Source organism: Pezoporus occidentalis, unplaced genomic scaffold (genome assembly GCF_034315485.1).
Source record: "Pezoporus occidentalis ecotype Australia unplaced genomic scaffold, CSIRO_AGI_Poc_V1 ctg115, whole genome shotgun sequence".
Taxonomy (NCBI): domain Eukaryota; kingdom Metazoa; phylum Chordata; class Aves; order Psittaciformes; family Psittacidae; genus Pezoporus; species Pezoporus occidentalis.
The window spans coordinates 494,000-554,675 of NW_026912940.1; the positions used below are offsets into that span (position 1 = coordinate 494,000).

The 60,676-nt window shown below is 41.8% G+C and overlaps 1 protein-coding gene across 4 annotated transcripts; it reads left to right on the forward strand.

Moving 5' to 3' along the window:
- Nucleotides 1-1,918: 1,918 nt before the first annotated feature.
- On the forward strand, nucleotides 1,919-60,458 carry BTBD7 (BTB domain containing 7). 4 transcript variants are annotated; one of them, XM_062637681.1, is made up of 12 exons: nucleotides 1,919-2,055; nucleotides 24,954-25,139; nucleotides 34,856-35,935; nucleotides 45,015-45,223; nucleotides 46,550-46,625; nucleotides 48,710-48,870; nucleotides 49,144-49,287; nucleotides 49,521-49,634; nucleotides 51,123-51,312; nucleotides 55,171-55,349; nucleotides 56,212-56,640; nucleotides 58,358-60,458. In XM_062637681.1, the coding sequence occupies exons 2-12, from the start codon at nucleotides 25,058-25,060 to the stop codon at nucleotides 59,171-59,173; spliced, it is 3,480 nt and encodes a 1,159-aa protein (XP_062493665.1). In that variant the 5' UTR covers nucleotides 1,919-2,055; nucleotides 24,954-25,057; the 3' UTR covers nucleotides 59,174-60,458. The 4 variants fall into 4 exon arrangements, with proteins under 4 accessions (XP_062493665.1, XP_062493676.1, XP_062493681.1 ...); XM_062637692.1 differs by having other exon boundaries at nucleotides 56,212-56,637; XM_062637689.1 differs by lacking the exon at nucleotides 1,919-2,055 and adding an exon at nucleotides 13,077-13,097.
- Nucleotides 60,459-60,676: the final 218 nt, after the last annotated feature.

Here is a 60,676-nt window from a genome sequence, read left to right on the forward strand (position 1 = left end):
AAGAATTAACATAGAAATCCTAGACCTAAACCCATATATGTATAAGCAGGCAATATGATCATATATATCACATTTATACAGAAAACCAGGGTAAAATAAAACTAAGCTGAACACTGTATATTCTGTCATATTCCACGATCTTGGTTCCTAATAGCAGGGAATGGAAACTGGGCACAAGAAAAGAGACAGAAACAGGAGATGGGGAGGCTCTAGTGGGCAGCAGCTCAAAGAGGCTAAGCTCTGCCTGCCAGTTTTATTAGCTGTCCTGACAGCAGCAACAACAGCTTGCAAAGACGTATTATTTACAGAGCATAGCCTCCCTTGAATAGATACAAGCATAACCCCGACAGTGCAAACTTCATCTATTAAATTGCAATTACAAAAATTCCCTCATCTCACTGTGGGTGTGGAAGTCAAAGGTTGTGGTTCTCTCAGATTCTATAATAATGGAGAGTATACAAATAACTAAACTGGTTAAAACCCCCAAGGTGTACAAAATACTGTCCATCAGCTCAACTCACAGTGTTTCTCTTCCATTCATAGGCTGAAACCAGTACGAAAACAGTCTACAGCACAGGCAAATATACTGAAAGCTGTTTTTTCCTAGCTTCTTGGTAAGCTGCTCAGCATTATGGGATGTTATGCCAAGTAGTACTTAGGGAAGTCTGCTGCATTCAGGCAAGTTAATTAGAAAGATGCTTGGAGCACAGCGCAGTGCCAAGTGGGAGGAAGGCTTCCCTCCAGAAATGGACTGTCAGCAAGTCAGGAGGGGATATAATCAGTTGTAGCTCACCTTTACCAACCAAGATCACAGATGTGGCTTTCAGCTTACTGAGTATTTTCTGCCATGTGAATTCATTAGACTTTTGGCCTGTGCATGAAACCCTTTTCTCAGACCTTCTCACACGTAGACACATGGTGCTTAGTTCTGTCACACAGCACAAGTAGGTTTATATAAGTAGTTTTATTTTTCTAATGAAATGTTGACATGCATTTTTAGCCACTTTCTCCGATTTAGAAAACAGCAAGCTTATAGACTGAATGGCTGTTATATTCTGATCCTAACTGTATCCACAGGCACCTTTCTTTGGAGAAAATATAGCAGGAATGGTACCAGCAATGGTGGGAAAAGCTACAAGCATTTTTACTGCTGGCACCTCTGTCCATCTAGATGTATGAAACAGTAATTTCTGATACTGAGAGAGGTTGTTGGACATGGGGAAGGCAGTGGAGTTTATTTCCAGGTGAACAGTATATATTCCCAGCATGAACACTTAATGCTGGACCCTGACTGTCTGTTAACAAGCTCACAGCAGTTTGGAAAAGCAAGCAGCTGAATAAATGCTTAACGTAAGCAGCTTAGGGAAGTCTCAGAGACAAAGAACCCGTGCTGACAAACAGCTTGCCTTGCAGACACCTCAGTGCCTGGGTGTAACAAGCTTGTGAGACACATCACACAAAGCAACCAGAATACACGCGCGTGGCACGGGGGCCGGCGGCAGGGTACACCTGGTCCGGCCTCAGCTCTCCCTGACGCCAGGCCTGCGGGTGGGCGCCTCGCCAAGCTCGCCTAGGCCATCGGCACTGGCCCACCATCCATCTTGCAGGTTGCAGGGCGAGCCCCCCCACGACACGGGATGACTGGAAACCGTGAATGCTCCCAGAGTAACACCTGCTGGTGGCTTGGCCGAGCCTCCTCAGCCCTCGGCGCGTGCTCCGTTGAGGCACGGGTGCCCTCGCACGCCTTAGCCGCGAGAAGCGAGGACACCTATCTCCTTCAGAGCCGCCTCCTTCCGCTAACCGAGGCCCTGCGCACCCCCACATGGGGGGTAGCGCCCCTCAGGCGCAGCCCGCCCCCGCCCCGCCCCGCCCCGCCCCCACACACCACGTGTCCCGGTAGCTGCAGCAGTCCTGCGCAAGCGCGGTGCTCGGTACTCCTGCCAGGCCGAGGTTGGGGCTCGCGATCAAAATGGCGGCGGCCGAAGAGGGACTAAGATTGGAAAGGAGCGGGTGGTGCTGAGCCGGCGGTATGGCGGCGGCGAGTGGCTGCCGGAGGTGAGGCGCTGCGGGGAGCTGCGCGGTCAGTGTGGGCTGGTAGGGCGGGCCGGGCTCCTTGTCATGATGGCAGAGAGGAGCGGGCGAGACCGTCAGTGGCGGGGTGCCCTGGGCAGGGGCTGGGTGCGCGCCCGCCGGGCTGGCAGTGCTCCGTGCCGGCTGCGGCTGACTCCTCCTGCCCCAGCCCCATACCTCGTACCCGGTAGCGGAGTCGCTGCAGCAGGACTAAGGTGCAGGCCCCCACCGCCCCGCAAGGCCTCCCGCCGAGGGGAGCGGCCCTTCCCCTCCTGCCGCTCCCGGGGGCTCGGGCCCGGCTCTCAAGGTTCTCGCGGGCCTTGAGCACTGACAGTGGTTTTCGCTTCGGCCGCTTCTAGCTGTCGGGTCCTGCCTGGACGCCCCTTCCACTGTGGCCTCGGCGCCGCTCCCCGCGGAGCCCTCGGGGTTTTGTTGGAGTCGCCTCACGCAGGAGCCGGTGCAGGATTTGTGTTGCCAGTGCTGCGGTGCTCCTCCCGTATTCGGCTGTGCGAGAGCGGCCGCGGTCGCTCACCGTGGGCTGTGGGGTCCCGCTTGTGTGCCCGGCCGTTCAGCCCGTCCCTCGGAGGTGCTGCGGCTTTGCGATTGCTGCCTCCCTGGAATGTGTGAGGTTGCGTCCTGCTCATCTTCGTACAGGTGTTCCTGGAGGAAAACTTGGAGAGCTTTGTAAGTGATGAGCATGTTTGTGCCTCTGGAATATTCCTGCTGCCGGTGGGATGGTGCTTTGCTCTTGGTTCGTGTTTCTACTTGCTCTGCCCTGCCATCCCATTTAAGGCCGTTGGATGAAAGATGATACACATTTCAAGTGCTAACATAAAATATGATAGTAAGGTAATAAAACACCTGTTGATACAATGGTACTTTATTTGTGTGAGAATTTAGCTTAGGGAATATAGCTTCGCTTGAGACTTTGCTCCAAAGCAGTGTAATGTAACACGCAAATTTAAAGTGTTTGGCAGATACACTGTTGGCATGTGGTCACCTCAGGTTTTACCACATACTGCATGCTCTGTTTTCATTTAGAAATGGAGAAAATAAAATCAGAAACTCGGATAAAAAATTTTTATTTTCATATCTTTTTTTGAGGCATTTGAAGCTTGATGAGTTAAAGCTTTACCCTTTTTGTCTTAAGGATATTGGGAAAAAAGGAGCAGTATTCTAATAGTCTCCTTTATCATTTCAAATATATATATCGTGGACAGCTTTCATTCTAGTTCCGTATTAACATGCTGCTTTAAATGGGGAGGTGAAGGGAGACTAATTCCTTTTCAGATCCAGTGAGGTTAGATTCTTCTTTATTTAAACCTTTTTCTGAAGAAATCAACAGAAATATTTCTTCTTCATTTCTCCCTTCCTCACTTTGTTGACTAACAGTCTGCTGCCACCAGAACAGAATTAATTCTATAGAGATTATTTTTTGAGCAAGTATCTTTTAGTAATGAACAGACGCTGTGGACCATGTTTGAAAGGCAAGGTCTGAGTACTTAATTTGCAGAACATCTGAATGAAGGTAATGTATTGGTAAGTCATGGCTTGTGATGTTTTCTTCCTTGGTGGAATAATTTAATTCTAGTCCTAGTTGATGGACCAAAGCATAATTTTGCCATTAAAGAACTTGCTACTTTGCTGTATCAAATAATGTGTAAACATTACTATCTGTTCATGCTTACATGTAAACCTGCAATGACTGTCTTGGGGACTAAAGCTTGTATCTTTAGTTACAACATGAAGCTGCAGTTCGCTTTCTTTTTTATTCAGATTTAGGTGGCTGACATAGTTAGACTGCATACAAGTAATCTTGCAAATAGAGTTCAGTATTTTGTGTAGAATGTACAGCCAGTGTTTGATTTTGTTCATTGGAGATGGGGAAAAAAAAGCTATTTAATCCTTTGTATTCTGGCTCAGCTGCACTAAGCATTGTTTTAGTTGCTTTCAAACTCTAGCCAATATATAAATGGGTTTGACATTCTAATCTAATTTTGTATGTTTAAACATACAAGGAACACAGACACAAGTCATCTTGGATCGCTTTCTGTGGCATTGTTGTAATTGCTGGCTTTTAAAAATCTTTGCCACTTACTTTAGTAACTGAATTTTCTTTGTGTGTCCAGATTCTCTTGCTGAGTCATAGAGTAGTGGTGTAATGCTTATAGCTGGCATTGAGTGATTTGCAAAGAGTCATACATGAAATAATAGAATTATATTTATAAGCTCCATTGGAAGACTTGCATGGGCTTGTCGTGGTGACTTAATTTTTTTTTTTTTCCCTTTGTTTGCAGGCTTTTCTGAGAAGCTCAGAACTTTGTGTTGTGAATGTCACATATTGTTAAATTATAGTAGAATATGTTGTCTTTGTAGCCAGCTCTTTGAATTTAATTCAGTGGGGCTGTCAGAGCTTGATGAATAGACTAACCAAATATCGGGTCTTCATTTTGAAAGTGGCCTTTCAAGTTGCTGCACATATGATGTCAGGTTTACAGCTCTCACTGATGACAGTTGACCTAGAGGCTTATAGGGTGTGAATGCTAGGCTTGGACAATGTGTCCTGCTTTGCAGGCTGCGTTAGTGTTATGGTGTCTTGTGGTCCTGCCTGTGTCCATAGGAGGCGGTGTAACACTAGGCCTGCCCCTCATGCTACCTGATGCTAGTTTGGTGTTGATATAGTAGACCACATGCAAGAAAAGGGGAGTGTATTTTGATGTCTGGCTGTGCAGTGACAACCAAGATAATCGTGGCTGGCTGCCTTCCAGAGAGGAAAAAGTAAGAGGAAACAAAACATCCTGTGGACATCTGTTATGGACTGCAAGTAGTTCCCATTAATCAAACAAAAGATCTATAAATAAAATGTGAGATTGCTTTTAAGAAGAAATAACTATATTCTTAATAATACTGATGAGAATCTGACCATTCTTGTAGCACATCTTGATATAAACACCTGAATTTCAGACTCTACATTTTCTTTTGTTGTTTTCTGAACATATTTACATGAATTTTGATTCCTGTTACTGGATCAATGGCTTGTACCATTTCTTTTTCACACACGTCTGGAAACCTGGTGCACAAACTATTGTGCACGCAGTGAAGACTGGGAATCCTAGTTCAGATGTGAGTGTTAGGTGATGAGTCATGTAGTTATTGATCTGTTTTGTTACCCAGGTTCTTTTAAAGATATATTGACAAGCCATATTCTTCAGTCTTTGGACAGAAGCTATTATGGATTTTTAGAATGGTCTTTGTTATGTTGGCTTACCAGTATGCCTGAGCTATAACAAGAAGGGAATGCAGATGAAAATTTGATGCTAGTCTTGCATTTTGTGCCTATCCAGTCTGTTTTGCATGTCTCCCAAAAGTATGCCTGTTACAATGATGCCTTCTATATAATGAGTGGATGCTAGGAGATCTCAAATCCTTGTGTGATTTATGTAGAAACAATGAAAATTGTGTGTTAGGGAGAGTAGAAATGAGCAAGAGGAAAAATGAATAGGAAGGAGTTGAATGTCAATGATGGCATATGCAACATGTACCATACCTCACTGTCTGAAGTTCTGTGAAGTTTTAGCATTTTGCTTTCATCTTAGTCTCTTGACTGTGGTGTTTTGATTTCCAGTGTTCAAGCAAAGAGATCAGATCATGTCAGAGGTTCATCTAAAACTGGAGGAGATCTGAAGTATCTAATTTCTTTGTCCTTGGCACTATGGCAAATCACTTCTTTCCTTTATAAGGGTGCCCATGAGGTTCTTCGTATATGCTTAGTGTCAAAATTGGCTTAAATAATTGTATTCTGTAGCTGCTTTTTCCTTCACAGTCCCCTCAGCTGTGTTGGTAGAGCCATTTACATGGCTTCAGTCTGAAGTATTGCAGAAAATTGTCTGAAAAGTAAACAACTACAACACAAAATAACTTCATATCAGGTCCCTGATCTAGGTTGTCACACTGCTGTGGAAAGTTTGTTTGCTGGCACAGTGTAGAAGCAGGGTCAGATAGGTAAAGGGGATCTGGGGGTTGGGACTGTGTTGCCTGAAGTGTATTAGATTGAAATACATCTGCAACTATATACTTAGTTAAATTTAAATCCAATTTAATTGCTCCATTGGGTATGTTCTGCAAGGTTACACCTAACATTACCGAATGTATACTTTAACAACTGGTGGGCTTGCAGATGTGTGTTCAGCCTTTTGGGAATTTTCAGTCATCAGTGGGTTTAAAACATTTCTCTAGGTGAAAAATATGAATTACCAGAGTAATACAGCATGCAAAATAAATTTAACAGCAGTCCATACTGGTTAAGAACGAGCAACATTCAGTAAGGTGTGGGGGTACAACACGTGAGGGTAGCACCTTCCTAGGTCAGTTTCTAAGTTTCAGAAGTGTCTTCCAGAGATCTTGCTTTATTTTTCAAAATTGAAATTCTGTTGCTAGCTGTTAGCTGTGTAAATGTCTGATCATTCTGTAAATACTATTGGATCTTCGTTCTCAAATCTTGTCTGAATTCAGTGGTTATCTATGTTCTGTATGACACTGAAACTCTGTTTTATGTTCAGTTCTTCCTGTATTAGAAAGCTTAGATTTTTTTTTTTTTTTTTCTGTCCCTCTGGTGTTCTTACTTGTCATATCCTGTTTCCTGTTCACCATAGTAAACTGTAAAGAGTAGAATGTAATTTTTTTAAATCTCTCTTAAAGAATATCTTTCTATTGCTATTGTTACTGCTATTCCCATCTTCTTAAAGAGCCTTTTTATTTCTAATCTGTCCTCTTTGATACAGGATTATGTCAGTATGCTAACTTGCAGCTTTTAAGAAGAATCTTTTCTGGCATTCTTAACAACTTCAAATCTTCAGTGTTATCTAGTGGGAAGTGCTTTAAAGGTAGACTAAGCTAGTTAATGGTATGCAAGATTCCTCTAATTTGGAAGCTGTGTCCAAGATCTGTTAACTCTGTTTCAGGATAACTATTAAGCTGTTGCTGTTTGACACTTCTGCTGATGGTAACAATGGCTAAACTCAAACCAGTTGGTTGAAACAGCAGTGTAATAAACTACTGTTGCTTGGTTTTTTAGTTATGCATGTTATTTTGTCAGCTAGTACTTGCAGAAGCTCTGTGTGATAATTAGAGGTGCAAAATGCATCTGGGTGTTTGCGTGTGTGTTTTAGACTGTAGTTCAGGTCAGAGAACACTGTTCTTTCTTACAGTCCAGAATTGAGATTTAAATCAAGGTGTGGAATACAAAGAGCAAGAATACCAAGGTCTTGTGAAGGCATCAAAATTCAGTAAAATTATGCCTATTTATATGCAAATTAAAGTGTTTTTTTTTTGTTTTTTTTTTAGTGACCAAGTAGGTAACATTGCATTAGTGAGAAATTGGACTGCTGCTTTGCTTATCATTGTCTGCTACCCCAAATCTCTGTACTTACAATGAAGTCTGTAAACCACTTCTGTGATTGGCAGCTTATTCTCATTGCTTTAAAAATAATCAGTGTGAGTGGCGAAAGTTCCTTTTCATGTTCTTTCTCCTCACCCCAATATTTGAAATGCTGCTTGAGAGCTGACTGAAAAACTCTGAAATAAAAAATCCAGTCAGAATGCAATGAGGCATTATTTTCTGGACCTGTGCTCCCTTACTCTTCAAGCTCTTTTGATCTGCTTTAGCTTTGTTCTCATGATGATGCTTGATGTAAAGGTGTGTGTGGGGGGGAATGGTTCCTTGACCATTAGAACTGAGGAATGAGGGTTGCTGTGGATTTGGTGATCTTTGACTTCATCTAGGAAGATGCAAGTCCTGTTTGAAGCTTTTCTGTTGCTGTGGTTGTGATGGTGCTCATACATGAAAGTTCTGTAGTGTTTAAGATGAGGTTGTGCTTAAGTACTTTGTGGAGGCATTTAGAGGTTTTCTTTCATATACTTGGATGTCTATTTCTTAAAATACATGAAGGTTAACAACCTCTGAAGCTGCTTGTGGTATTTAACCTAGTGACCAGAAGAGTTCGTCTTGGAGAAGGAAGGAATGTATGCATAAACACAGTGGAATTTTGTATTAGCTGTTAAAAAACAACCCACAGACTAATCAAACATGGGAGTATATTAAAGACTGATGTCCTCTGCTGTGGCTCATCCTGCAATGGGCATCTGGATTTTAAATGTCTTAAGAGGTGAAATGAAATACTAGAATGTGGTCAGAGAAGATAACATTAAAGGAATCCATGAACTTATGATCCTATTAAAGTCATTCTAGTAGTGACTATAGCTCACTGTAATGCAGTGGAATTGCTTATACTGACATTTTTAAATTGAGGATACCTTTGACAGTCTGTAGTGAGGTACTTCAAGGAAGTTTTTGAAGTAGGTTGTTTATTGTACTTCAGACACTAGCATGGTGGAAGAATGCTGAGTTAAAATACACATTCGAGGCAGGAAATTTTGTATTATGCAGTGTAGTGATGGCCTCAGTACTGAATGAGGAAGAATCTAAGCTGTGTCAATACTCTTCAGCTCCTGAGAGACAACAGTTGTTACTGGTGAGCTGGATGTAAGCACTGTAATTCTTACAAAGCAGTGTCTATAACAGCATGAGGAGTTGCCAGTGTCATTGTGAGTCCCCCCTTTCTCCCAATGTACTAAATTATCTCCATCTCCTCTGCAGTTTATCTTCATGGCTGATATGGGGATTTAGCTTATCTAAATTTTGGATAAGAATGTGTTTACTGCCTTAGATTCTCAAATCCTAACTCAGCTGATTTTTTTTTTTTTTTTTTTTTATAGCTAAAGATAGTATTTAAGAGAAACATTTTCTGTCTTTTTTAAAATTGTATTATTTGGGTCAGAATGTATCTCCCGCTTCTTAATTGGCCCTTAAAATCTCTGTAAGATTTAATCCTTTATTAAACACTTCTGGAAATGTGCATTTGGACTTGAAATACCAAAATATCCTTCTAGCATAGTAAGGTGTCATAGTGTTAAGATTATTCCCTCTCTGATAGTGCTTTGTAGTTCTAGACACAAGCCTGAAGACTTAATAACCCCTGGTAAACTGATTCTTATATATTTCTGCACTGAATCAAAGCTGCTTGTCTGTAGCTGCATTTAACCAAGATCTTTGGTGCTGTAATCTGGACACTTACTATCTGAAAATTCAGAAGTACAGTCCTAAAGCAAACTTTCCAGAAGATCTGCCCTTGCTACTTAGGGCTTTTCCATTTTAAGGAAAATCATCCGAGTTTCTCTGCAGAGAATATCTAAAGTAATTTTGTTACTGAATAGTTTCTTAGTTAATTATTGGCTTAAAATTTGCTAGTTTGGATTAACAGACTTGTACCAATCTGGGTATTTCCCCACCACCATTTTAGGGATATATACACATTTCTCTTTCCCTTCTCCACTTATTCTGCTTTTAGCTACCAACTTAACTATTCTGGAGCATTAAATTAGAAAACATCTCATTTCGTGACTGTGTTTTACCTGCATCAAGGCTGAATTGTGTTAAGGACTAGTGATTTTCAGTAATGAGAGTGCTTACTTAAACATTTAGTGAACCAGTTTTATCCTTGGTTTAAATTTGGAAGGAAATGGAACTTGCCATTTTTTATTTTTTTCCCGCATGTACAAGATCAATGTGTTTCCTTGAAGTTAAAATGAGCCTTTTGCATTTATTAATCTGAAAATTAATCCAGTTAAAGCTGTTCCTGTTATTTGAATATGAATGTGCAACACAGAATTGAATGGAAATTATCATCTTGGTGGAAAGGAAATTGAGATTGCCTTTTTGATGGCAGTGTCAATTTTTTTTTTCCCATTAGAATTGTGTGCACGTCTACGGGGGTATGATAGGCATCACAGAAACATGGTGGGATGGCTCCTATGACTGGAGTGTTGGAATGGAAGGTTATAGGCTCTTTAGAAAAGACAGGCCTGGCAGGCGGGGAGGGGGAGTTGTCCTTTATGTTAGGAATAGGCTGGAGAGTATGGAACTCTGTCTGGGGACAGGTGAGCAGTCCACAGAGAGTTTGTGGGTCAGGGTTAAAGGGAGAACAACTATAAGGGACATTATTGTGGGGATCTATTACAGACTGCCTGACCAAGAGGAATCTGTGGATGAAGCACTCTACAGAGAGATAGGAACAGCCTCCCACTCACAGGCCCTTGTTCTCATGGGAGACTTCAACCACCCTGATACATGTTCCAGGGTCAGTATGACCCGGCACAAGCAATCCAGGACGTTCCTCGATTGTGTGGAAGACAGCTTCCTTGTGCAAGTAATAGAGGAGCTGGCAAGGAGAGGTGCCATGCTTGACCTTGTGCTCACCAACAGGGGAGAGCTGTTTGGAAATGTGACGCTTCAGGGCAGCCTTGGATGCAGCAACCATGAGTTGGTCAAATTTGAGATCCTCAGGACAGTGAGAAGAGCATGCAGCAAGCTCACTGCCCTGGACTTCAAGAGAGCAGACTTTGGCCTCTTCAGGAACCTGCTTCGGAAGGTTCCATGGGATACAGCCCTAGAGGGCAGGGGGGCCCAAGACTGTTGGATGATACTCAAGGATCACCTACTACAAGCTCAGGAGTGTTGCATCCCAACTAGAAGGAAGTGCAGCAGGAGGGCCAGGAGACCTCCTTGGATGGATAAGGAGCTGCTGAGGAAAGTTCAAAGGAAAAAAGAGACTTATAAAAGGTGGAAGAAAGGCCAGGCAGCCTGGGAAGAATATGGGGATGTTGTTTGGGAAGCTAGGGACCCGGTTAGGAAAGCTAAGGCCCAGTTAGAATTAAACTGGGCTAGGGATGTTAATGATAACAGGAAGGGATTCTGTAGGTACATAGCAAATAAAAAACAGACTAGGGACAACATGGGCCCTCTCCGGAAGCTATCAGAAGAACTGGCTACCCTTAATTTGGAGAAGGCTGAGGTACTTAACGACTTCTTTGCCTTGGCCTTCACTGGCAAATGCTCTGACCAAACCACCCAAGTCTTGGAAGGCAGACACAGGGACTGTGAGAATGAAGACCTTGCGCCCACTGTAGGAGAGGAACTGGTTCGAGACCATCTTAAAAACCTGAATGCTCACAAGTCCATGGATCCTGATGAGATCCATCCGCGGGTCCTGAAGGAGCTGGCAAATGAAGTTGCTAAGCCGCTGGCCATCATATTTGAAAAATTGTAGCAGTCAGGTGAAGTTCCCGATGACTGGAAAAAGGGAAATATAACCCCCATTTTCAAGAAGGGGAAAATGGATGACCCAGGAAATTACAGACCAGTCAGTCTCCCCTCTGTGCCTGGCAAAATCTTGGAGCAGATTCTCCTGGAAGGCATGCTAAGGCACATGAAAAACAACAAGGTGGTTAGTGACAGCCAGCATGGCTTCACTTAGGGAAAATCCTGCCTGATCAATTTGGTGGCCTTCTATGATGGGGCTATGGAACTGATGGACAGGGGTAGAGCAGTTGATGTCATCTACCTGGACTTGTGCAGAGCATTTGACAATGTCCCACATGACATCCTTGTCTCTAAATTGGAGAGACATCAATTTGGTAGGTGGACCACTCAGTGGATAAAGAGCTGCCTGGATGGCCGCATGCAAAGAGTTGTGGTCAGTGGTTCAGTGTCTGTCTGGAGACCATTGATGAGTGGTGTCCCTCAGGGATCGGTGTTGCGACCGGTCTTGTTCAGCATCTTTGTCGGTGACATGCACAGTGGGATTGAGTGCACCCTCAGCAAGTTTGCCGATGACACCAAGCTGTGTGGTTCTGTTGATACTCTGGAGGGAAGGAATGTCATCCAGAGGGACCTTGACATGCTTGTGAGGTGGGCTGATGCCAACCTTACGAAGTTTAACCATGCCAAATGCAAGGTCCTACACCTGGGTCAGAGGAATCCCAGGCACAGCTACAGGTTGGGCAGAGAAGAGATTCAGAGCAGCCCTGTGGAGAAGGACTTGGGGGTGCTGCTTGATGAGAAAACAAACATGTGCGCTCGCAGCCCAGAAAGCCAACTGTATCCTGGGCTGCATCAAAAGGAGTGTGACCAGCAGGTTGAATGAGGTGATCCTGCCCCTCTACTCTGCTCTTGTGAGACCTCATTGGAGTATTGTGTGCAGTTCTGGTGTCCTCAACATAAAAAGGACATGAAACTGTTGGAACAAATCCAGAGGAGGGTCACGAGGATGATCATGGGACTGGAGCACCTCCTGTATGAAGACAGGCTGAGGAAGTTGGGGCTGTTCAGCCTGGAGAAGAGAAGGCTGCGTGGAGACCTCATAGTATCTGAAGGGGGCCTGCAAGGATGCCAGGGATGGACTCTTCGCTAGAGGCTGTAGTGATAGGGCAAGGGGTAATGGGTTAGAACTTCAACAGAGGAAGTTTAGATTGGATGTAAGGAAGAAGTTCTTTACTGTAAGGGTGGTGAGGCAGTGGAATGGGTTGCCCATGGAAGTTATGAATGCGTCATTTCTTGGCGGTGTTCAAAGTGAGGTTGGACAGAGCCTTCAGTGACATGGTTTAGTGTGAGGTGTCCCTGCCCATGGCAGGGGAGTTGGAACTGGATGATCTTGAGGTCCTTTCTAACCCTAACTATTCTATGATTCTATGATTTATTGGTGAACTTCTTAAATAATGGAAGAATAAAAGAAAGTTTAAGTATAGCACACACTGACAAAGGCTTCCCTTTTTTCGTTTCACCCTTGCTTTGAAGAGTGGTGATATCGAGGACAGTGGGAGACGAGAGAAAGACAACCAAAACTTGGTCTAAAATGAGATCAAGATCAGTGGGTTTGTTTTAATGGAGTATCTTATCTGATTAGTACAATCCAAGGGATGTTTGCTTTCCTTGTAATACTTCTTTGGAAAATTGTGTTTGGTTGGGTTAATTTATGTTCTGGGGCAGCTGAAAAGCTTCATTATCTTGTGGAAGGAGAGGAAGAGTTAAGGGATTTAATCAGTCTGCTCAAAGGGCAGATTGCTTTAGCAAATAGTTAAATAAAAAAACACCTCACAAGCTCTCATAACTGTCCAGTCTCTGTGTACATGAGGTATATGTAGGTATTCTGAATTAAATACGTAAATGATTGGTGCCTCTAGTTTTTAGGAACAACGTGTCATGTTGACATGTGTGATGCTGCTTTGACTGTTCTGTAAAACTTGCGTGTTCATGTAACAGGATGAAAAATAAATGCTTTAGAAATGTGGAGAGAGCTTGTTGCAGGAAATCTGGAAGACATAACTTCCTTTGCTTGCCAAGGGGAGAATGTAAACAAAGCTTCAACTTAATTGTACCCTAACTACTAGAGCGGTTTTCTGACTAAGCCTTTCCTTCCTTAACTGATTGCTGTTATCATTGAGAAACTATATTTTCTGTTTCATTTGAAATGGATTTCCATATCTTTATTGAGGACATGCCTCAAAGTTTGTGAGTATTTAGTTCTTGCTACACTTACATAGAATCTAAATGTAGATATTACTGAAAGTAATTACTGAAGCTAAAGCTACTTGTGTAGCTCGTTTTTGGGCTTCTGATGGTTTCTGAAAGTATCAGAAGTTTGCTTGTGAGAACGTTGTGATATTAGTATATTTTTCTGCTGTATGTGCTCTTGTGCAGCCACTAAAATACTCATCTTTAAAATGGCTAAAATATTTGAACTGTATAACATAAAAAGATTTCTTGGCATCAGGTGTTACATAAATGCTACCTGTGGAAGTCAGTGTGGCTCTTAAAATTTTCTGAAGTTAATAGATACAGAGGGTAGTATAGAAAAACTCATCCAAAGGAGAAATCTTTTAAATGTGCAAGCTTTTAAATAACTGTTAAAGTCTTGGTATATACAGAGATAGCTGATTTATGCAAAGAGGTGTAAGATCACTGTGTTTGTTAAAAGCCTCTGAATAAAAGGAAAACAGCCTGTAGATTTGACCAGGAATTTCAGACTTGCAGTTCATAACCATTTTACAAGCTCTTGAATGGGTCAGCTGTATAAATACCGTACAGCTTGATTTTTGTACTGCTGCCTGCTTCAGTGAGCAGAGTAGACCTGTGAGTGACCCTGAATGTTGGGAAACAAAGGGAAGAGGTGTAGAGTGTCAGTGCTGAAACTCGAGCTGCAGAAATGGAGACTGCAAAGGAGGACTCTACCTGAGTGTCGGAGGCCAGGTGAGAGTAACTTATTGAGGCTGGGCCTGAGCTCATAGGGAATGACAAAGGTGACTACAAGGGTGTAGTTTTTTTGGAGTTGTGAGGCAGTTTTAATAGTGATAGTCTGGTCTCTTCAGATTAACAGCTGTGGGTTCCTGTTCCAGGTGTAGATGGCTATCAAGTCCACCTGCAGAAATTCCCTTTTTCCTGTTTCCTGTCATCAGCCCTCTGAAATGACTTGTTCTGTGATCATGTAATCTATGTAGTGTGAGGGGAAACGGGAAAATCCCATGGCTGGAGCAGAGTGAGGGGAGTGTGCAGCTCCCTGTTAGTTTGACTTCAGTGGTAGTGCCAGATTACCCTGATGTACCTGTGAAGACCTGACAGTCAGGGAGTCCTGCATGGACAGCTAGCTTCTTGCCATTGGTGGAGGAATCTGCTAAATTGAGGGGAATATATTAAAATGTGCATAGGCTTGGCCTTGTATTTTTCCCCAGATGACTAATACCTAGATGCGTATATTCTGTCATTTCAATTTAAAATTATTCCAAGCCTTCAAAAATGCAACACCCCCCATGGAGCTCTTTACTAGTAGTTGCTGCTGTCTGAAGGGCTGTTAACCAAGGCCTGGTTGAAGAGAGAAATGAACTGGACAAGTGCAGAACAAAGATAAAACAGGCCAAAAAAAGGAACAGTAGTTTGGCTAGCTAGCAAGGGTGAGCATGACCATGGTCAATCCTAGTGATAGCTACTGCTGTATAGATTACCTGTTTCTGCTAGGACTGCCCCTGCTTTGTAGTCCCTGACAGGACTTAAATGTGGCTTCCCACATGTGTGCTAGAATGGAAGGGGACAGCTCTTCTGTAGAAATGAGTGCATGGGACTGGGAATGTTTATTTCTTGAGGGCTGTGCCAGTTGAATATTGGTCAAACTGCATGTTGTGTTTGTGGGGAGCAAGCAGCCTTTTCTTGCTGTTCTTTACTCTTCTGGCAACATTCCTTGGGAGTTGATTGCAGCCAGAAGATGGTGACAGAGGTGATCAAGTATATTGATCTGTGGACAGAAATCAACCATTTGGGATGTCTGATCATTACACGGGTCCAAGATTTTGTGTCTGCTTCAACACTGGGATCCTGGAGCAATTGTTGAGAAAACCCCAGGTATTGTCATCACCAGTGACTACTACTGCTCCTCTTAAGGTTATGGAAGTTAAGGGAACTAAAACTGTGTGATCAAAAGGATGCTTTTTGAAGGTGAATTGGAAAAAGCAAGTGGCGAGAGAGGACAGGTGCTGCTTACTTAGTGTGGATACAGAGCATAGTGCCTGGGATTGCTTTAGTAGCAACTTCAGTATACTCTCAGAGGAAACATGTTCTGAGAGGAAGTGTGGTGAATGTAACTGTGCAGTGAATTTAGAAGCACTCTTGTATGCAGGAAGCTCCCAGATCCTCATTCAGAGCAGACGGCTTTCTGTGAAATAATTGAGCCTGGAGGAAAGGGAAAATGCAGTACAAGGAGACTGTAGGATATATCCCACTGAGGTAGTACTTGATGTGAGAAGGCGGCAGCATTAAACTCCAGAGGTGCATCTTCCATATGGTTGAGGTTTCAGCCAAGACTTCCCTATCTTAGTAGACTTGCTAATTGAAAACAGCATCTTGTGTTGTGTTTGGGTCACAGCTTGAGAAAGAGGAGGAATTCCCTTTCTTAATGAAATGGGGATCTTTGGGGGGCGCTCTCAAAGAAAATGGAATAAAATTATGTGAATTGTGAAAACTGCGTGGGAAGGAGCAAGCCTGTTGACAGAGGAGTGCTTGAATAGGAAGTCCATGAAATACACTGTGTAAAGGTGGGACAGCTTAATGTGGAGAATTCTTACTTTTGCTGAGCTCCTGCTTTTTCTGTGGAGGAAGAAAGAAGCAGATGGCTGAGGAGACTGCTGTAATAAAGGACAGGCAGTGTCTGGAGACAGGTGAACTGGTTGTTGATCCCAGTATCTGGAGCTGAATTTAGCTGAAGTTTGGCTGAGTTAAATTGCTGCCTGACAACACAATTAAGTGTTGACCAAAACTTCAGTAGAGAGAAAAAAGCAGGCTACTTTTTCTTAAAATCTGATCCTTCATGGAGGTGCTATTCTTGCAATTTGTCTTAACCAAATATAGTGTCCCCGTATGTATTATACCATAGAGGATTTTCTTTGCCTTTCTTTAAAAACAAAAGCACATTTTGTTTGCTCAGAAGTAGCCTTTTGAAAAGCATTTAGACTCCTCTAAATGTATCACAATATGTCAGAATATTTTGCAGTTACTTTAGATTGGCTAAAATGAATTATCCTCATTTTCCCTGAAAATGGGTATGTTCATGCCTAATTTACTCTGTTCAATGATATTGATAAAGATTTGGTGATAGGATTTCTCTCACTTTTCTTACAAAGCATATTTAATAACATTTTATGTCTCTGTCTGATAATGTTCCTGTCAAGTAAACTTCTGAAAAATGGAAAGTCATTGAAGAATGCATACTGTCATTTCACTTCAGGAGAGTTGTAGAGGGCAGTAAATGGGCTCTTGCTGATTTTGCTGAAAGTGTTTTGAATTCCACTTCAGGAACATCGTGTGAGTATTGTCAATCAGAATAGACTTCTGGTATGTTAGTGGGTGCTTGCAACCAGCTGGAAAGATCAGTGATGTACAGAGATGGTGTTTCATTAGCCAGTATATGAAAACATGGAAGTTGCTTGGGGGGAACTTTTTATTCTTTGCAGGATTATACTCAGCGTGTGCTGTGTGCTTGGTTTTTTTAGGTGCTGGAACTTCTTCTATTTAAGGGAATATAACTGTGTTGATATCTTGTGATTTGAACTGTTGCTCTCTCCTGACAATGTTACTTAATTGCTTCTAGGATCAGTACGTTTACATCATACTCTAAATTACTTTGGTAATGATAAAAAAAATCAAAAAACCTATTCTGAACACTATTTGCAAAGAGAGCATTGAAAAGAGTTTTTTCGTTTATCTTTTTTCTGTACTTTTTCAACTGCCAGAATGCTTCTCAGCATTTTCAGTTTCTGAAGTGTACATATCTTCAAGACTGCATGCCTTTATACTTTTATTTTAATGTAGTTTTTTTAACTTCCACTCTGATTCCTCAGAGGACATGTTGAAAATTGATAGTTGTTTCACTGTTTGTTTGGGGCGGGGGGAGTTGTGTGTGTATGGATTTTTTTTTTTTTTTTTGTCTTCTTTCCACTTCCTCTCCCTAAAACTCAATCCTAAGATTCTTAACCAATCTATAAATAAAAAGCCAGGACTACCGTGGGGTTTTTGCTCCCTCTATTTTAAAAGAACTTCTGGATAGAGAAGTGTACTACTTCACGAAAAAGCAAGTGTTTTAAAATTCATGCTTAACTTGTAAGAAAGGTTCTTTGTGATAGCTGGAACACATGATTCTCAGCAAAACACTAAGTAATGCAGTCACTTTTGTTATCTAGTTATGCCTGCTTTTTCTTGCCCTCTTTGCTCATAACTGCTGATGCAGCTTAAGTTTTGATGTTCTGCCATTAGATTGATTTTTGTTTCCAATTCAGTAAGTCATGAAATAATACAGATTCATTAACCCAGTTCCTGAAGGACATTGTTTGTTACTCATTTCTGTACAGTACTAATCCAAATCAGAACCTTTCAGCTGTATCAGCTATATCTTGCTGTTGTATCATCCAGATAATTTTGAATAATGATAAAGGTTGATTGCTTGGCTGGATAATAAAAAAATGATGGGGCTACAGAACTGATGGATGGGGTAGAGCAGTTGACGTCATCTACCTGGACTTGTGCAAAGCGTTTGATGCTGTCCCAAATGACATCTTTGTCTCTGAATTGGAGAGACATCAGTTTGATAGGTGGACCGCTCGGTGGATAAAGAGCTGCCTGGATGGCCGCATGCAAAGAGTTGTGGTCAAAGACTCAATGTCCGGCTGGAGACCAGTGACAAGTGATGTCCCTCAGGGATCGGTGTTGGGACCAGTCTTATTCAGCATCTTCATCGCTGACATGCACAGTGGGATTGAGTGTGCCCTCAGCAAGTTTGCCGATGACACCAAGCTGTGTGGTTCGGTTGATACCCTGGAGGGAAGGAATGCCATCCAGAGGGACCTTGACATGCTTGTGAGGTGGGCTGATGCCAACCTTACGAAGTTTAACCATGCCAAATGCAAGGTCCTACGCCTGGGTCAGAGGAATCCCAGGCACAGCTACAGGTTGGGCAGAGAAGAGATTCAGAGCAGCCCTGTGGAGAAGGACCTGGGGGTGCTGCTTGATGAGAAAATGAACATGAGCTGGCAGTGTGCGCTCGCAGCCCAGAAGGCCAACTGTATCCTGGGCTGCATCAAAAGGAGCGTGACCAGCAGGTCGAAGGAGGTGATCCTGCCCCTCTACTCTGCTCTTGTGAGACCTCATTTGGAGTATTGTGTGCCGTTCTGGTGTCCTCAACATAAAAAGGACATGGAACTGTTGGAACAAGTCCAGAGGAGGGTCACGAGAATGATCATGGGACTGGAGCACCTCCTGTATGAAGACAGGCTGAGGAAGTTGGGGCTGTTCAGCCTGGAGAAGAGAAGGCTGTGTGGAGACCTCATAGCAGCCTTCCAGTATCTGAAGGGGGCCTATAGGGATGCTGGGGATGAATTCTTCATTAGAGACTGTAGTGATAGGACAAGGGGTAATGGGTTAGAACTTCAACAGAGGAAGTTTAGATTGGGTATAAGGAAGAAGTTCTTTACTATAAGGGTGGTGAGCCAGTAGAAGGGGTTGCACAAGGGAGTTGGGAATGCTTCATCCCTGGCAGTGTTCAAGGCGAGGTTGGACAGAGCCTTGGATGCCATGGTTTAGTGTGAGGTATCCCTGCCCATGGCAGTGATGGCTGGAACTGGATGATCTTAAGGTCCTTTCCAATCCTAACTATTCTATGATTCTATAAAGGTCAAAATAGGCTCTATGTGGATTTGTGTGTGTGTCAGGCTTTAGAATTAGCTGGTCCTTCAAAATTTCAATCATTTCCTTTGAACAGAGAATTACTTGCCAATTACACAATTTCTGCAAAGTGTGCTGGCATGTATGCATTCAGTCCTTTAGTATGTATGCTCTTGCGATTGGAAACTTCTAGCCTTGGCAAAATGTGTATGCTAGTACTTCTCTTTAATACCTAATCTTTGGAATTAGTTAAGGGTCAGGGCATGTAATGATCAGTTCTTGTCAGCTGTTCTTCCTTGGAGAACCCCCCCTCCACCCCCCCCCCCCCCCAGGTAGGACAGTAAGAAAATTAAGTAAATAGTAAGTGCAGATCGGACCAAACACTTGGAACTCCAAACACAAGCAGCCTTCTCTTCATATGTCAATGTTTGTTCCTTTCGACTGTTGCTGGCTGCTAATCCCTGTAGTGATACTACATGTAACAACCAGCATGCCTAGGGCTGGCTTTGGAGATGCCCCAGAGGACAGGATCTATAGAACTGTTTTGCATAATGTTCATTTGTGTCTGAATTTCTTTGTGATGGCCCTGGTATCTGTACTGGTCACCAGACTACTGCTCTGCTGGAGGGAGGTTCAGGTTGTGAAGGCAAGCTGGTGGCATGTACCTTGGGGCCAGTGGCAAGGGTCCATTCTCACAAGTTCTTTTTTAGTTCTCTTTTAGTTTCTGTTTCGTTTTAGTTTAGTTTATTTTCTAATTGAAATTTCTATGGAAGTAAGTTTGTCCTTCCTAAATTTAGTTGAAGTATTTCCTTACTGGGGTTATAACTTTAAAAGGTGATTGTTTCATTTTTTTAACAAACCTTCCCTCTCCCCCCCACCCCCCTGCCGGTGTATCAGTTTACTCTGGATGTTATCATCTCATCTTGCATTACAGTTCCACCTTCATGTTGCTTGAAAGGAACTGTTGGGGCAAAGTAGCATTTCTGGTCTAGATAAAAATCTAAGCAAATACAAGTAAGGTACACTTGTGATACTTGTGTTGTCATTTACTCAATGTAGATTTTAAATGTGTTAAATAAAATGAAAAACCTGCAAAGTCATGTTTGTGTGAGTCTGTGCATATACTTGCTATGATTTCCTACTTTCATCTTAGTAGTGTACTGTTTCATAACCCTATGGTAACAACTCCAGAAGAAATACAAAATGTCTTTAAATTTTAGAGGGGGCAAAGTCAAATGTTTTAGGTCATAAAATGTGCTGTAAGACCCCACCTTGCCCTTTATATTAGTTGGACCCAGTGGACTACAGAAAATTTTATGAAACCTTTGTATTGAGTGATGACTATAAATAAAGTGTTACTGTTGTCCAAAGTCCATCCTGTACACAGCCTTTTTATTAAATAAAAATTCCCAACCCAGGAATTCCTGGCTTTCAGCCCAGGCACCTCAGATGCAAGTTGTCTTAGGTTTAGTGTGACAAGTATTCAGAAGACTGAGAAACTTACTTCAGGTACTGAAACTTCTAACCAGATTTGTGTTTATTTAAAATTTCATTCTGCTCTGAGTATCAGTATTACCTGAAAGTAACTTCTGTGCTTTTTGTAGCATTTGGGATGGTAATTTTGGCTTCTAAAGCTTCCTGGTTTTGTATAACTTTTCATATACTATTTCTGCAGTGCAGGCTTTTTTTTTTAAACAAGCTTTGGCATAGTTTAACTTTTTTCCTATGTACATGTGTACATACATAGCACATACCTGTGTGTAGGTCACTGCTTTTAATGAGATCCTGTTTCAGTAGGTCAGCAGATCTTGCATTTAGTTTGCTTTTGACGATGCTTATGTGGGTGCATTATCAACTTAGAAAGGCAAGAAAAGGTTCACCTTGTGGTATGGTGAGAGTTTTAAAACTAACAAAAAAAAATTGTGACTATTATGAGGCTAAAATTAGATCAAGAAACTCCTTCAGATAGGCTGAGATAGGGAAATTTTTGGTATGCAGGATAACTTCTGAAAGGAAGATAAAATCTCCCCTTTTGCAGCTAAAGATTGGGTTGTTTGTGGCTCGAAATTATTTATTTTCTTCTACAGCTGCCTTTCACCCATGCAGAGAGCACCCTTTGGCATTTTATGCGGTAACTGAGCTGTATTTATATATGTACTAGGCTCAGTAGGTTATGTGCAAATACTGACTTCTGTGCAGATAGGTTAGGCTTAGTGTAGAGGCTGAAGTGGACACTAGCAAAACAAAAGAAACCATCCAAAACTAGGCACCTGCATCTATGAGTGGTTCAAGTACACCTTGCTGTCAAAAGGTGTGGTCCTGGCTCTAGCAGCTTGTTCTCATATTCCTCTTTCTTGCACCTGTGCTGGCACAAGTGTTCCTGCACTGCCATAACAAACCAATTGGGTAACTGACTCTGTAAAATTTTTGTCTTGTCTGGTTTTAACATGGATATGAGAGTGAAGAGGGGAAGGCAGAGCTTCCTCCAGGACACAGTTTATCATTTAAAATGTTTGGGAAATGCAGTATGGGTTATACAGTGTTACCTTATAAACTTCAGTGGTGTAATAAAAAATACAGAAGTTGTTCTTTCAGTTGATACATGAGGTTAACAACAGTAGTGGGTCTAAAACTGTGATCATTTTGTGATCAGTTCTGAGCTGTGGGGCACAATACACTTTATGACCTACTGTGTGTTTGAATTCAAGATGCAGAATACTCAAGGTCAGCCAGCATACATGTGAGGAAGCAGTGCATGGTTAAATTTGAAAGGAGGCACAGGAAGCTTTCACATCTGTAAAATGAGTGACCATGGTGCATATTTTGTTTGAATTCCTCCTTCACTGAAGCCTGGCGTATTTAGTTTTACTTATATAAATGTATATATAATATGCATATATAATTTATATTTAAGAATATCTTTATGTGTACAATTTTAATGTGTTTTTACACTGTCATATATTATTTAAGCTACATAAATTAAGGGAGTGAATTCATTCTGCACGATACTCACTTGGGCTTAATGTGCAACAGTTCATGTGGTAAGCCTCTGAATAACATTATATATCAGAAATCATAGGAACTTTTTATAGGGTTTTTTTTTCAGTTAATTTAAATAATGTTGTTTTGTAAATTCAGGCATTGAATTCTAATGTTATTGAACAGTTGCATATATTCCTTTTTCACATTCCTTCAATCTTCTAGGTCGTGTTTATTGCCAAGTTGAAGGAGGTGGGAGGTGTTAACTTTAAACCTGAGACTTGGTTCTGTATAGTGCTTGCTAGCCCCCCCCCCCCCAAGAAAAAAAACCACGAATAAAACAAACAAAAGAACCCCTCACATCCTCCCCAGAACATACCACCACCCCCCCCCCCAACAAACCAAAAAACAACCACTCTTCAAAACACAACCAGCCAAACAAAAACCAAACACAAAAAACAACTTCCTCCCTTCCTCTTTTTGCATAGCTCCTGGGCTGTTTCCTGTTTCTGCTAATAGTTCTCAGTTGTTCCTGATCTCTAATAGACAAGTTATCATGCTGCAGCCGAATGCAGAAGAGGAAAGTGAAATAGCAATGGAGTTATTCCAGGCCTTTTGTCCAAATGAACCAAATCCAATTTTAGCTGCGAAAGGGGAAGTTGTTGGGATACCTACTCTAGGATGCTGGCCTTTATGAGGGAGTTGGCCTTGAAACTGAAAGGTGACTCTTACCTCCACAGAGCTTGTACTGGAAATAGCTAATTCCATCTGGAAATGAACAGCACATTTAAGCAACATATTCTGTGGGTACACAATTTATTTGGAGTCTCACTGTTTTAACAAAATTATTTTTACCTTGAATCTGTGGAGCTCTTCATATATGAAGAGGTCTGCATCCATATGGATTTGGTTATCTTGAATTAGCTAGCTTATTTCTGCACAAGGGAGAAAATGATAACATGCACCGATCCAACAGTTTGTGTTTGCTGAGAACATGTACTGGTGTTTGCTGGTGTGATGTTGCCCATTGTGTGTGTGCACTTATTGTAACTTCATCCTGAGCAGGCTTGCTATTCATATAGGAAGGTGCTTTAATTTTCTGTTTCCTGAAGTATTGTAAGCTCAATCTGCACAGGGAAGAGTTTGACAAAGCATCGGGTTCTGTGCAATTGAGGAGGCATTGCCAACTAGCTAGGGAGGGCAGGTGTGGGAGCTCCCCCTTGCTGCAGGTGCAAGCCTGTAGGTTGGCTTGCGTAACACCAGGAAATCTGCTATAGTGTTGCTGTTGTGTCTCCTGCCTCAGCAGCATTCAGATAATGATCAGCAAGCTGCAGCTCTGCAGGGCAGTCCTGGGCTATATGCTCTCTAGAGCTGATTCTGCCTGCGCATAATGTCTAGTGTGAGGTAGTATGGTTTCTTTTTGACAGCATATGATGTTGCAGACCACAAATGCTGAGAGGCCTGATTTTAGGAGCCTTATTCAAAGGCATCAGATGAGGAAATCATGCACTCAGTCGTGCTTCCACAATGCTCCAGTCCCATGTCTCTCATCTTTTCACATGCCCACATCTATAAGCCAGGTTTCCGAAACTTTCTCTACTCTTCCTCCTCATGTGCCCAGTGCTTGAACCCTGGATCACTTGTTTGGCCTCCACCGCTGTGCCTATAGCAATTTGCAGCCGCCTTCTTCCTGGCCTGTCTCCCGCTTTCTGCTCCCCAGGATCTGCTTTGCATACTGTGTCTGTGACTAAGAGGCCAGGTGTGCCTCTCCACTTAGAATCATATCTCACCACCCCAGCATCACAGTAACTCCTTGTGAACTTTTCATGCCAGAAATAGCAGGGAAAAAAGATTGGAACAGTGTGACAGCTTCCTTCAGACACACACATTCTTGCATGGCACGCACTTGTCCAATTTAACATTTCCTGAGAAAGGAGATAGAGTTGGGAGCATATAGCAAATACAGGTATAAGGGTAGAACCTAGTTATATACTCACAGTATTGAGTAGAGTGTAAGTATTTCTTGGTGTAGACATTACCTTAGTGTAACTCTGATATCTGTGTGTTTTGAATGTGTGTTCAGTTGATAGTAGGCAGTTCTTTCACTGTGTTAACTTTGCAGTATTCATAATTTACCATTGCTAATATAAAACAAATTAGAATGTGCTTCTTGTATGTTTAACAGTTCTTCTTCATATTTCTACGGGATTTACTTCCTAGGACATTTTTGAATGCCTAATGAAACCGTAGATGAATGCTTAAGTGCCCTATTTTTACTGTTATAAGCCTACTTGTAGGTACTAGTCTAAACTTGAAAAGTAACACTGAATGAGAGCCATGTAAATGATATGAAATCAAAATGCAGCTGAAAGCAGTAATGATGGTATAGCTTCTAGTGGGCTTAGTTTATTGTGCTTTCTCAGCCAGTATAATTCAATCTGTGGGTTTTATAACAGTATGTAAACATATCAGCATCTATAAAAAAAATCTTTCTTGGTATAGTTAAGGGATCATATCTAATCTAGACCAACTCCTACTTGAAGATTCCTTAGCTAAAATTTTGATAGCCTTCCTGTTTCTTGTTGCAGCTTTTCTTGTTGAATTGTGAATGGTTTGAAAAATTATGAATTATATATTTGAGGGAAAAAAAGTGTTTATCTGTTTAATCCTTCAAGGAAAAATCTGTACTGGAAATGTTTGTGCTTTTAACTTGTGAAAATACTATGTTCTGGGGACTTGAGTTTATCTAAATCACGTAATACCTACTAAAAACATAAATGTGAATAGACTTATTAGTGTGTTTGTTTTTCAGAAATAGAGGAACAGAATGCTGGACCTGGGATTGAAGATTTATAAAGGATTATGGGATTATACATTGAAGAGCCAGCAGGCGGAATGCCTGAGTGACTGAAGAAAATGGGTGCTAATGCATCTAACTACCCTCACTCGTGTTCCCCGAGGGTAGGGGGAAATTCACAGGCACAACAGACATTCATAGGTAACTTTTCAGTTATCTTGTCACTTACATAAATGACTTGATTGTGTACACACTTGATTTGATTTGCTAGCAGTTATGCTCTGCAGAGCTTTTATTTTCTAGGTCACCAGTTTGAATCCATTCAAGCTCAATCGTGCATGAAATTCAGTACTGTCCATCTGTTTTGCCTATGTATGCAATAAGTTGATTGCCACTTGCTAGTAAACAGGTGCCAGGTTATTTAAATAAAGTAGATCTTTTTAATAACTAACCCATGCATGCTAGTTTTCCCAGATCAAGAGCAGTAGCTATCTGTTAATACTGTCTGCCATTTTCTACTCTACCTCAAATTTTCTGTGAAACAGTTGGAGCATAGAAAACGCTTGATCATCAGTATTCATCATAGTATTGGCATTGTGTCTCATATGAGTGAATTACTTCCTTATTGCTAGAAGGATCTCCGGTAATGAACCTGTTACAGTAACAGTCTTGAAGACACCTTTTTCTGATGCCCTTTTCCTGTTCCTGTCAATGGGGAATGGAGGTACTTATTGTCCTAACAGTATTATTTATAAGTAAGGCTTAACTGGAAATGAGTCCAAGTGCCCTTAAAGTATTTTCTTACCCCAGTTGTAACTGGGGCAGATATTACCTTTATGTGCTTTTTAGTCTAGTGCAAAAAAACATCAGTGTAGATCTAAGTACTGTCACGCTATAAATAATACAGAGTTATGTGATGAATCTAAAAGAAGGCAGTTTTTGAGAAGATAAATCTTGCTTAAAGAAACCTCCAACCCTGACAGCCTGAAGAATGATCTTAGCAGTGAATAGCATAAATACTTCATAAACACTTATGCCTTGGCTTGCAACTGAAAAAGTAGTTTATTGATATTCAGTGTTACTTCTTTTCTTAATCACCACTGAAAGCACAGTGGTGTCCTTAGCACAGAAAAAAATTACTTACTTTGTGACTTTTCTCTTGTCTCAGCTTTTCTGACACTTCTAACTTTTGGAGGTCTGAGTAAGACAGCCCGCAAACTGTTATATGTAAAGACCTGTGCTCTGGGCTGAAAATTCTGTGTGTGCTGTCATAGCATATCAAGGAAGAACTTTAGTGCTAATATCTTTGATATCCAGGCTGTGAAGTCCCCCTTAAGGCTTTGTGTATTTTCAGTGTATATTATAATTAACAGCAGTAAAAGGTTTGCCCCAGTTCATATACACACACATATATATACACACTTTGTAAAAAATGACAGCCACAGCATTTGTATTACATGTCTTCATGTTTTATCTGTCTCTGTATTGAATGAAGTTAAACCCTTAGACCTGAAAACAGGCAGATCTGCATGCTGAAACACTGAGTAGGTTTGAAGAGGGGGAAGTTGCAAAGCTTCACTGAATTCCCACCAAAACTTTCTCTTTGGTATGTGGAAGGTTTTGTTGATGCTCTTCATCATTTAAGTTCAAAATAAAAAGCCATTATCTAGTATGTCATTATACATTTACTGATCATAGAACAGTTGTTGTGGTTTAAGCCCAGCTGGTAACTCAGAACCATGCAACCGCTCACTTGCCCCCTTTTTACCCCTGCTCCCGGAGGGATGGGGAGGAGAATCGAAAGAATGTAACTCCCACATGTTGAGATAAGAACAGCCCAGTAACTAAGGTATAACACAAACCACTACTGCTATCACTGATAATAATAATGATAAGGGAAATAACAAGGGAAGAATACAACTGCTCACCACCTGCTGACCAGATACCCAGCCGAACCGAGCAGTGATCTCGCCCTTCTGGGTTACTGCCCCCAGTTTATATACTGGGCATGATGTGCTGTGGTATGGAATACTACCCCTTTGGCTAGTTTGTGTCAGGTGTCCTGTTTCTGCTTCCTCCCAGCTTCCCCTTCTCCCTGGCAGAGCATGAGACTCAAAAAGTCCTTGGTCAGAATAAACATTACTTAGCAACAACTAAAACCGTTGGTGTTATCAGCGTTGTTCCCAGGCTGAAAGTCCAAACCACAGCACTGCACAAGCTATTAGGTAGGAGAAAAATGACTGCTACTGCTGAACCCAGGACAGGACCTTAAAGGTCACCTTGTTCCAAACCCCTCCCATGGGCAGGGATGCCTCACCTTAGACTATGTCACCCAAGGCTCTGTCCAGCCTGTCCTTGAACACTGCCAGGGGTGGGGCAGCCATAGCTTCTGTGGGAAACTGTTCTAGTGTCTTCCACCCTCAGAGTGAAGGATCAATTCCTAATGTGTGATCTCATCTGCCCTCATTCAGTTTAAAGCTATTTCCCCTTGTCCTACATGCTCTTGTAAAAATTCCCTCTCCAAATTTCTTCTAGGCCGCCTTTAGGTATTGGAAGGCTGCTCTAAGGTCTCCCCAGAGCCTGCTCTTCTCCAGGCTGAATAAGCCCAGTTCTTTCAGCCCATCTTAATAGCAGAGGTGCTCCAGCCTTATGAGCATCTTCTCTGGCATCCTTTGGACTCATTCCGAAAGGTCCATGTCACTTTTATGTTGGAGCCTCCAGAGCTGAATGAAGTACTGGAGGTGCAGTCTCCAGAGAGCAGAGCAGAGGGGGAGAATTGCCTCCTTTGACCTGCTGGTCTTGTTCCTTTTGGTGCAGCCCAACGTATGGTTGGCTTTCTGAGCTGCAGGTGCATGCTGCCAGGTCATGTTGAGCCTGTCGTCAGCCAACACCCCCAAGTCCTCTTAATCCATTCTCCATGTTATATCACAGAATCATAGAATAGTTAGGGTTGGAAAGGACCTTAGATCAACTTTTACAGATTTTTCTTTTTCTTTTTTTTATTTTTTAAATGTAGAAGGCATTAAGATCTATTTACTACCCCAAAGTAGAATGGAAATGTGGGGACTAAGGTTATAACAGCTACATAGTATGTATTGGTTGCCTTATTCCTGGAAACTTGCTCCAGGATTTGTTTTAGACATGCTGCTTTACCATGCTGCTATGCTGTAAATGTAGGCTGAATATTAAATGCTGAGAACTGATCGGCCTACGAAGCTACTGTACTTTGCCAAGCTGCTGTGGTTAATTGACTCATGCTGAATTTGCTTGCAGTTTATGAAGAGAAGATAAATCTGTAAAAATAATGCAGTGTTCTTAATGTAAAAAAAAAAACCAAAAAACAAAACCACTTTTGTTTTAGCAGAGGCTTCAGTAGTCATCTCCTTGCTGTTTTGTCTACAGCATTCAGGAGGAGGATTTCACACCATTTTCTAGGGTGGTACATCTGTTCAGGATGTTTATTAGATAGAGCTCTGTAATTAGATTTTAAAATGTGTAGGCATGCAGAGAACTAGACAGATCCCATTATACATTGTCAAGTGCCCAAGTAGTTTCTCTTGGCAGTCATATGTTTCTTGTAAATATTTATGTGTTCAGAGCTAGATATGGTCTAGGGGCATGGAGTAGCTGTTGCTTTTTAACAGCATTTAATAGATCAGTGCCTTTTAGTGTAGAAATGGGGAATAAATTTAATTTTCCTACTTCTAATGCTACTGCCTTGTGAAGGAATTACAGGCAGGTCAAAAAGAGGCTCTTCCAAATTCTTTCTTTGAGGGGCAGGGAGCCACTATCTGTTTTGAACCCAGAGAGGCTATGCTGATGCCTCTCTACTTCTGCCTCTAGCAAAAAGCAGTGGTGGCACTTCTGTAGCAGTGTTTTATCTACTTGTAAGGGTTATTAGCAATGTGTGCAGTATTTCTGAAGTTAAAGCTTGTAAGTAGCACAGGGTACACAAAGGTTTGAATGGTGTTTTAGTATCTTGTGGCAATTCACATGCAAGTAATACCTCACAGCAGCCTTCAGGGAAGAAAGAAAATGAGACTTGTGGTGTCCTAGTTTTTCTTTAGTGGAATCTAAGAGAATATGCTGCATACTCAAAATTACCATTAGAGTCTGAAATACTTCATGAAATGAGCTGGCATGCTCTTTTGGAGTAGAATCTATCATTATAGCTTGACCAAAGCGTAGTTATGCTTTTATTGTGAAATGTAATCAATACTTTCAAATGGAGCAGAAATTCTAGGCTTGTCTCTATCATCAGGAGACTGAATCTGTTTTCCTATTATAATACCTAGTATATCATGTGGAAGGAATTTTTATGGTGGATTTTGCAGCATACCCCTTTATTGAAATTGCCTTGAGTTACTGCTGTTCTCTTCATTTAAAATGTTTTTTTTTTATGTCTTGAAATTACAGTATGATTGATAACATGTTGCTTGATCAAGCAAAATTTGATGTAGCATGACTAAAATAGTTAGAGGTCTTTCTTCAAGGAATGTGAAGTTACTTCCCAAAGTTCCCACTAACAGATGAATCATAAAACCATTGTGTTGCAAGGTTGGGGGAGGGGTGGGGTGGGGTTGATTAGCTTGGCAGAAAAGCCAGTGTATAAAGTTACTTAGAATTATTGAGGCTTAAATAATAAAACAATTTACAGAAATCTTCAATAGCTACAGTTGCTGTGTTCTCAAATACAACTTTTACTTGCTCCTGTGTCTTTTGAAGTTCAAGAAATACTCACCTGAAATAAGGTAACTAAAAGCACTGTATTATAACAGACTGACCTGTAACATTGCTCTCAAAACAGCATCCCATCAAATCTACCTGAAACAAATGGAATTGAGCAGTGATAGATCGAGTTACAAAAGGCCCCTGAAGCTCTTGTAGTTGGATGTGTCTTGAACTTAGAAGATCTGAAAAGGCAACAAATAATGAAGCTACACAAGTATAATGATGGAAGCAAGTTAACTATTCCCAACAGAAAGTGGACAAATACTACTTCAGATGAAGCTGCCATTGTTATCAGGCCCAGCAGGCAGGGAGGAGGGTTGCTATTTATGTTAGGAATAGGCTGGAGAGTATGGAACTCTGTCTGGGGACAGGTGATCAGTCCACAGAGAGTTTGTGGGTCAGGGTTAGAGGGAGAACAGCCATAAGGGACATTATTGTGGGGATCTATTACAGACTGCCTGACCAAGAGGAATCTGTGGATGAAGCACTCTACAGAGAGATAGGAACAGCCTCCCACTCACAGGCCCTTGTTCTCATGGGAGACTTCAACCACCCTGATACCTATTGGAGTGATGGTACGGCCCAGCAGAAGCAATCATAGAATAGTTAGGGTTGGAAAGGACCTTAAGATCATCTAGTTCCAACCCCCCTGCCATGGGCAGGGGACTTTACGCTAAATCATATCACCGAAGGCCTCGTCCAACCTGGTCTTGAACACTGCCAGGGATGGAGCATTCACAACCTCCCTGGGCAACCCATTCCAGTGCCTCACCACCCTAACAGGAAAGAATTTCCTTCTTATATCCAATCTAAACTTCCCCTGTTTAAGTTTTAACCCGTTACCCCTTGTCCTATCACTACAGTCTCTAATGAAGAGTCCCTCTCCAGCATCCCTATAGGCCCCCTTCAGATACTGGAAGGCTGCTATGAGGTCTCTGTGCAGCCTTCTCTTCTCCAGGCTGAACAGCCCCAACTTCCTCAGCCTGTTTTCATACGGGAGGTGCTCCAGTCCCCTGATCATCCTCGTGGCCCTCCTCTGGACTTGTTCCAACAGTTCCATGTCCTTCAGGTTCCTGAACAGGCCAAAGTCTCCTCTGTTGAAGTCCAGGGCAGTGAGCTTGCTGCATGCTCTCCTCACTGTCCTGAGGATCTCAAATTCAACCATCTCATGATTGCTGCACCCAAGGCTGCCCTGGAGTGTCACATTTCCAAACAGCTCTCCCCTGTTGGTGAGCACAAGGTCAAGCACGGCACCTCTCCTGGGCTGCTCCTCTATTACTTGCAGAAGGAAGTTGTCTTCTACACAATCGAGGAACCTCCTGGATTGCTTGTGCCAGGCCGTAACGTCCTTCCAAAGGATGTCAGGGTGGTTGAAGTCACCCATGAGAACAAGGGCCTGTGAGCGTGAGGCTTTTCCTGCCTGTCTATGGAGTGCTACATCCGCAGGTTCTCCTTGATCAGGCGGTCTGTAACAGATGCCCACAGTAATGTCTCCCATAGCTATATTCCCTTTAACCCTGACCCACAAAGTCTCTGTGGACTGCTCACCTGTCCCCCGACAGAGTTCCATACTCTCCAGCCTATCCCTAACATAAAGGGCAACTCCCCCTCCCCGCCTGCCAGGCCTGTCCTTCCTAAAGAGCCTGTAACCTTCCATTCCAACTCTCCAGTCATAGGAGCCATCCCACCATGTTTCTGTGATGCCTATTATATCATACCCCCGTAGACGTGCACACACCTCTAATTCCTTTTGTTTGTTCCCCATGGTAATGGCATTTGTATAGAGGCATCTGAGCTGAGCTCCAACTAAAGCCGGCTCATTGGCTGGAGCAGCTGGGATATCTCTACATTGCTCCAGGCATTTATTATAGGTTCTGGCAACTGACTGGGTGTGTTGGGGTGGAATGATGGCCCCCCTCCCCCAACATATCTAGTTTAAAGCCTCCTTGACCAGTCTGGCAAGCCTCCTACCAAAACTGCTCTTTCCCTTCTTCAGCAGCAGCTCCACCAGCCCCCAGTAGACCTGGCCTACAAGCTTGGGTCCCATGTTCAAGACACCCAAACCCCTGACTATGACACCACCCTTTTAACCATTTATTAACCTGGCTAATCCTCCTAGCTTTTTTTAGGTCCTCCCCTGTACCCTGGAGAATTGATGAAAAGACCACCTGAGCACCAGAGCCCCTAACCACCTCCCCCAGGGCTCTGTAGTCCTTCTTTATGTTCCCCAGGCTGCTACTAAATATATCCCTAGCACCCACATGTATCACCAGGAGTGGGTAATAGTCCGTGGGACTTACTAGACCAGGCAGCCTCTCTGCCACATCCCTGATCCGTGCCCTGGTTGGCAACACACCTCCCTTGAGACGGGGTCTGGCCGTCAGACAAGTGCTTCTGTCCCTTTTAGTGTAGAGTCCCCCACTACTATGACCCGCCGCTTTTTCCTAGCAGCACCAGTAGAGATCTTCTTTAGCAGGGCATCAGCCGGCTGTTTCTGGCTCGAGTACGTTTCCTCATTAGCCCCCTGCAGGACAGCAAAGCTGTTCTGCCTGGAGACGGGATTTAGGGGGAAGCCCCTTCCTTTTGGTTGTCCTTTTCCTTCTTTTTTTTTTGTTGTTTTTTTTGGTCACTAATTCCCAGCTTCCCAACTTAATGGCCTCCTTCTTTCCTTCATGAGGTAGAGGTGAAGCTCGAGGCCCCTGCACAGTTTGGGCCAGGAGCAAGCATTCCTGCTTCCTTTCAGCTTCCCTGACATCTCGCAGTCTATTAACAGCATCCTGCAGCTCAGCCACCTGCTGCAGGAGGACCTCCACCAGGGAGCACCGAGTGCAGCCCTGCCCATTGTGCACCCTCCTCTCACCAGACCAGTGCAGGCACTCTCCTCTCTACACCCCGAGCTCTGCACTGCAGCCTCCCCTCTCATCGGCTCTGTCTGGGTGCCTACGCTGGCCACCGCCGGGGCAGCCAGAGCAGAGCTGCCGGACGGGGCCCTGGTCATACGACGAGTGCTTACCATCCTGCTCGCCTGCCCGCACAAACTGCCTCGACCCGCTCTGTTTGCCTGCTCTGTTTGCCGCGCTCCTTGGGGCAGGTTTTTAACCGGTCAGGGCTGGTGCCGCTGCTTCAGGCTCCGCCCCCTGTGAGTCTGCTGCTCGTGTCAGCTCAGCTGCCGGAGGTTCCACTCAGTCTCGCCGCTGGCCATCATATTTGAGAAATCATGGCAGTCAGGTGAAGTTCCCGACGACTGGAAAAAGGGAAATATAACCCCCATTTTCAAGAAGGGGAAAATGGATGGCCCAGGAAATTACAGACCAGTCAGTCTCACCTCTGTGCTTGGCAAAATCTTGGAGCAGATTCTCCTGCAAGGTCCTACACCTGGGTCAGAGGAATCCCAGGCACAGCTACAGGTTGGGCAGAGAAGAGATTCAGAGCAGCCCTGTGGAGAAGGACTTGGGGGTGTTGGTTGATGAGAAAATGAACATGAGCTGGCAGTGTGCGCTCGCAGCCCAGAAAGCCAACTGTATCCTGGGCCGCATCAAAAGGAGCGTGACCAGCAGGTTGAAGGAGGTGATCCTGCCCCTCTGCTCTTGTGAGACCTCATTTGGAGTATTGTGTGCAGTTCTGGTGTCCTCAACTTAAAAAGGACATGGAACTGTTGGAACAAGTCCAGAGGAGGGTCACGAGGATGATCACGGGACTGGAGCACCTCCCGTACGAAGACAGGCTGAGGAAGTTGGGGCTGTTCAGCCTGGAGAAGGGAAGGCTGTGTGGAGACCTCATAGCAGCCTTCCAGTATCTGAAGGGGGCCTATAGGGATGCTGGGGAGGGACTCTTCATTAGAGACTGTAGTGATAGGACAAGGGTAACAGGTTCAAACTTAAACAGGGAAAGTTTAGACTGGATATAAGGAAGATGTTCTTTACTGTAAGGGTGGTGACGCAGTGGAATGGGTTGCCCAAGGAAGTTGTGAATGCTCCATCCCTGGCGATGTTCAAGGCGAGGTTGGACAGAGCCTTGAATGCCATGGTTTAGTGTGAGGTGTCCCTGCCCATGGCAGGGGGTTTGGAACTGGATGATCTTAAGGTCCTTTCCAATCCTAACTATTCTATGATTCTAAATAAAGTTAGAGAAATAGCCATTTAATGTGAGAGTTGTGCTTCTGTTGAAACTACTTTTTTTTACAAAAATGTTACTTCAGCTTTCCATTACCTCTAGAAATTCAGTTTCTAACTCCTCTTTTTGTTAATAATTTGTTATCAGTGCTATAGTATAGTGTCTAGGTTCAAACTGGCAATCAGCAGAGGTTCATTTGGCAGAACAGGGCGGGTCTGTGACACAGGTATTTGACGAGGAATCTGCTTTTCATTTTATGACATGTTTGGCTCATAACTTCCCTATAGATGATTTTTGGGAGGTAAAATAATTGTGTACTTTGATTGTATAATGCTCTGTTCAAAGAATGTCTTTAACAATACAACAGAACTTCCATTCTCCACATTCTTTTGAATGAGGTTTAGACACAAAATTGGTATCTATAGTTCTGTGAAAAGGAGCCCATTTTGTGTGTTTGACTTATGGAATTACCTGATTATCATATGATAGAATTTTAACTTTCTTATTAAATTTGTGTTAAAAATGTATTTATTGTCCTCATTTTCCCTGAATGTTTTCATACTGTGTTTTTGGTTTTTGTTTGGTTTTTTTATTGTGACTTATCCTAACTGTCACCAGGGATGTTTTTATTGTTGAAATAACTCTTAATGCTAGAAGAACAGAATTTGAAAAAGCACTTTGAAGGAGGAGATGCTACTATTTAACTGAGATCATTCAAGTTTTTAAAAAGGCTGTTTTTCTCTTCCTATAGGTAGCGAGGGCAGTGACATTTGTAACATTCTAACCACGGTGTTCTCTTCCTGCTTCGATAAGCCTACCATGTGCTACAAAGTTACGTCAGCTGCTTGGTTCTTAAAATTGAGTGCATTAAAAAAAAAAAGCTTATAAATGAAGAAAAAAATAATAATTAATGGGTAGAAAGGGTTTCAGTCAGGTTTCCAACTTGCTGAATTATTTCATCTCAGAAGGAAAAACTGTGTAACTGTCAGAGACATTGATGGACTGGTTATGTCTTATGGCCCTTCCTTTAAATGTAAAGAATAAATGTGTTCAATTTTCCTTTTTGCCTTCAGGGACATCATCCTACTCTCATCAAGGTTATGGCTGTGAATCAAAGCTCTATAGCCTTGACCATGGCCATGAGAAACCTCAAGACAAGAAAAAGAAAACCTCTGGCCTTGCCACCCTCAAGAAGAAATTCATTAAGCGTCGGAAGTCTAGCCGGTCTGCTGACCATGCTAAGCAGATGCGCGAGCTCCTCTCAGGCTGGGATGTCAGAGATGTTAATGCATTAGTAGAAGAATATGAGGGGACGTCAGCCTTAAAGGAACTTTATCTACAAGCTAATTTGGCAAGACCAGAAGCCAGAACGCTACAAAAAGACATGGCTGAACTTTATCAGTACAAATATTGCACTGATGTAGACTTAATATTTCAAGAAACTTGTTTTCCTGTGCATCGTGCGATACTGGCAGCAAGATGTCCATTTTTTAAAACGCTGCTTTCTTCCTCACCAGAGTATGGGGCAGAAATAATAATGGATATTAACACAGCTGGCATAGATATGCCCATGTTTTCTGCTTTGTTACACTACCTTTATACAGGCGAGTTTGGAATGGAGGATTCAAGATTCCAAAACGTTGATATCCTTGTGCAGCTTAGTGAAGAATTTGGAACACCAAATTCATTAGATGTTGACATGCGTGCGCTCTTTGATTACATGTGCTACTACGATGTGGTTCTTAGCTTTTCATCCAATTCTGACATAGTTGAAACTTTTGGTGGAAGTCACAACTGTCTAGATGAAGAGCTCAGAGCTCACAAAGCTGTTATTTCATCACGATCTCCGTTTTTTCGTCACCTGCTGCAGAGGAGGATACGAACTGGTGAAGAAATCACAGACCGAACTCTACGAACTCCAACTAGAATTGTATTGGATGAATCTATCATACCAAAAAAATATGCTAAGGTGATTTTGAACTGTATGTATACAGATGTGGTGGACCTCTCAGTTTTGCACTCCAGTCCTTCAGTGGGCAGTTTAAGTGAAGTTCAAGCTCTTGTAGCAGGAAAATTAAACATGACTAGGGCTGAAGAAGCTATGGAGCTTTATCACATAGCACTGTTCTTGGAGTTTAACATGCTTGCACAAGGTACGTCATACTGTCCTTGCTATAAAATATATGACCTTACAGAACAATTTCTTAGCTATTTTGCAGTGTAAGTATGTCTATTGAGTATTGCTGTCAAGGGCTGACAATTCCTAGAAAGGCTTATCTTTCATTTGTAGAGAATTGTGTTGTAGATAATCCATCTGTGTTTTCTAGGGACAGAAGAAATGCCATGTGAGAACTTTTAATTGTATTGCACAGTATTATTAAAGCATGCTACTTAAGTCAGATATTTATAGCTGGTATTGATATTTCTTTTTTTATGTACTTTATAATCCATTTTTTTGGGTATAAATGATGGGAGGATACAAGACATCCTTGTTGAGAGGAAGAAATATTTAGACTTATTATGAAGTGCCCCTATGTGATGTAAACTTGAATGATTATTTCTGTTGTTTATGTTAAAGAGGGTACACCAAACTTGCAGTCTTGTGTTTAGAAAGTAAATTTAAACAGCTTAATTACACTAGTCCTGTGTTTTTAGTATCTTCTACTTGATTTACAGAATTGAAGGCAGGGGCAGTTGGTATTTTAAGACTTAAAGCTTAGAAATTTTCACTTCTGTCCGTTATTCTTGAGGGTCACTCAAATCTTGATAACATACTTTCTGTACATGGAGTCTGGCCAGAGTTATTACAGCCTCTGGTGAGGTGGTGCAACTCTGACTAGGGAACTAAAAATACATCTTGTAGTGGCAGGAGCTTTATTTGCTGTTTCATCTGTTGGGGTTTCAACTATTTAGTGGCCATATTCTACATAATGGGATATGACACTTGCTTCAGGCCTTGCTAGTGGGGGATAAGAATTTTGCTTTTGAGCCGAATGGCTTGCCAACACCTCAGCAGCACGCTTGGGTGGCTGGAACCGGTGAGTCCAACAGTGTGTGCTCAGTCTTGGTGGCCCTGTAGTTGAACCGGAGATGTAGCATTTTGGGGGTGGTCACTGGGAGGAGGTAGGGGCATGCAGTGGCCTTCAGAAGTCTGGTCTTCTTTCCCTGTGTCTGACCACAGAAGTGGTGAGCTGTGGGGAGCCTGTTTATACGTAGGGGAGGAATGCAGTGAAATCAGGCCAAGATTGAAATTTATTGTATTATCCAATAAAGCGAATGGAAATTTGGTGCCCCTTTAGATAATGAAATTCTAGACTTTAACTGGAACTAATGATGATTTTACAAATCACTGCTGCATTCCCTAGCTACAGGAGAAAGCAGTAAACAATCTGTAGAAAATCTGTATGCCAGTGAAGTGAGTATCTAATAATCTAAAACTCAATTTGCTGAGTTCATGTTTAGGTCATTGGTACTCTGCTGGCAATGAAGGATTGTTCTGGCATAATCTTATAATGAAAATTAAAAGAAGTCTTATTTGATCAGGGAAAAGTACATCTCATAATCACAGAATACAAGTTTGGAAAGGACCTTAGGAATCATATGGTCCACCGTTTCTAAGCAGAGCATGACATAGACTAGATGGTCCAGCATCCTGTCAGGTCTAATCTAAGAAGTGTCCAACGTTGGGGAATCCACCACTTCCCTGGGGAGATTATTCCAGTGGATGATTTTTTTCATTATGAGAAATTTTCCTCTTGTGTCCAACCAGAATCTCCCCATCAGTAACTTTTGCTCATCACCCCTTGTCTTTTCCGTGTGACTGCTTCTGAAAGGGGAGGCTATTTTGTTGCAGCCACCCTTTAAATACTGGAACATGGTAAGAAGGTCTCCCCTGAGCCTTCTTGTCTCTAGGCTGAATAAACCCAGCTTTCTCAGCCTTCTCTCATGTGGCAGGCTTCCCAATCCTGTGATCATATCTGTGACTGGAGGCTGTCACTCAAACATCTGACTTCTAGATGTTATGCAGAGCAATGCTAGAAAAGAGAGTATTGTGTTGGTGTAGGAGATCACTGAGCAGGCAGTTCTCATGAAATCTTGTCCTCTGACAGCACTTTTCTACTCTATTGTGCTGCAGGTGTGCAGCTTTGCCTAAGCTATGACTTTTGCAGCAGCTAATGTCTTGTGTTTCTTCTCTTGATTTCCATACCCCCAGGCTGCTCAAGTTTTTGATTCACTTCACTCATCCTAGCCAATTGTGAACTTGCTAAAGCTTGTCTCCCTGGTTTCCTGGAAAATATTTTTGTGTCATTATATGTAAGCCTAGATACGCTTTCCAAGTTGTTTTGTTCAGTTTTATTCAGTTTTGGCTGGGTATTTGTAACTGAGTGTCAAGTGAAGTTGATGTATTTTAAAGCTTCTGATCAACTGTTTGTATTTTGAACAGATTTTTAGTATGATTTGTCTTCAGGGACTTTTCTAAGTATCCAGATGTTGTAATTTTTCTTAAATTTCAGCAGATGATTCAGCTTTGACTTTTTTCCATGGAAATCTTCCTGTTCATAACACAGTGATACTCCTTTTCTGACGTATTTTAATAGATAGTTTCCCCATGTTGAAGTCACTGTCCAAGCAAAGCAAGACTATTTAGAATTTGCTCTTCCTTCAGCTTGTTTCAGCTGATAGTTGTCACTTTTCTTCCAAGATAAAATTAATTGGATATTTGAATGAACTAATTTGAATAAATGAACTAATCAGCAAGCTTATCTCATCTGTACAGCTGGTAATAGTGAAAGCCATTTGTACCTGTGAAGTGAAGCTCTTCACTGCTTTTACAGAGGCTGTGAGGATTAGAGCCCTCCCCAGGAGGTTCAGGCCCATCTTAGTGGAATATTTCTTTGCCCTGCCTTCTTGTTTCTGCACTCTGCTCCTGCTTTTATGTCTTCATGGTAACTTGCTTCCGTCTGTCAGCTGTACTGTGATTGTTTTAACACATTGACTCACCAAGATCAGGTTTAAAAATCACTTAGCCCTTCCTCTTCTGTAGCAGTTGTTAAACCAGATCAGTTTCTGGCCCTGTTTGTCATGTGCTGTTAAAGTAATCCCTCCTTCAAGTCTTGGCTGTGGATGTGGCAGTGCACTATTGGAGAGAATTTTGACTTCAGGTATCTTAATTTTATTATGTAGCTATTATAAGTATGTGAATCCTCTTCAGCAACTTGGCTCTGTCGTTTACGGTTATGAGTAGTCTCCCTGTGTTTTTCTGTTTCTCCCAGTGTGTTTTTTCTGTTACAGGTTTTTGGATACTAGGACTGAAATAGTTTTGCTTGGGAATCTTTTCTGCCTGATGAGAAGTTTTCTAAAGTAAAATTGACAACAAAAACTCCTTAATTTCAAACTTGATTTCCTTTTATTTTTAGATGTTGACTTGACTTGTGACAAGACTAAGAACTAAAACTTTATTTTGAAGCCGTATTCAGTAGTGCTGCCTTTGATCTAGAGGTAGATAGCGCCTGACATCAAAAGTACCCTTGATCTCAGCAGGACTGAAATACTGAAATGCCAGAAAGCCCACAGTAGCAGTATTAAATACACACAAATTTATTGTGGGACAATTAGAGCAAATATGTCAGTCATTTATCAGTGTAGTAGGGGAAGGCTCAAAGGAATTAGTCTGGCACTTACAACTTTAAAGTAAATTGGGTATGATTAAGTAAATATTAACATAAATCTGACCTATTATCTCCTTACAATGATTCACTTGTACCCAATCCTGATATTATTGCTTAGGGTTTATATGGTGAAGTTTATGACTGGAGAAACTAGGAAGTGGAAAGGATCTTCCTTAGAGCAATTGCATTCAAAGGCTATATACAAGGACAAAGAATTTGACCAAGTTGTACAACTGGGCATATAAAATCAGTTTGTAATATCACAGTTTGCAGAGAAACAGATCTGGTCACCATTTCCAGATTTTTCCTTCAGTCACCTGTGTTCTAGGAGCTTAAATCTGAACAAGTTTAATGTACAGATTAAATCTGAACAGTGATGGCTGGCCTGTTCCCTCCAAATATCAGTTCTTCTTCCCTCAGCCCTTCATTGTTCCCATGTTAAGTTCTTCCCTCTGGTTTATTATGGTTAAGTTGGCAGCTTTTTGTTTCTGACCCACGACTGTTTTCTGTTTAAGCTGGATCAGCTTACTGCCTGCTGCTGAAAGTGCTGCTTCAGGAATGCTGTTATCAGCTGATGGCTGCAAGAAGCCAAAGATGTAGGAGCGGATTTCAGGCTTCCTAAACTTATGCATTTTGCACGTGGCAGGAGCAGAAAAGTAAATTAATTTTTGTTGTTTGGTAGAGAAAACATTAAAGAGCTTTTGGCACTTATTTGGAACACTTTAAACATGTGATGGCTACCTTACATTTCTGGCTAAACTTAAAACTTAAAAAATCCAGCTGTTAATGTCTTAGAATGTTTAAGACCTTTGTAACTGCCATATCATAAATGAAAATATTTTTAAATAACACAAGTTGCATTGTTTTAACCTGTTTCCTAATTTAATATTTCAGGTGGTTGCATAATATGCTGTATTGGATTCAACATGACTTGGACTTTTCACTGTGGAAGGATGGTTAGCGTAACACAGAATGGTGCCTGACCTTACCTTCACAGCTTTTTATTTTTACCTTTAATAGTTAATCTGAAGTGGTATAAAGTTGTGAGCTTTGTATTTGAATAAAGCAAAAAATACTTTATAAATATATGAAGTAAATATACACTTAATAGTGCTGTAATAGATGTACTTTGGATTCAGCCTTCCAAGGGTGAGAGTACATGAATGTTTTAAATTTTTGTGCTTATAAAAATCAGCAGAGGGATTACAAATAGCTCAAAAGAGGTATTGAATTTAGCAATAGACTTAAGTGTTTGATCACTAGTGAACCCTTCTTTATCTCCAATGCTACTTAGGTCTTGTTTTCTTTTCTGCAAAACATTCACGTAGTTTTGCATCTTCATGTAGCCAAAACTTGTGTGCTTCGGGGTTCTAAAATGTGGTCAATAATGCACAAATTTGCAAAATTACAGGCTTGACATACTTAACTACTGATGTAATCTCCTTTCAAAGATGTTCTTGTATATATACAATTTGGTGAGGATATGGAAAAGAAAAGCATTAAGGCTTCAAAAAGCTAAAATGCTTAAAAAAAAACTCTGCAAAAACTCTGTAGCAGGGTTCCTTTAAGACACAGAATATGGTGCTGCCAGGAGGCAATAATGTTAAACTGGGAAAGTCAGCCTGCATGCAAAAGATGGATGTTGAATTTCAAGACCCCTTGTTCACAATACAGTTACAGGAAAGTAGAGGTTGTTGCAGTTGCAGCTTAAATGATAACCAGTTAAAAAGATATGCTTAACTACATGAGTCTTCTGACTTGCTCTTGCTAGTTTTGTGACTTTTGCCTACTGCTGTGGAGAACCTGAATTCCTTTTGCCATGTCTCAAGTTGTATTTCAGTTGAACCTTATAGGTTGTTCGGCTGTCAAAAGCGGTACTTCTGCCCTGCCTCCTACATTAGTCCACTTGTTCCTGTTCTCTGTGCTGGCACCAGGGTTTGTGCTATTTGGAAGATAACATTGCTGGAAGCAGGATTGACAGAAATTAGTTCAGCACCAATGTGACAGAAGAGCAGGAGATGTGGAGTGCAAGAATATGACAATCTGGTTTAATACCGCTGTTAATCAAGGGGGTTAACTTCCATGCATGCTCCCATAGCCAGTGAGTGTGAGCTTCCTTCTAAAGTACAGGACACATTGCAACTTTGGGTCGGTAAGATGTGGGAAAGAGGCTAAACAAATGTCTTCGTTTTTTACTTCCTCTTTCAGTCAGAAGTTTGGTTAGAGCAGCAAGGGTGCTCATGCATGGGTGAGATGGGTGTTAACTGCCTCCAACAGTTAACTTTTGCTAACTGTTGGAGGCACTTAATTTGTCTTTAGTGGGTCTGTCAGCTGTCTTGATAAGATCCCAAGCTACTCACTAGCATGCTAAATATGAGCCCAAGTTATTTCTGTTTAGAAGGGCTTTTGAGAGATAACTGGGGAAGCAGAAAGGACTTTCTTGTTTGTAGACAGGACAGACCTATTGGTATCCCACAATAGGAGAACATGGAACAGCCTAATGTCCAAAATGCGATAGTCATCTTTAGTGTCTTTAGACTGAGTTGAATATGTGAAGGATACTAACTAGTGGTCACAGAAGCTTGTGGTGGAGCACTTTGGGACACTACAAATGGATCTTGGAAAGGCTGCTATTCCCTGAATATTCTAAAATAGTACTCAGAAGAGAAAAATGAGCCATATCACTGTGAAGAACAATATTGTGGCTATTGGATGACTGTTTGTTGGGGGGCGGGATGCCAAGTGGGTGGTTGTTAAAGGAAAAAAAAAATCTGCCAAAGAGAAAAAGAAACTAGATTTCTCTGACAGCTGGACTTGGCTTGCCCCAGTTTATTTAGACGTTCAGAAAACACTAATTACTACCTCATGCTTACATTGAAAGAAATACTTTTAACAATTGTGCAGTTCTGACCCATTGTCTAAATTACTTGGGAAAAGGATTGTTTAGTTGCTAGGCATCTTGAATGAGCTTTTCACCTGATGACAGCATATTTTTTTGGTAGTTGTGCAGTAACTGGACTTGATAGAAGAATTCGGAGCTGATGCTCTGTTCCTGTACATCAGTTTGCTTACATCTTTGGAACTGTATTTCTCATAGAAATGTAGTTTTCTGTCTTTGCAGGGGATAAATACTGTTTCAAGAGTAAATGTCAGATGAAATACCAGGAATGGCATTCACTTTGAGATAAACCTCTTTGCTCTCACAGTTTGAGCTTCCTTGTGACTGATTTCAGTGAGTGGTTTTACGTACTGCCTTTGAAATAGAGCAGTCCTTATGTGTGATCTTCAGTCTTCCGGGGATGTAATCATCTGCTGAAGTCAGCTTGCATGCAAGCGGTAAAAGTGCATGCAAAAAAAACTTGTGTTAGGATTTAGCAGGGGAAGACTTAATGCAACACAACATGTGATCCTAAAGAATTGTTTCAAACAACTCTGCTTCTTATTCAGGGATGCAGGCTCCTCTTCTAAGCGTACTGGTTAGAAGTCATGGTTAGCTTTCATTTGCCATGCCAGGCTTGCTGCTAACTTAACTTTTTCCTTTTTTGAGTCCCAAAGGGAAGATAAGGGGTGATTGCACAACAAAGCTAAATACAGTGTCAGCCATTAACTGTGTAAGGAAAACTGTAAGTAAAAATTGATCTTGAAGTGGAAGGGTTTAGATTTTACTTATTCATATTTCTGACATATGCTGAGGTATCTTCTTTTTAAAGGTAGGTTTATTTGGGGGTTTATTTCAGAGCAGTTCTCTTCCACTGTACCTCTGCTCTTGTCTGTACCAGTGGTAATGAGGGTGATGTTCCAGGTGCCTCTAACCAATCTTTGCTTCAATCCTTGCTTTAGGCTAGTCCTCACTGTGCAGGTTAGAGGTCAATATCTATAGTAAGGCATCTGTTCTTCCTTATAGTAGTAATAATACGAAGTAACCTAATGGTAATAGGTAGCTTTGAGAAGTGCCATATCACTTCAGTAATGGTAAAGAACAAAGTAGTTAGTGCACTGAAGCACGACCCAATGCTTACCCCTTTGTCAAAAGCAAAGGGAGGGTCTAACTTGGGATTAATAGTATAATATTGCTGCATTTTTTGGAAATGTGTTTGCTTTTGCTAGCCCTTCTTTCAGTGGCTGTGTTGACATATGGTCTTCCTTTTCTCAGGTGAGTCAGGCTACTAACTGCTGCTGGTGTCTGACATGTATGCAACCATGCAGTTCAGAAATCTGTAGCATCAGGAGAGCATGTTTGATCTTTGTCTTGACGACCATTAAAATTACTGTGCTAACTGCTTTCTTCCTCAGTTCAGTCCAAGAGCTCAGTAATGAGATACAGTTCTCTAAACAACTGTCAAAGCTTAGTTTTTAAATATTCTTGAAACTGAGAGGAAAATGATGATGTATAAGAAGTAAAATAACTGCAGTGCAAGCATACTGCTCTGAGCATGCCACTCTGAACTGTCCAGGGACCTCTCATGGGCATAAGCACAGCTGTAATTTTGTGGCTGTAGTGGACTGAGACTGGAATGTATAATTCTAGAATAGGACTTTTTTCTTATAAATTGCTGTCTTTATAATGCAAATAGAAGTAGTGTTCTGTGTATATGTAACCCAGATGTACAAATGAAATCAGCAGAGTGCTATTGGAGAGTTCAAGCTACCAGCATTGCGGTACTGACTGTCTTTACTCAGTACCCTCAAGTACCCATGTTCTCAGCCCTCCCACAGTATGTCTCCCCTCACTTCTTCCAAATCTGTTCCATCTGACTTCAGGAGACTTAAATATCCCCTCTCTTCTTCGGAAAGCATGTGTTTTGGAAAGAGTAAATCCTAATGCAGCAGTGGGTACAAAGGAGCTGTAGCAGACTGGCCACCAGTCAGAATATGTTCCTCTTGGATGCTTCACTTTCTGCTTCCCTGTCAGAGGAAGGGCTCCCTGTCCTGGCACCCTCTGTGCTTTGCTTGATATGGAGGCCAAGGTGGTGGCCTAGAGCAACCAACTGCTGCTCCCTGCTTCTCAGGGAGTCAGAAAATGTTTTTTTCCCCTCATCCTGTGCTGAGTAGCTGAGTACCAACAGTGTGTCACAGCTTTTGTTTCTGCTCCTCTGAATGCTCTGTCCCAGGAGGGTCCATGTGCAAAACGATACAGATGAAAATCCCACCTCTGTTACAGTTTATGGGCTTTGGTGAATCTGCTGCAAACAGCAGTGACTCAAATTCAAATCTGCAACTTTAAAATGTATAAAACAGTAAGATAATATGTATTAAACAAAGGAAGTTCTAGTAGGGCTGAACTAGCTTTCCAGTTCATCCAAGCACACCAGCAGACATGATGTTTCATGTGCCTTTAAGAGGTAAATGACTGTATAGTTGGAGTCCTAAACCATAATAAAATTATTATACTTTTAGTCAGAATATAACTCTGTTTGCAACCTTGCTTTGTGGAGCACTTCTGTTTTTACTCTCACTGGGAGTCTTGTAAGCCTTTCTATTGCTGATTTAGCCATTTGTATTAATCCTTTGGGATCAAAGTGCTTCTGTATCAACACCATTGATTTTTCCTTCTGTTTCCTAGGCTGTGAAGATATTATTGCAGAGAGCATCTCACTAGACACCTTAATTGCCATTCTGAAGTGGAGCTCTCAGCCGTACGGTTCCAAGTGGGTACATCGCCAAGCGCTACATTTCCTCTGTGAGGAGTTTACCCAGGTCATGACTTCAGATGTCTTCTATGAACTCAGCAAGGACCACCTGCTCACAGCTATCCAGTCTGACTATTTACAGGTAACCTGCAGAGCAGAATAAAGGTGGTCCTGCTTGAAGCAGGTTATATTATACCATTACTAGAAGCACTTGGGAGTAGCTCATTTTAAATAGTAGGCAAGAGTGGGTTTGCATTCACACTAAGCATTGCTTTTGTCATATGTAGAAAATGAAATTGAAGTAGTGATGAAGGAGACTTTTGTTCTTGGGTTGTAACACAACCCAAACTGGTTGTGGTATGTGCTGTTGCTTAGAAGCCTAATAATAGCTTAGAAATGGCTGCAAATTATTTTAAAGCATTTCTGAACGTAACATTTGCTTTGCATATTGAAGTGTTTTACAGAATTGTGGTAATTTTGGTTTAACAACATCCATCCTAGTTGGAAGCAGTGGGAGCTAATAAACTAATAATCATTCAAAAGACTTTATTTTTGGGGGGAGACATAAAAATACGTTTCCTGATGAATATTGTAGAATTTCTTTCCTTTTGTTATAACTTTCCTTCTGTGGTTGTGTGGTTTTAGGGAGAGGAAGGTTTCTCTTCAGGGGAGATCTTTATAATGCTGACCAATCTTTTATAGCTTAAAGATGACTGGATTTTTTTTTTCTAATTGTATCTGTCCCAGTCTTGCCTTTTTTTTTTTTTTTAATTATTTACGTTTCAAATGTTAGAGCTTACTGAAAGTGTTGGGGTGTTTTAAGTTAAACACTTCAGGAATTACAGGAACAGTACTGGGAACAGTACTGTTGATCTTCCATAAGCATGTGTACTATGATTAAATTTCCTACCCATGAGCATGTGTACTATGATTCAATTTCCTACCCTAGTCATTAAGAAATTACATAGATAAATCTAAATTTTTTGGTACATGATTTTTTCCTCTAAAACTGTTGAGTGGGTAACGCGTGTATAGGTGTGTACAAAGCAAGGTTGTTTTCTCTGTATTACTGAAAGTCTTTCTCTTCACCTAGCTATAATTTGTTTGGCTTGATTATTTTTGTTGCTTCCCAGGCTGTACAGACACTGAACTTGTAATATTACACAAGAGATCCAAACACCAGTTTTAGAACTGCCCCTTTTAATTAACTTAAATTGTTGAAGTTTAATACCTGTAAGTTTTCATGCTAGACAACTTTTTTTTTTACTTCTGTAGAAATCTCCTCATCCCCCATTCCTAGGGATTCAGTGACATGAATCTAGAAATCATGGTGGTGTTATGCCAGTAGTGTTACCTTAAAATATGTGAAGGAAGTGGTATAGCAGATCATAAAGTACAAATACTTCTTGTGTGTGCATGTGACATTAAACTAAGCATGCATAGATTGCTGACTTTCTCTTTCTACTAGGCAAGTGAACAAGATATTCTTAAATATCTGATTAAATGGGGAGAGCACCAGCTGATGAAGAGAATAGCAGATCGAGGTAAGGATCCTTTAATCCACAGTACTAAACTACATAAACCAAAATATATGGAAGTTCTTTTAGTGGGTAATCTGTAACTTAAGGACATTTCCTTCATGTACTTGGTTCATAATACAGTCCAAACTAAACAAATGTACTTATTTTTTTAAAAGCTTTTGTTCTCTAAATAATGAGAAGGCAGGCATTCTGAGGGAGCTGGGATTGTTTACCTTCAAGAAGAAAAGGACTGGGGGCATCTCTGCAAAGTCTACAAATATCTAATGACAGAAAGCAAAGAAAATAGAACCACACTCTTCTCTTGTTAGCCAGGACAGGATGAGAGGCAGTGAGGCATTGACTGAAGTACAGGAAATTCTGTTTAAGCACAAGAAACTTAAGATGGTCAGACACCCGAACAGGCTTCCCAGAGTAGTTATGGGATCTCCATCCTTGGAGGTGTTAAAAAATCCAACTGGATGCAGTCATGGCCAACTTCTTCTACCCGGTATGGGGACAGGGTGGTGACTGTGGCCAGACCAGACTTCTAGAGGTCCTTTCAAGCTCAGACTTTTAATTCTGGTTGGTTTCTGTTATCTCAGAATTATTTTTCTTGTTATTAATTCATCAACTAAAAAAAAACCCTACCTGCAGTATCTTTTACTTTTCTGTGCTCCTGCAGGCTTCTCACAGTAGTCTTACTCTGTGTTTACTGTGTCACCCTTTCACTTCAGTTTTAGTACATTTCTCCCACAGAAATCTGTGATCGTGAGAAACAAGTCAGTAAGTGGCATCACTGTTTTTCCTGAAGTAGACATAAATGTATTTTTGTTCCCTCAGATGCGTATTATCGCTGCAGTGGTAACTTCAAGGGCAGTCTCACGTGTTGGATGTGGGAAGTAGGTTAAATATGTATTTCCCAAAATATATATTCCCAAATTACAAATGCAAGTAGTTTGTAGTTCATCCTCACCCCAGAGTCTCAGTCAGATACTGTTAACTGCTTGCAATACAACTTGTCATGGATGACATGTTAAAATGTGTGCTTTTAGTGACCTAAGTATTAACCTTTAAAAAAAGGTTTTCCAAGTGTTTGTCTTCAGGCATATTGAGATGGAGCCAGTTAAACAGTAATGGACCTGGGCCTGAGGAGAAGCTGCTCATTTGGAGTAATTGCGCTTCTTCTTGGCCTGTGCTGTTCAGTAAGCAGCTCATTTCTCTTTTTTGGGGTCATCAGATAACATGATAAGCAAAGGCAGAAATAAGAACTACATCAAGTTCTGTCAGATTGGGGCCAAATACAGTCTAGTAATTTGATCTAAATTCCTCTGCAACAGTCCTGATTTTGCAGCTCTGAATACATGGTGGTGTCAGTCAAATACCAGAAAGCATTAGAAATTGTAATGGGCTGTGGCCGACACCTGAGCTGTGTGTACTGAAGGGAGGATGGGTATGTTTGACAGGTTTCCTCAAAGAGTGAAGCTAGTTGAATTCAGGTTGGGCACAATACCTAAAATAGAGATGAAGGTACTTAGCTGGGGAGGGAGAATGACCTGAATGTGTCGTCAGCTGTCATCTTGTCATCTTCCAAGAGAAAGATACCCCTTCTTGTTACAAATAGGTGTCCTGTGACAGTGAGAGCAATTTGAATGGGCTTGCCACAGTTATTGCTAAGGTGGGTTACACAAGGAGGCTAGAATAATTTATCCCAGTGGACACTTCAGGCCTTAATTTGTAGAAAATAAGTCTCTGAAAACTGCCAGGGAAAGGGAGAGGAGCTGCAGGAGAGGGTCCCTTGGGGGAAGTGCACATGTTTTCATAGCATAGCTCTTGGTAGAGCTTTAGAAACATTTACCTCAAAACACTATTTTTGTTTTTTCTTCCTGGTTTACACTTTGACAGCTGTGCAAATGACCCATGCTTCTGTAAGCTGAACCTATCTCTGGGTACTTCATAACAGATTTTAAGACATGAAATAGTTTTGTAGAACATCTCTGATAAGCACTGTTGATTTAAAATTAGAATTAACTTCCTATAAGCCACATAACTCCTGCCATCCTATCTAAACTTTTTGATGCAAACTTAGTATGTCTTGTTCCTTCCCACAGAACCAAATTTACTCAGTGGTACTGCTCACAGTGTGAACAAAAGAGGTGTGAAGAGGCGAGATCTTGACATTGAGGAGCTGAGAGAGATCCTGTCTCCGCTTTTACCGTTTGTCCGCATTGAGCACATCTTACCCATGAATAGTGAAGTACTGAGTGATGCAGTAAGTCAGTAGTCTCATACAAATACTGTCTCTGGGTTCTTTGTAGTTCAGATTCTACAATGTTCAGGGGTTCTTTCAAGGATTAGCTCATAAAATGTTATCTCTGAGTAATACATGTATAACTCTTCTGGTTAAATTTTCTGTTCTTTAAATCTGTCAGAAGGCTGAAGAAAATTAAAGTGTAAGAAGTCAGCGTAAGAAATGCATTTCTTGCAAGTTTTAACCCTTTTATATTAAAAAAAAAACCATAAAACTCTTTCTTGATTCTTGAAGATGAAGAGAGGCCTGATTAGTACTCCTCCTTCAGACATGCTACCAACATCAGAAGGTGGAAAATCAAATGCCTGGCTGCGGCAAAAAAATGCTGGAATATATGTGCGGCCAAGACTGTTCTCACCATATGTGGAGGAGGCAAAGGTAATAATCATTAAGAGCACTTGACTATTGTTAAATCAGAGTTGTTGGGGTTCTGTAAGCAGGGAAGGATTTTGGTATGTTTTGTCTCTCTTTGCATGTACTGCCATAAAATACTAACGTTTTCAATTTAACAAGACTTACAAGATTGATCATCAGGCTCAAGTCTCTAGAACTGGTCAGAAAAAATTTCAACAAAAGTTTTTTTTGTCAAAAATGAAATGTTTGTGAGACAGATCTTGATGAAATTCCACCGGAAACAAAGCAGCGTTCTGAGGGAAACCTCCCTGGTTTCCAGCCAGTTTGCCGGCCCAGCTCCTCGGCAGCCCTCCTGGCAGGCGGATGGCAAGGTGAGAGCCTGAGAGTCCCAGTTTGCAGCTAGTCAGCAGCCTTGGTGCCAAGTCTTTCAGGCTCCGCAGCTCCCACCAGAGCTGGGTGGAGAACTTGTATTCCACTCGGCAGAGGACTGATGTTTCATCATCTTGTTTGAATCAGAACACATCCAAAATTCTTTAGATCCTCCGCAAAATGGAATAAATATCTTGTGTCCAATTTGACTGAAGTCCTTTTTGTCCTGCTCAGGCAGTAGTTTCCCTATTTAATATCTTGCATGAGGACTGTCAAACTGAAGATCTTATAGCATCACTGATGGTGACGTTTGATGACAGGGTGCAGATGCCTCTGTGTGGGGCAGAAACATGCTGTATTCTGTTTGACATTGAATGGGAGCCTTGTAAGTCACTCATACCACCACTTTGGGCAGCTCTGACTTAAGTCAAGTGCATGTAACTGCAGAGCAAGAGGATTAGGTGGAGCTGTGCACATCCACATCGCCTACAGACTCTGACCATTACTCTGGTGAATACAGAGCTTTTGGCCTGTGCCCAAGAAAGAAAATGTTTATAAGGGCTTGAGTTGTTGTCAATATCGTTTTTGAGGGGAGGGGAGAAATCAAACTACTTTGCATTTTGGACACAGAGGTTACTGGGCACCAGGTGGCAGTAAAGCAGCAGAGGAAGACTAGCCAGTTCAAACTTGATCTTCATATTTTGGATTGTTAAAACTAATAAAAATGTGTTAAAGGACATGTGATAAAAGGTTTGACTCCTTCAGCTTTCAGGTATATGGTATGGGAGTGCTTTAGTAGTTATTTTCAAGTAAAAAGTGCATTCTAAATTCCCCTCCCCCCCATCAGGAATCCTGTTTGTTTCTATTAGTTTTGTGTTTATGCTTATTTTAATCTTTTTAAAAGCATCATTAACTGTTTAACTTTAGAGGGAGGACTCTTATTACCTGGTAGCCATATTCCTAGTCATAGTTTCATTATTGTGAAATGCAGGAATTGCAGATAAGTGATTTCTGATTTGTTTTCTTCCTCTGTTAGCCTCCCATATTTTGTAATAAATCCGTTTAACATTAAATGAGACTATCAAAAGGGTATGGTAAATCCCTTTCTGTTCTTTAAGATGTCTCAGGGAAACACATCTCATTCTCAGACTCATGCCTCTACTCAGTGGCACAGAGGGTTGAGACCCGTAGGCAGTAATTGAGAGAATCCAGAGGGTCTGGCCTCAAGAAGGTTACCTCTAATCAGACAGGTACAAAATAAGCTTCCCAAGCTTCATTCACCTGCCTGCTCTTAGTTCTGGAAATCAACTCTGATCATGACTGGAAAATGGAATAGAAATACTTTGGAGAAGCCAAATACTGTCTGGGACCTGGAAAAGTTACAGCTTAGGCATTGCTAGACTTGTGGCGTCGCAGCTGCGTTTGCAGCAGGTCCTGGTGGGTCCATGTGGGCTGTGCCTTCATGAGGGCTCTGATGGCTGTCGTTGCAGTCGGTTCTGGATGAGATGATGGTGGAACAAACAGATCTTGTTCGTTTGCGGATGGTCCGAATGTCCAACGTGCCCGACACCCTTTACATGGTGAACAACGCAGTGCCGCAGTGCTGTCATATGATTACCCACCAGCAAGTTAGCACTAACCAGTCCAGTCCTCCTTCAGTGATAGCTAACGAGATCCCAGGTAAGGCTGCTAGATCACTTGCAATGCTGATTGCTGTGAGTGGATGGGTCTTGGGACCAGGGGGAGTGAATGTGAATTATTGAATGTTATGATCTCCTCAGAGAGTATTACTGTACCACTGGGGCTGTTTCCCACCCAGTAGTAATGCCTTTTGCTTTGGTCTGCTTTGAAGTCATGAACTGTTTTCGGATGGCATAATAAGTGGTTAGAAAACAAGCTGCTGGAGGGGGTAGTATCTTAACCTGCTCCATCTGAGCAATCTGAAAAACCTTGCACTGGTTAAACTTTGTGTAGAACACTTGATGGAGCCTGGCACTCTGTTCTCAGGGTGTTTCTCAGTTTTCTACAATTGGTCATCCAAAATGGGTAGGATCCAAAAGGCTGGAAAATGGTAAAAGACTGATTTTTCTTTTTTTTAATAAAAAACAGGGGAGCATAACTTGTAGGGCAGTCAGCTTAACTCAGTTTGGCAGAAAAATACTGGAAGTAGGCACTCAAAACAGATTTTTTCTTTTTGAGTTTACCAAATACATTTTAGCTTTGAAGTCAAACCAGCTTCGTTCCCTGTGCAACAAGAGTTTTTATAGCTGGAAGTAAACACAGCCTCTCTTGACTTCAGAATACTTGGTGTGACATTCCCCATAGACAAGCCAGGGAAATAAAGTCATAAAACTACTGTAATATATTTTATCATTTGTGCATTTGGTCTTTTGGTGGCAGACTGGAATAATGTACTGGGTGGGATTCCCAAAGCATCTAGCTCTTCTCCTCTTTCCCCCATTCCATTAATACTCAGTGTGCATAGAGAATACACTGGCAAAACTTGCAGCTGATGGCAAGTTGAGAGGGTCAGTGGATGTTTGGGAGGGAAGTCAACATTATACAGTTCCTTAAAGAACAACTGTTACACTAAAATACAAAACCGAGTGTGCCACAAGGCATATGAAGTAATTTGGTCTTGAATGGAGTATTGTTTAGCCCTTTAAATGGCCACTCTGGATCAGGTTAAGGTATTGTTCTTGTATCCTTATTCCAGCAGTTGCCAGAAGTGAGTGCATAAGGAAAGTGTAGCAGAAAAAGCATACAAAATAATTCTCTGTAAAATTCTGTGTGCTCTTCAACCACTTGCAGCTCAGAAATGTCCTGTGATGGGCGGTGTTTCTGTAGTTATAGTTTTAAATGCGTTTTTAATCCATGAGTTTATACGGCCTTTTGTTAAACTTTCAGAAACCACTTTTAGATCAAAGCATCACATTTCAGTAGATACTATGATTCTGTGATACAGATCAGTTTGTGGGTCTGTAGAAAAGCAATAAAGATGATTTGGCACCAAGATGAGTCATTGTCCTCCCTCCACCTTGCCCCAGTCCTCATTTTATATCTCTGTATAGCTCTTTGTATATCTATTATGTTTCCCTTCAGTCAACTGCATGAAAAGTGTTTTTACAGATGCTAGAGCCAGGGTAAAAATAATAGGTTTAAATTGGTGCAAAAGAATGTAAGTTGAGGTATTAAGAAGATTTGAAACCCTGTTAAATACTGCAGTGAGTTTTCTATGAAGGTTTGTGGAAATGTTTTGATCTACTTGTGAATTGTGATTAGGGAGGGACTTCATAAAGCCTGAATCGAGCTTCTGGAAACTTCTGTATTTGATAAAAGTACTAATTGTTTAGAAACTTAGAGCTGTAGCATCTAAACAGTATGTTACAGTGCTCAGACTTTCTCCCCTCTACAGAAAAGCATGAATATACTCACCATTAATTGAGTGTGAAGTGTTTCATCCTAGGATGTGACTTTGATAACACTTCGCGTGATCTTAGCTTCCAAAGAAGTTGAGAAAGGCAACAGGTTCTCAAAGGTCTCCCATGTTTTACAGAAGTTCTTGTTTTGAAGAAATCTGGTTTTGTTCGCAAATACGAGGCATCTTGACCAATCCAAAACTCGCCTACAGCTGGATTCTGAACAACTTAACATGTAGGAATTACTGCCACCCCTTGGGTTTGAGCATGGGTGTGAGCTCTGAGCCTGGCCGGTACTTGTAGTGCAGGTATTGTGTCTTGGTAGCTGCCTCTTTGCTTAATTCTGTGATTAAGCAAAAGATTTGCTAGTGTCTTCTGCAAGAAGCGTAGATGGAGCCAGATAATCTGAGGAGATTCAGGCATGTGCCAGACCTGTAACTTGCACAGGAATCTATCCCAAAACATAGATGGGGCACAGGAACTGCTGGAGGGAGAGCTAGGGAACACCATCTCCTTGCCCCTTAGGCTGGGCTCTTAGGGCAGGGGGGTCTTTGCATCTTGGGTATTCTCCATCTGTCACATCTTCCTGGTACCCACTGCCCAGGGACTGTATTGGCATAAATGCTGATGGCAGCATACCTTAGTGCTGCTCTTGCAAAACTACTGTAACGAGAGTTCAGTGTCTGCTAAATTCTCCTCTGCTCTGAGGCTGTGTTCTGCAGGGAACTGGGTTTCTTCAGGTATGTTCCAGTTCCATTTGGAATTAGAAATCCTGCAACTGACTTGGCAGAATCGTATTTTCCATATATATCATCTCTCTTCTGTGTGTTTCAAGTGAATAATAGTAAAAGCAATCGGAAACTAACTTGTGTTTGAGAAGACAGCACTTTTTAATTAAAAGCTTGGCTGATTTTTATGCCTGCTATTTTGGAGAACTGCTTTAAACTTCTCTGAAATCATCTTTTCTCAATGTTAGCAAAATGCTGATTGTAGCTAAACATCTGACTGTTCTAAAAAATGCTGGTGTAGCAATGGAAGTGTGTGGAGGGTGGTGTGCAGCACTGACTTCCAAGGCTTGGAAACTGCATAGAATTGATTTCTGCCCACCCCCCCTGCCCCGATACAGGAACTCAGTTGGGAGGGCAGGGGGTATATTTTGCAGTACTTACAGTTATCTTTCATGTACCAATGTAAACTTTGTGAAATTGGGAGCAGGAGTAGTTGCATGGTGTTGGGGTTTTTTCTTCTCTATATTGCAGATGCCTTTTCACACTGATGTTACTGTTTGATCCGTTTGATTTTTATGAGTTTTCATTATGGACATCTGGCCATGGTAATATATAACACTTGTAAAGCTGATAGAGGATCAAATACCAGCACTGCTGTTTTCAGAGGTCTGGATTCATCTTCTATTACGATATACACATTTTCCTGAGGACAGAAAGACCACAGAGAAGTATCATTCATCATCAACCAGCAGCAAGGAGTGGCATGAGAAAGTTTTGTAGCAGGATAAATACCCCAAATTATACATAATTTCCTTTTGGAAAGGTTTTTTAAGATTATTTCAGTATGGCTGCATTAAACAGCATAATTTTAACAGGTTTATGTTAGCTTACAGTTTGTATAACTTTTTTCGAATCCTCTGTCTGTAGTTGCATACTGGTATTATGGTCTCATGATTACAGAATTCCATGAGAAGTATGAAGTGTATGCCAAAAAAAAATTAGTGAGTTCTTGGCCTGTAGAATTCATGAGGGAACATTCAGTTGTTATTTCAGATATCCTGCCCCCATCTCAAACCATGACATTCCTCCATCGTGAGGGGTTTGCACAGAAGGCTGTATTTGTGGCTCATTCTAGCAGAAGCTGGGAAGATGGTTTATGTCTTTACCATTTGTGTGATATGTGTGTTATCCTGTGTGGCTTAGTGATGCTCCAGGGAAAATGTGTCAGTCAAACTGTTCTTGACAGAATGCTGCTTAAGAAACAAACAGGGCCAAGTCAACATGGTAGGTTTTTCCTTCAGAATTAAATCTGACCCTTGCCATCAAACTTCCTGTGTCTCAGTTCAAAAAGTAACCTCTCTTACCCCATTCTGTTCTCTGTCCTCCTGCAGTTCCCAGTCTTCTCACTGTGAAGGAGATGATCAGACGGCTGCAGGAGCTGCGCCACACAGAGCAGGTGCAGCGGGCATATGCTCTGAACTGCGGCGAAGGCGCCACAGTCAGCTACGAGATTCAGATCCGTGTGCTGCGGGAGTTTGGGCTCTCTGATGCTGCTGCTGAGCTTCTGCAGGTATGAGCATGGCTGTGTAAGACCACACAGAATTATAGCATCACCCAGGTTGGAAAAGATCTTTAAGATTATCAAGTCCAACCTTTACCTCAGGACTGCCAAGTCCACCACTAAACCATGTCACCTCATCTACACGTTTTTTGAACACTTCCAACGACAGTGATTCCACCACTTCCCTGGGCAGCCAGTTCCAGACCACAAATGCTCTGATCCTGTTTTGCTTAGGAATTGACTTGAATGTGTAATCTGTAATAAAAGAGCTATTTTGTGTGTGCACATGCAGGTGCGGGAATGCCTTGAAATGCCTGCATAACTGTAGAACTGTCCAGGTGCAAATTACAGCGAGACCGTTGCATTTGATGTGTGTGATTTTATAAATGTGTAAGTGCAACATACACATTTGCAAGAGCTGTTGCCATTCAGAGTGCTGTTACTGTCACAGACTTTGGGGACAAAAATCTGCTGAGGAGGCAGATATCTAGATAACTGTAACTAGAAGTCTAGGTTATGATTTACTCTTGAAGAGAAAAAGTCTTAACTAATACAGTAGATCTGCATAGTATGTGTCAGGACTGGGAGATTGAAATCCCACTTCTGTTTGTATGCTGCTGTTAAAGCAAATGCATTTGTTGGTCATCTTATTCACAAGGTGAATCTCATGCTGCTTGTCTTGTTTTTTAAGAACAAATAATACCTATATTCTATGATAGCTGTAACCACCTCAAGTGCTGGTGAGGTTTTGGGTGGCATAACTAGCCTGCTCCAGTACTAGCAGGTTCCTAGTTCTAATGCATGTTAGTTTAAGAGATTTTTTAGGTGAATTCCTACCTTTTGTTACATGCTGGGTTGTTTTCCATTGCAGAATCCTCACAAATTCTTTCCTGATGAGCGATTTGGGGACGAAAGCCCGCTCCTGACGATGAGACAGTCTGGACGGTGCCGTGTTAACAGCACTCCTACTGCAGAAACCATGTTTACAGAACTGGACTCTTTTGTGGCCTTCCATCCACCATTGCCCCCTCCTCCACCTCCATACCACCCACCAGCAACTCCTATTCATAATCAGTTCAAAGTGGGCTGGAAACAAAGGGTGCCAAGTCAACATCCCTCCCGTTCCTTTTCCTACCCGTGTAACCACTCGCTGTTCCACTCCCGAGCTGCCCCCAAGGCTCTGCTGCCCGTCTACTTGCCCAGTGTGAAAGCAGCGCCTCCGGATTGCACAAACACTACAGGTCTGGGGAGGCAGACGGTGGCTGCAGCCGCGGCAGTGATGGCAGCTGAGAAGCAAGTAGTAAGTATTATGGCTTCTCCCTATCTCTGGCCAGTCAAAGTAGTATACAGAGAGGAGCTGGAGAGGATTCTTATGATAAGGTAACTAGGCTTTGTTAAATAAAAGAGCATCTTCATTGGTTAGGAAAAGAATTTTCTACCCAACTGGCTGCCAGCATTCTGTATCCCAAAGCATGCCCTGATCCCTGGGAGAGTGAATGTTCTGGGGGCAGGAGCATTTTGGAGGGCCAAGTGAGATGTGTGGATAATCTGAAATAGTATGGGTTGCTTTATGTTTAAACCAAGTGTAAGTCTGCTTCAGTAGTGCACTGGGTGCTCTGGTTCACAAGTGGAAATAGTGATGAAGGTTTGTCTGTTCAAGGTGGGTAGTCTTGAAGCAAACAGATGTATGGAAAGGGAACCTGTGGAGGATGTGAAGGCCTTGGCTGAGAAAGGTTTTAAAATGCATAGGCAAGCAGAAGCTGATAATTGCAAATACAAAGGGCTTTGTTACAGCATTTAAAGACAGTCATCATAGCTGCTGCGATGTAATGAAAATGAGCTACAACATACTGGACAAAGACGTAGCTTTGGGAAGTACCTGAAAGCTAAATAAAGCATTGTTAAATTTATTTCTGCAGTGAAAACACAGTTTCAGTGCATAGTTGTGTCAGTTGTGTTCTTCTTAGGTGCAGATTTGAGCTGGAGTAATTAATGAGAACAGTGATCTTCTAATTAATTTTTTTTTCTCTTTAGCAATTGTCCTAAACATATTGCACACCTTTTATATTTTAGGATAAAAATACTTAACTTCAAATGAGAATTGTTTGATGTTGTTTGTTCAAGGGTGGGGTTTGTAGTGTGTGTCTCTTGATACTGATTTCACTAAGGAAACCTGTGTAGCGATCTCTTTCACGATGGAAATGTTTCTGATAGAACGTTTCTATAAAAATGCGAAGAGAAGCATAGTCTTAACATGGGTGATACTTTGTTTTGTGTTCTGAGGTACTGGTAATCAATGATTCCTAAACTTACTGTCATCAGAAATGATAAATGCAAGTGGGAACTTTAACTCTTCTGTTAAGTTAACTGGGAAGACTGCAGTATGCTTGTCTTGCTGCAGGGCTGCTTCCAGGTGTAGGTGAGCAGAATGCCCTGCCACAGCTTCCAGGGGCTGTGTGGATCTAGTCAGCACTGAACTGATGCCCTGAGCAGCCCCATGCCCCGAGGCTGTCATACACACACACACACACACACACACACACACACATATGTACCTGCAGTTAACTTAGCTTAAAATAGGAAATGCAGGCAGGAGGGTTGCATCTATACTGATGACGTGTTTCATGGCTTTCCTGCACTAGAACTCTACTGTTACAAACCATGTGTGAAGTTCTATACAGAGTACCTTGTTTAGGTTGATAGTGGCAAGTGGGTTAAAGCAGGGTTTACCTCTTGAGAGTTTGACAGTATGATGTCGTTTCCTGCATATTTGCCACACAAACTACTATTGTGGCGCAACAGCTTCAGGAAGGAAAGAAGGTGCCTTAAGCTAGCAGGAAGGTGAAGGCTAGAGGATACATCTGTTCTTTAAACAGTGCAGGAAGCTTGCTGGCTGAGGTTGGTCTAGGCAAAGGTAGATTAGGAAAATGCCATTCTGAATTACGGAAACAGTCCTAAATACAGTTTATGTTTAGCTTTTGCTATTTTTCCATGAACCAATTTCTTCTCTTTTCTAGTGTACTCAGCCCTTGCTAAATGAACTGATGCCAGATATTGCAATGGGTGTGTCAGCAATGTCTCTAAAAGACAGAAGATTACCAGAGCTCACAGTTGACACGGAGATAAGCCAGACGGTTACAGAGGTGGGGCCCGGTCCACCCCAGCACATTTCATGTATTCAGAACAGACACATGCCCACCGCTCGGAAGAAACATGCAATAGAGCAAAAAGTAGATGCCCGAGAAAATCAGCAGGAATATCCTGACTTCTATGACTTCTCTAATGCTGCATGCAGACCATCTACTCCAGCACCCAACAGGCACAGTCCTTCGCCTTCACAAGGCATATATTTTGGCCCAGATTTGTACAGCCACAATAAGGCATCACCAAGTGGCTTAAAATCAGCCCACCTACCCTCCCAGATATCTCCTAAAAAGCAAGAGGATTCTCGGAGGGAATACGTGGTCTCCCAAGATGGGCATCAGCAGAGACAAAAGAATGAGCCAATACACCTCGATGTCTTAGAGCAGCCTCCCCAGCGACTGGACTTGGCGTTGGCTACCCAGGAAAGTGCTGGTAACGGCCCAGTTCACATCAGGGGAAGAACAAAGATGGAAACCGACCTAACCTATGGGCTAACCTCCAGCAGACCTCCGCTCTCCACATATGCCTCCGAAGGGCAAGAAGAGAGACACAGCAGGAGACTGGCAGACGATGAGCCATTGGAACATGGAGCACAGAGGAACACAGATCTGGAGAGGGAAGATGCAGTAAGCCGAGGAAGGAGGTCTCCAAGCAAACCAGACTTCCTGTATAAAAAGTCTGCCCTATGAAAGCAACCTCCATTATTTCTCTGTGCCTAAGAGTTGTAAACATCCCATTCTTTGCAACTTCTGGCCTGACTTCTGTCAGACAAGTTCATTCACGCCAGCAGATAAATTCAGCTTCACTCACTTCTTTTGTACATACCGTTGATTTATTAGAGACGGCATGTTATCGGTATGGGTTTAATGCTGCTTCTGGTTTCATTTTGTGGGAATCTCTTTTTTTTGAGCAAATTTAAGCCTTTTAGGGAAGAAAAAAAAAAGAGCTGGTACCTTTTTTGTACAACCTGGTAGCCTTTTGCACCTGTACATCTATTTTAGTGTATTGGTTTTGTACTAATATGTTAAACTTTATTGTCACATTTAAAGGACTGTATTTTCATACTTTTACATTTTCCTTCTCACCTGCCAATTCCCAATGTGCATTGGGTTGCACATGATAAAATGTATTTTCTTATGAGATAGTAACAACGTGTTTATTTTTTAATTATAGGAATTCCAAAGAACAGCACATCAGAATACTCCGTTTTCAGTTAGAATTCATTTGTTTGTTTAGATCTGAAATCTTCTTGATTTTTACCACTACGGCAAGAACCTAGTCTAAGGTTTTGTTTGAAAAGTTCTGAGTCTTACCCTTATTCCCCTTACCCTTATACAGCAAGCCCATTTCAAGAGTTACTTTTGGGTTTTTAAGAGTCTAGGGATTATTTAGAAGTCCAAATTCCAGTGAAATTAACTGGGTTCTGACAGCCTGATTCCATTTGATTTCTGGTTCAGTTGTGACCATGGGGAACTCCATGATCACCCAGAAGCACTTATTAGACCTGAATTGTTCATTTGCCCATGCAGAAATGAATCCAGAAGTACTGTAAAAAGTGATAGTAATAACTTGTTCTTCCAGCTACTCATACGTGGGGGTAAGTGAAGACCGGAGCAGAGGATTCATGCTAACTCAAGTGTCAGGAAGATGAGGCACAGCGCCTTTGCTGTTGCCTAAGCAGTGACCCTCCAAGTGAGAGGGTTCCCTTTCCCACAGAGGTACCAAGGTAGCTGCTTGTTGCCTTGCTTCCTCCTGCCTGTGATTAACAAAGGGCTTCACTCTTAGCGATGTGGTTCAGTGTTCTTACCTGATCTGAAGTGTTGCTGACTTCTTAATTATAGCTGTTCTGTGAACAAAATCAAAGTGAAGAGCAAGTGCTCTAGCATAATGAAACATGCAAAGCTTTAGCGCTCTTAAATTACACTCCCATTTCCTGACTTTGATTTTTTGAAGCACAGAAATGAGGTTCATCTCTTAACATGGTATGAAGAGGGAATGAGAGTGATCTGGGCTGGCTCCCTGACATAGGTTGGGGTTGAGCAATGCTCTGGGTGTAACGGTTGTAATTAAGTGCATCCTTGATACCTACTGTGCAGTTTTACCACAGGTTCATTGCATGTAGGATAGGGATCTGGTGCCACTGCAGTGTAGTGATTAGTGGTAATGGCCTGTTAGGGTTTTCTTTTAAATGC

Coding starts and splice junctions, on each gene's coding strand:
- BTBD7 (XM_062637681.1), top strand. CDS start 25,058: ATGGGTGCTAATGCATCTAACTACCCTCACTCGTGTTCCCCGAGGGTA. Junction 35,936..45,014: donor GTTTAACATGCTTGCACAAG/GTACGTCATACT, acceptor TCTGTTTCCTAG/GCTGTGAAGATATTATTGCA. Junction 48,871..49,143: donor GTGAAGTACTGAGTGATGCA/GTAAGTCAGTAG, acceptor TGATTCTTGAAG/ATGAAGAGAGGCCTGATTAG.